The 72,089-nt window shown below is 37.3% G+C and overlaps 1 pseudogene; it reads left to right on the top strand.

Annotated features, from left to right (window-relative positions):
- Positions 1–6,162: 6,162 nt before the first annotated feature.
- Positions 6,163–58,903, top strand: LOC138071848 (small ribosomal subunit protein uS2-like; annotated as a pseudogene).
- Positions 58,904–72,089: the final 13,186 nt, after the last annotated feature.

The raw sequence follows: 72,089 nt of genomic DNA on the forward strand, positions 1-72,089 counted from the left end.
AGGTTATGTTACATTGCAAACCATAGACTAATTCAGCCTGGTTATGGTATGATACTAAATGCCAATGGAACAAAAGGATGATTCACTGCTTGAGGTAGAGCTTGTAATTCTACAGCAAGGACATTGCAATTTAGCCTGAAGCAATGTACTCCAGTGCCTTTTATTATTACATGGTGCATCACTGCTTGTCATCAATTTTGCTCCAAGGTAAAACATCCCCATGATCACAATTATTTTGAGTAGTTTGCGAAAATTCTTTTTTGGAAGGAAAAGGAAAAATTTCACACTGACAATAATGTTACTATAATATATTAAAAGCAGTGTTTTTTTTTTTTTTACTAAAATGAAAGCAGATTCCATTTGCTGTTAATTATTATTAAGAATATGATAATTTAAAAATTACTTTATAATTTTGAAATAAAAAGAATTATTATTGTTACCTATTATTTTAAGAACAAAGTTGAAAGTTCTGCTTTCTGCTGCTGCTGCTGCTAAGTCGCTTCAGTCGTGTCCGACTCTGTGCAATGCTGAACTTACTGCAAATTAATAAAACTTCAGTTCAGGAGGTCAAGGAACAGCAAAAATTATTTTAGGAAAAGGGAAAGTGCTAGAAGAAATCTAATTTCCTTCTGGTGTTCTCCTGCTTATCCCTACCTGAGCCCACAGTATTTGTTTTTGGGTAACCAGCTCCTTGTTGCTCTGACCATTGTCTAAACATTTTTTTTTTTTTTTTTTGCCACATTGCATGGCTTGTGGGATTTTAGTTCCCCAACCAGGGATCGAACCCAGGCCCTCAGCTGTAAGTGTGTGGAATCTTAACCACTGGACTGCCAGGGAATTCCCTAAAACTAGTTAAATGGCTTAATTTAAAACAAATTTATTTTATCATCTCAACTCTGAGGAGAAAATGAATGAGAAAGGAAAAGTTTTGACATTTTCCTTAGTGCCAGATTAGTATTGCTTTGAGGATTGTGATTTTAATGCTAACAAACACACACAAATCTTCATATTTAATTCCAGAGATCATATTTTTTTATAGCTGTATAAACCCTCTAAAACATATTTCAATTATGTTTTCCAATTTTTGAGCCATTTCTTCTGCCTGTCTGGATAGGTGATGCAACAGAGGCCAAGATATTTTTGGTTACTTAAGAACACTTAACCTTATTAGGTTACAGATGAAGAGAGTTTTCATGAATGTGTAACGTGGTATATAATCTTACAGGAAATTGAAGGAAGCCTTAAACAGCTGTTCATGAGCCCTATGATTCAAAGTATTGCTCTCAGAAAGGAGAAAAGAATTTCTGTGGAATGCTCATTCCACAATAGCTGAATGAATCATTTCCTGTTGGCTCCCAGGACAGCTATGACCCTTTATTTCCTGAAATATAATTAGGACACGGTTTTAGAGTGTGCTTAAGAAAGGTATAAGAAATAATATTAAGCAAGTTTGGTTAATTAACTTTATGCATTATTTATACAACTCAATCTATACTGAATAACCTCCTTCCTTCCTCTCTCCCCCAGAATGCAGATACCAAAAGCAGATATTTCTGTGCAACTGTTCACCGAATTCTGAATATTTTGAAGAAAGAGATTGCAGTTAATTATGATTTAATATGTTTCCTTCTATCTTTTCTAAATGATGATTTGTGAAATTAAATAAATGTCTATTTAAAATTTATTGACTGCTGGGAAGCTCAAAGGTATATCTCAGTTTCATCTGTGGTAAATACGCAGGAATCAAATAACTTTTAATTACTTTTTAGTGATATATAATTTCCATACAAGAAAGTATGCAACTTTTGTGTACAGATGGATGAATTTTTATATTATGTGAGCTTTTATGCCCACAAATTCACTACCCAGTTCAAAACAGAGACTGTTTGCAGCACCCCAGAATGTTGTTTCCACATGCTTTTCCTATCAGTACCCAACAAAAGATTACTACTCTGACCACTATATACTGGGAAATTTTGTATGGGACTTGTCATACTATATGAATTATTCTTGTTTATGTTTTGACTTTATTTTTCTTTACCTACCTCTAAATTGCATGTTCCTGATTTATTTTTTTTATGTGTATAGGACATCTTGTATTCTTAACTTGGACCAAGATAGGCCATAAAATATTCTTGTACAAGTGTTGAATAATTTCCAAAATTACTAAGGAAGTGAGACTTGAATGGGAATGTAGGAAGTTGAAGTGAAGTGAAGTGAAGTGAAAGTAGCTCAGTCGTGTCCAACTCTTTGTGACCTCATGGACTATGCAGTCTGTGGAATTCTCCAGGTGAGAATACTGGAGAGGATAGCTGTTCCCTTCTCCAGGGGATCTTCCCAACTCAGGGATCGAACCCAGGTCTCCCATATTGCAGGTGGATTCTTTACTAGCTGAGCCACCCAGGAAGCATACAATTACTGATACACTTCTGAATTTAAATAATAAAACTGAAATATTAATATAATCTTGCCTTTAAAATTTTAAAAGACATTTTATCCAACATTCTGCCTTCATTCTCCTAAAAAGAGATGTACCATTAGACTCAATATGTACATCAAAAATATGACTCTGGGACTTAATAGTGGATCTGATTAGACAATAAATCAGTAACAATATCTCATGTGAGGGACTTCCAGAGTAACAGACTGGGCTTACCTGAAATAATGAAATATCAGGTAATCTGTTGGAAATAACAACTATGTTGGAAGAATCCAGTAATGGAAAATCTTGGAAATAATAGAAAAACTGGAAATAACAGAAACAGAGTAGGGAAAGGAACCTAGGTGGAGCCCAGCAGAATTTCTGAATTGAGGACACAAATGAATCTGGGGAAACCAAAGCAACTAGCGTTCATAGGACAGATTATGTGAGACTAGAGAAAGACAGAGAGAAAAGTCTGAAGTTCCACAGAAGGACTTTCTTTTAAGTATTTATCTGAGTACTAATGTGCAAACATGAGGAAACCATACGAGGCCCTACATGTTATGTGGCTCTCTTTGTCTGCTCTGAGCGCCTGGAAGGTTCTTCTTGTTGACTTAAAAAAAAAAAGAAGAAGAAGAAGAAAAGTACAATGTGAGAGTTTTAAGTTAAGTTTTATTTGGGGCAAAATGAGAACTGCAGCCTGGGAGACAGCACTTCAGATGGCTCTGAGAAACAGCTCCAAAAAGGGGTGGGGAGGGGGAAGTCAATATACATGTGATTTTGGTGAAGGTGGAGTTCATGCAATCAAGCACTAATCTTACAAAAATGTTTTCTGCTAGTCACAGGGAGATGATGTCACCATGAAGGGGTTTAATGCTTTTCTAGATATGAAAAGATGGAAGGATGGGGTTCAGAAGGTCAGTTCCTGAAAATATCTAACTAACTTAACACCTGTTCCACCAGTTTTCTTGGAGGACCAAGTGCCTCATTCTTGTTATGCATCCTGAACTTCCTTCAGAATGTGTCAAAGGTCAACAGCTGCAGCTGCACAGGATTCAGTCACCAAAGAGACAGATGGCAAATGCCCTGGGCAAGCACCAATTTGTTGCTGACATCCTCTAAGGCTAAATCACCTAGTCTTCTTTGTCTTTGTCTTTTGGTTACATTTAGACAATGAGCCACTTTTGAAAGGTGGGCAGAGAGGAGAGACAGATATGTTCATTCTTTCCATTTCTTCCCTGCCTCCTTGAGATTCTGGGACGATTGTCATTCCAAGTGTGATCCCTGAACCAGAAGCATAGGCATCACTTGGGAACTTGTTAGAAACAGAATTTCTGGCTCACTCCAGGTTTTCAGAATCAGAATCTGCATTTAAATAGGATCCTTAGGTGTCTCATATGCATGTTACCTTTAATACGCACTCCCTCTTCCAAAGCTCCAGCTTTCACCAAGTTAACACCTTTTCTTCCTCTTGATTCTTCTGTCCCAAGGGCCATAATGGCTTTCTACTGTCACTAGTCCCTAGTTAGATCCCTTAACTCTGTTCACATCTCTGAAAACAGACCCTTTTAAAAGCTATTTTCCAGTTAAGCACTTTTGAGTGTATAATCTGTTTCCTGATAACACACTTATGATGCATAATATAGTATCTATCTTGATAACTATATATCTATGTTGGTAACTATATATCTCTACCTCTGTCTTTCACCATCTCTACCTCTACTGTCTTTATCTCTATCTCTTCCTAAATTTCCAGTCTTCATACTTTAAACAAGTACATGGTATTTTGTAGCACCTTTTTCTTAGTTACAGCTCAATTATATCAAATTATGTACATAACAATTTCCCAACAAAGCAAATTCAAATTTAGAGTTTATGAAGAAGAATTTACTATCCCTAGTTCATTAGGAAATTTTGTAAATCTAGGGAGGAAAGCATGGCATAATTTTGCTTGCATGCTAGTGTGGTGAGCAGTCTCTAAATTGGTACTCAATAATCCCTGCCTCCTGGTAAGTATACTCTGTGTAATCATCTCCCCTTGAGACTATGCTGGATGTATTGGCTCCTAATAAAGAGAGTATGGAAGAAGTGATGAGATATGACTGTAAGGTTAAGTTATAAAAAGATAATGGCTTCTGATTCGGGTGCTTTATTTTACTTTCTCTTGCATCGCTTATCTTGGAGGAAGCTAAGCTGCAACGTTGTGAGGAAGTCCTATGGAGAAACCTATCTGCAAAGGGCCTGAGGCCTACCAACATCCGCAGGAGTGTAGATCTCCATCCTCACATCATTTAACGCTGGGGATGGGCAGCCCCAGCCACAGGGACAAAAGCTTAACTGTAGTCTCACAAGAGACCTTCAGCTGGAGGCAACAAGCTCAACTCCTTCCACGTTCCCTGACCCACAGAAATTGTAAGATTATAATGTGCTGTTTTTAGCTGGTAAATTTTGGAATAAATTTTTACATGATAATTTATAAACTGATTTTTCACAGAGATGCCAGGATATATCTTTTGTACTCCTTTTTTAAAAACAGTTTGAGGGGAAAATGCATATGAAAACATAAAGTGAAAGCAAAAAAAAATTATAATAATGAGCCAACAAATATATGTGGCTGCAAAGAGAGCACAACCATTCCTGTTTAATTAGAAACAGTGTGAGGAAAACAACTTTAATCCAATGACGGTGGTGGTCAAATTGAAAGGATTTCAAATATCTTTTAAAATTCAAATAGTTTTCAAATAGGTTTTTTCATCACTAAGAAACACATAAAGCATAGAAGAAAATTCCAAGTTTACAAACATAGGTATGTTCATCTGAGAGAACTATCAATTTTTCTTTGATTTTTAAAAATATCCTCTCTCCTTACCCCCACACTTTCTGGACCCCTTTTTAGATGAAAGGAGAGCAGTGAATAAAAATGTGAAAATGAAGTGTCTCTCCACAATTGTGTTCTTTTAGAGGCCAAAAGAGACTGTGAACATTTAGAGGTCTGGACTTCAACGTAAATATATGTTACTATCTTGATGAAATCTCTTGGTTTCTTTTTTCCTAGATGTGTAAAATTACAAAGTAGTATACCTCATAACCATAGTGTTAAAAATAAAGCCTTTGTGATAAGTACTATCATGAGGAAAATTAATACTCCCTCTGGATCCAATGGTGAGAATAAGACATATGAGGAGAAAGAAAAAGATAAGAAAATGTTTTGGGAACAGAGTTGGTTAAAGACTAAAGCAGGGATACTCAAAGTTAAAGAGTCATCAGAATCACCTAGAAGGCTCACTATTAAACTTTATACATGAAAATTTCTGATGTCTGAGATTGGGCCCCCATTTTTACACCTAACAAATTTCCAGGTCATGTTGATTCTCCTAATCTGGAACCACATTTTTCTAAACACTAGAGTATAGTGTGTGGGACTTGTCAATATTTCAATTTAGTCAATGTTCTCTAAGCTTTATTTGTTGCACTCCTATTTTAAATTATCTTTGAAGGCATAGATATCAGTTATTCCTGGTAGTTATTGATGTTTCTCTTCCTTTATCTTTGAGGGAAAATGGAAAGAGGGGGAAGTGATTGTATAAACCAGATATTTGGTGTTGGCTAATTTTGTAATAGCTCATTTTGTGAAGTGAGGAAGTATTTTTGATTAGCAGGAAAATCTTGATTAGTTCCTGCTGCAGATTAAGGGCTCTTTTAAGGAAACTCCTTGATGAATAGTGCAAAACTACTTCACCATGGAATGGCCTGTTGGAGGCTCTGCCCAGTCAACTGGATATGATTGTGGTACAGAAAGAGAGAGCTGTAAGCTTGACCTAATGGTACCATCTGTACGAAAAGGAAAGGAACAAATATTTAGTGAACAATATATAAGGCTTTTATGAATTTAATTATACTACTGTTACATATAGTTTTAAAATCTTATTTATACTGGATTTATATAGCTTGAACAAAATCAATAACATATATGTGTGTGTATATATATATATATATATATATATATTTGTGTGTGTGTGTGTGTGGCACTGTTAAGCTCTAAATTTAGGTATTTCTTGGCCTAGTATAAGTAATACTAAATGAGAGTAAGGTTGTCCGGCAGATTTACATCATTATTCTTTCCACTGATAAGAGTTCCTAGACATTTAGAGTCATCCTTCTCTTCCTGTATTGATACACCCTTACAATTGGAGATTTCTCTTATAAACGTCAATGTCCCTTATAAAGAGTTATGTCTACTTGGTGTTTTGAGCTTTTTCTGTGTCTGCTGTTTCTTAAAATGTACTAGCTCAAGAAAATCCTTATGCCAGAGATATATTTTAGGGTGGCAAATTCTACTCTCGCTCAAAGAGAAATGCCTTATGATCTGTTAACTTTGCTCCCCTGTGGTTCTGTAGTCTTATACCATGGCTTCTGCAAGGACTTCCTTAACCTTTCCTGTGACTCGACCCTAGATCTCAATGTGTTCTAAGGATTATTTGATCATACCTCTCAGAATTTTGGTCCTTAATTTTAACAGGTGGCACTGGCAGCACTGTTTCAGTTTGGAGTTCTCATTCCTGGTCACATGGGGCTGAGGAAATTATTTGTTGTATTGCTTATTGTCCATTTTATTCTTTACATTTACTGTATGGAGAGATTTGAGAGAGGATATGTATCAAAAATTCTACTTTAGTATATTCAAGCAGAAGTCTTAAAGTATGTTCTATTTTCAAACTTGTTCCCTGAACTGCTCCCATCAGTAAATAGGAAAATAAAGAAGAGAGATTAAATCTTTTACCAAAGATAATACTGTTAACAATGCAAAAGAAAAAAAAACAAAATAGACCCTTAGTCAAGGGTCATTTTTGGCCAGCCTACTCATTAATTTATTATCTTGGAAGTTAATTATTAGAGAAGTGATTTTCCTAACCTGACAAGGAAAGTAAAGCAGGAAGAGATGCTTAGCATCAAAAAATATTTTTCTAATAGCCAAGAGAAGTTGGTAATAGTGAGCCAAAAAGAACTAGTTAATATAAGTTATATCAAAGTTAAGCCAGTTTTAAAACTTAAATTTCATTTCTATTCTTTTTTCCTCACAACACATATACTATTAAACTGCTGGATGTTTAGCCTAACTGTCCCTCCAAGGTTGCTGCTCTTTTCTTAGATGTGTTTTCACAATCATAAGAAATAGCCCAGAAAGCAATCAATAGGCTTTAGCACCTCCAGTATCTTCTTTTAGGTTAAATTGTATTGCAGTGCTTTAAAAAACACTCGTTGCCACAGTAACCTTAGTAATCTGCTTTTTGAGGATCACATGATTTTTTTTTTTCATACCTTTCCTCTGGTGAATTTATTGTTCCTATAGAACTGAGAGTGGAGGGAAAGCATTGGGGCTAAATGCTATGATTTTATATTCTTACTTGGTGGTTCTGAGTGAGACTAAAGGAAACTATCTTCCACCATGTAGAGTTTGTGTTTTGGGAAAGGAGAAGGCAGCTCTTAAATTCACACAGCTGCAGGCTATTAAAATCGAACAGAATGCAATCAAAATAAATTCTGACATCAGAACATAACACTTTTAAGTTCTTTTTTGGCTGTGTCTACTCATAAACAACTGTTGGAAAATCAAGCATGAATTAAATTGCTCAAATCAATGGTTAGTTGTAAAACAATATGTAAGTAATCGATTGACTGTATTCTACTATTGATTCAAAGTGACTTTTATACATTGGCCTAGACTTTAATAATAATACATAGAAAACAGAGAGGATTACTGAGCATTTAGCATAGGTAGTGGTTAAATGAATTTTTAAAAGCTATGAAATTTCCTATAATAACTTTCACCCAGATGCTTCTTCACAAGTGAATCTCTTGCTCTCTTTCTTTCCCTCTGTCTCTCTTTTGAATGGTTTGTACAGCTATGTTTTTGTTCCTGACAATTTTTATGTTTAATTTCAGGTAGCTATCTCCAAAGAATTTAAAATTAAAGTTTTTTTTATTGCCTCATCTAAGCATGTAGCCCTAGCAAATGACATCAGGTAAAGTGTTACTATAGAAGGTACATATGCAGTGTTCTCAGATGGAAAATGTCAGTATATTATAAGACATTCAGGCTGTTGGATGCTTTGGTGATATGAAACATAACCTATTTTCCCTTAAAGTAACTTCTTTTTTACCCCCACTCCATTCTCTCAGCCCATACACAATCATGATGGGAGACAGAAAAATCTACTTCACATTCCAGTTATAGCAATGCATATTTTCATTCTGACACGTCTCCAGAGTAGATGGTGTAGGGATCGTTTTCACTTTTATTTTGAATAAACTGTAGGTCTCAAATAAATATTTGTACTTAGAAAATTAAAGTCATGTTTCATTTGGACTTGTGTACAAAGACTTACTTGAATTTTTCTAGAGATATTTAACTAATTATATTTTCATAAATTGATTCACATTTTTAGGTTAGAATTTAATGTGAAACCATGACCAATATCAAGCTTGAAAATGGTGCACATTTACACTGAAAACTTTATTTTTAAATTCATTGGTAAGATGAATAAGGGAAAGCAAGAGATAATCAGGATAAATACATGTCATATTAAAATCAGTTTAAAAATATTGGCACACACTATAGATAGTGATCATTTTTCCTTTTATAAAGTCATAATGCAGGACTTTTTCCAACTATTCACAAAAATGTTTGTGTTCAAAATTTTACTATTTTATTACCAATGTTGAGAAAAGTAACTATTGGATTGAATTTTTATTTTTAATATTTTAGTAACACCTCACTTTATAACTTTTCTTTGTTTTTCCTTCTTTTTGAATGGTACACTCATCCTTTGACTAGAAGAACTCTACAATTTTCTATTATTACAAGCTTTAATATTTGAAATGTTAATAAACATTCATAATTCTAAAATTTTCTATTACTACAAGCTGTTTTATATATGCAGTCTATCAATAACTGATTCTTATTTAGGTCATACTCAGTTGTAAGCAACAAATGTTCATTTTAAAATAGGGGCAAAACAATGACACGGTTAATATTACCTACTAAGTTACCTATATCGGGAAAGGAGTACGTCAAGGCTGTATATTGTCACCCTGCTTATTTAACTTATATGCAGAGTACATCATGCAAAATGCCAGGCTGGATGAAGCACAAGCTGGAATCAAGATTGTCAGGAGAAATATCAATAAACTCATATATGTAGATGACACCAGCCTTATGGCAGAAAATGAAGAACTAAAGAGCCTCTTGATGAAAGAGAAAGAGGAGAGTGAATAAGTTGGCTTAAAACTCAGCATTCAAAAAACTAAGATCATGGCATTCAGTCCCATTACTTCATGGCAAATAGATGGGGAAACAGGGGAAGCAGTGACAGACTTTATTTTGGGGAGCTCCAAAATCACTGCAGATGGTGACTGCAGCCATGAAATTAAAAGATACTTGCTCCTTGGAAGAAAAGCTATGACCAACCTAGACAGCATAAGCAGAAACATTACTTTGCCAACAAAAAGATCTCTCTAGTCAAAACTATGGTTTTTCCAGTAATCGTGTATGGATGTAAGAGTTGGACTATAAAGAAAGCTGAGCGCCAAAGAATTGATGCTTTTGAACTGTGGTGTTGGAGAAGACTCTTGAGAGTCCCTTGGACAGCAAGGAGATCCAATTAGTCCATCCTAAAGGAGATCAGTCCTGAATATTCATTGGAAGGACTGATGCTGAAGCTGAAACTCCAATACTTTGGCCACCTGATGTGAAGAACTAACTCATTGGAAAAGACCCTGATGCTGGTAAAGATTGAAGGCGGGAGAAGGGGATGACAGAGGATGAGATGGTTGGATGGCTTCACCGATGTGATGGACATGAGTTTGAGTAGGCTTCAGGAGTTGGTGATGGACAGGGAGGTCTGGCATGTTGCAGTCCATGGGGTCGAAAAGAGTTGGACACAACTGAGCGACTTAACTGAACTGAAGTTACCTACTTAGAGATAATAGCACTCACTAAACAAGCACTGTTCTAAAAACTTTGACCTAATTCAGATATTGGAAAATAAGGGCAAATACTTTGTCAGTTATAGTGAGAGTTCACTATATATTACCAAGGATGTGGGGTACAGGCTTTAAGTCTCCAAATAGGTAAACTGATACTTTAATAAAGTGCTTCATAGCAAGATTTGACTGTTCTAAAAAAAAAAATGCTTAGAAGAGAGTTCTGAAAATGCACATCTACAGCTTCAGAAAAGCAAAGAACATGCAGACGTGTTATATTCTCAGAAATGCTTTGCTTATCTATTATTTAGCATGTTTCAGCGAACATGTCAATACTTGCTAATTCAGTGAGCTATAGATAGGTAAAGACATAAATTCTTTCCTCTTCTGATTTTAGTTGTGCCTGTGCTCTTCTACTATCTGTTATATCATGAGGAATATTATTAAGTTGTTTATTTATCTGCAAGGTGGAAAAAGGGAAGAAATTTATACCAAACGTTCTTTAGGGTTTTATTTCATTTTTTTGGTTTGGTTTTAGGTTGTTAATTTCTTTCTCCTCCTTTTTTCCTGTCCTCTTCCTGCTCCTCCTCTACCTCTTCTAAAGAGTATATGTATAACAAGCTGTGGATTTTAGTGGTTTTTCTTTCTTTTGAATTAACAAAGTTTTAGCTAATACAAAGCCAATAGAATTTTAGCACAAACTTTGGCACATTTTCCATATCAAGCATGCTGCAGTCCATGGCGTCACAAGGAGATGGATGTTGTGATTGAATAACAACAACAGCGATCTTGAAAAGCCAAAAGTTGAGTCTTTGGAATAACTAATACAACCAAAAAAATTCACTGAAACTAATAAGGAGAAGGAGCAAGGTCTAGTTCTTCAAAGGGGAGGAAGGCAATTCACATGGAGACACAAATGCAAATATTTGGTAAACAAAGGTTTGCCATGCCTTTAGGGGAATCTTTCTTATATAAGGCAAAGTTACCTTTGGTGATATCTCTCTTTTTGGTGCAGAATCCATATCCAAATTATTTTAAACAATTAAGGAGGAGGTAAAAAGAAAATGACACGAGTTTGAGCAAGTTCTGGGAGTTGGTGATGGACAGGGAGGCCTGGGATACTGCAGTCCATGGGGCCGCAAAGAGTTGGACACGATTGAACTGAACTGAAAAAGAAAATTTTTCTGACTTTTATGTTTCTTCAAAATAAACAAACTAAAATGAACTGCAAGCCAAAGAGACATTTTGGGGTGGCAAGTAATGCCAAAAAATTTGAAAAAAATATAGTAAAATTTTTATTTAAATATAAAACTTGCATTTGTGTAAGAATAAATCTAAACAAAATATATCTCATAAGTCTACATGTAAAACTATACAATTTAAAAACTCCTTAAAGGAATATACAGAAATGGAGGCATATACTGTTTATGAATTGGAATATTCAGTAATGTAGAGATACCAATTATTCCTCAATTTAATTATAGATTCAAAGTAATTCCAGTCAAAAGCACTACAGATTTTTATGAAATTTGATAAGCTGTTTCTCCACTGGTTTTGGAATAAAAAGGAACACATATAGATAAGTAGTTTTTGAAATATAGTTAAGTATTGTTACTATATGGTTATTAAGCTTTTTGGACACAATGATAGAATAACAGACAAAAAGAATAGAATACAAAACCCCAAAATAACTCATGTGCATGGCCACTTGATTCATGACAGACATAGTGAAACAGGAGGGAATAGGGGCAGAGCACAACCTTTAAAAGAATGATATCATTATTGATATCATTGATCAGAACCAACTAGGTACAACATGTGGAAGATTCGACTTCCAGTGGACCTTGAGTCCAGGATTGTGGGTTCAAGTCCAATCACATACTTGGGTCCCAGGACTTAATGAAGCTCAGCTTCTTTATGTTTCAGCACAGAAAGAATTCAGTGAGAGGCAAAGTAATAGATAAGAAGTGGATTGATTTAGAGAGATACACATTCTATAGACAAAATGTGGTCTTCCTCAAAAGGCGAGAACTGCCCCAGAATATGGAGTCATCTCAGAAAGTGAGAGAGGCCCCGGAAGAAACATACCCCACAGAGTGTGGGCCATTTCAGCAGGCAAAAGGCCTTCATGACAAATAGATGGGGAAACAGTGGAAACAGTGACAGACTTTGTATTCTTGGGTTCCAAAATCACTGCAGATGGTAACTGCAGCCATGAAATTACAAGACGCTTGTTCCCTGAAAGGAAAGCTAAGACCAACCTAGACAGCATATTAAAGAGCAGAGACATTACTTTGCCAACAAATGTCTGTCTAGTCAAAGTTATGGTCTTTCCAGTAAGTCATGTATGGATGTGAGAGTTGGACCATAAAGAAAAGCTGAGTGCAGAAGAATTGATGCTTTTGAACTGTGGTGTTGGAGAAGACTCTTGAGAGTCCTTTGGATGGCAAGGAGATCAAACCAGTCAATCCTTTTTTTTTTTAACTTAAAAAAATTTATTTATTTAAATTGGAGGCAAATTACTTTACAATATTGTGGTGGTTTTTGCCATACATTGACATGGCAAATGGAATCAGCCATGAGTGTACATGTGTCTCCCCATCCCAACCCCCCCTTCCACCTCCCTTCCCATCCCATCCCTCTGGGTTGTCCCAGTATACCAGCTTTGAGTACCCTGTTTCATGCATTGAATTTGGACTGGTCATCTAGTTCCCATATGGTAATATACATGTTTAAATGCTATTCTCTCAAATCACCCCACCCTCACCTTCTCCCACAGAGCCCAAAAGACTTCTCCAACAGTCTCCCACAGTCTTTATATCTGTGTCTTTTTTGCTGTCTCACAGATTGGATCATTGCTACTGTCTTTTAAAATTCCATTTATATGCATTAATATACTGTATTTGTGTTTTTCTCTCTGACTTACTTCACCCTGTATTATAAGCTCCAGTTTCATCCACCTCATTAGAACTGACTCAAATGTGTTCTTTTTAATAGCTGAGTAAACATCTGCTGGATCATGGAAAAAGGAAGATAGTTCCAGAAAAACATCTATTTCTGCTTTATTGACTATGCCAAAGCCTTTGACTGTGTGGACCACAATCAACTGTGGAAAATTCTGAAAGAGATGGGAATACCAGACCACCTGACCTGCCTCTTGAAAAATCTGTATGCAGGTCAGGAAGCAACAGTTAGAACTGGACATGGAACAACAGATTGGCTCCAAATAGGAAAAGAAGTATGTCAAAGCTGTATATTGTCACCCTGCTTATTTAACTTATATGCAGAGTACATCATGAGAAACGCTGGTCTGGAAGAAGCACAAGCTGGAATCAAGATTGCCGGGAGAAATGTCAATAACCTCAGATATGCAGATGACACCACCCTTATGGCAGAAAGTGAAGAAGAACTAAAGAGCTTCTTGATGAAAGTGAAAGTGGAGAGTGAAAAAGTTGGCTTAAAGCTCAACATTCAGAAAACTAAGATCGTGGCATCTGGTCCCATCTCTTCATGGGAAATAGATGGAGAAACAGTGGAAAGTGTCAGACTTTATTTTTGGGGGCTCCAAAATCACTGCAGATGGTAATTGCAGCCATGAAGTTAAAAGACACTTACTCCTTGGAAGGAAAGTTATGACCAACCTAGAGAGCATATTCAAAAACAGAGACATTACTTTGCCAACAAAGGTCCGTCTAGTCAAGGCTATGGTTTTTCCAGTGGTCATGTATGGATGTGAGAGTTGGACTGTGAAGAAGGGTGAGTGCCGAAGAATTGATGCTTTTGAACTGTGGTGTTGGAGAAGACTTTTGAGAGTCCCTTGGACTGCAAAGAGGTCCAACCAGTCCATTCTAAAGGAGATCAGTCCTGGGTATTCATTGGAAGGACTGATGCTAAAGCTGAAACTCCTGTACTTTGGCCACCTCATGCAAAGAGTTGACTCATTGGAAAAGACTCTGATGATGGGAGAGATTGGGGGCAGGAGGAGAAGGGGACGACAGAGGATGACATGGCTGGATGGCATCACTGACTCAATGGACATGAGTTTGGGTGAACTCTGGGAGTTGGTGATAGACAGGGAGGCCTGGTGTGCTGCAATTCATGGGGGTCACAAACAGTCGGACATGACTGGGTGACTGAACTGAACTGAACTGAACTGAATCTTCCATTGTGTATATGTACCACAACTTTCTTATCCATTTGTCTGCTGATGGACATCTAGGTTGCTTCCATGTCTTGGCTCTTGTAAACAGTGCTGCGATGAACATTGGAGTACATGTGTCTCTTTCAATTCTGGTTTCTTTGGTGTGTATGCCCAGCAGTGGGATTGCTGGGTCGAATGGCAGTTCTATTTCCAGTTTTTTTAAAGGAATCTCCACACTGTCCTCCACAGTGGCTGTACTAGTTTGCATTCCCACCAACAGTGTAAGAGGTTTCCCTTTTATCCACACCCTCTCCAGCATTTATTGCTTGTAAACTTTTTGACAGTAGCCATTCTGACCAGTGTGAGATTGTACCTCATTGTGCAAGCCAGTCAAGGAAATCAAACCTGAATATTCATTGGAAGGACTGATGCTGAAGCTGAAGCTTCAAATATTTAGCCACCTGTTGCAAAGAGCCAACTCATTGGGAAAAAACAAAAAACAAAAAACCCTTGATGCTGGGAAAGATGAAAGGCAAAAGGAGAAGAGTGTGACAGAGGATGAGATGATTAGATAGCATCACCAACTCAATGGACCTGAATCTGAGCAAACTCTGGGAGATATTGAAGGACAGGGAAGTCTGACCTGTTGCAGTCCATGGGGTCTCAGAGTCAGACAAGACTTAGCCACTGAACAACAACAAGCCTATGCCTCAGTTTTTCCATCTATCAAGCTATTCATCTAACAATATAATCTGCTTTCTAGGATTTTTGTGAGATTAAATCAGTTAACATACATAAACTTCTTAGAACAGTATCTGGATAGGGAATTTTATACAAACACTTGACATCATTAATACTAAGGAGAATATATTAGAAGAGCAGATGGCTGAGATACAAAATTCAGGTTACAGAGAAAAATTTTTGAAAGAACAGAGAGCAGTTAACTTGGACCAAAGACTAAAAAACCACATTATAAGTGTCTTTATAATGTGTTGCTCCTGAAAATAATGTTAGGAACAAAGAGAAGTCACAGAAGGTAATCTTTGCTTCAACATGAGTATATGTCATTTGTTAAAGTATATATCAGAAGTTAAAACATTGAAAGAGATTAAAGTCAATGATATGTTTTAGATATAGCATGATTAATGATTGCTGCTTCCAACCTCTCTCTTTTGTTAATAGTCTGTTCTTAAATCTTCTTGTATTGGGAACTGGGGGAGTGAGAGGATTAACAAGTGATAGTTACCTGATTTTGGGGGGAATTTCTGAGTTCAGCATACAGTCAGTTATGTTAAGTATGACTTTCTTCTCTTTACTTTAGTTCTTTTGACAATTTCGGCTGTTTGAAAAACATATATATTTTTTAATTTTGGATACTGTGATACCACATTTTATGTGATTAAATTCTTGGATATTGCATAGCATGCTCTAGTGGAGTTTTAAGGGTATCCTACTAGGTTAGCAAAGAGTCTCTGTTTTAAGCTCCCTGAATGGACCTCTGCTGCCCAGACTCTTCAACTTCATGTCTGGGACACTCAAACCATCCCACGATCAAGAAACTGCCCAGCAGGTCATATCAGAGATGCTGCTTTAAAACCAAATCAGTTGTCCATTTGTCTAATCTGATTTTTCAGTTAGTTGAAGATATTGAATGACACCCAGATTCCCATGCATTTCTTGTGTTTTCTTTATGGCACTTAACCAAAAGATAAGTATTTGTTTATTTATTTGTTCATTGTCAAAAGGACACAATCTTATTCTGTTTGATTAATCACCACAAATCCAAGAAGAGATCCTAGCACAAAGAAGTATACTAAGTAGGTGACCAATTAATGGATGAGTGAATACATGAATGTACATATCTCTTAAGTACAGATGATCATTTTGTGAATAATGTGTTACGTGTAAAGTCCATCTGGGAATTATCAACAAAATTGAACATATACAAAAAATTGAGTGTTGGGAACACTTAATAAATACCATAAACTTAAGATATTAATATCTGTATTTCATTGAGATTAAAATTCATTTTGTATTGCTCATAATAGCTGAAAAAGCTCACTCCTTACTTTATTGATGCTAATTACAATGTAAAACACATTTTAATAGCACCATAATGGATATAATTAATCTCTGCAATGTGATGAATCCATTATTTAAATTACTAATTGGATTTCAATAAGCATTTAGTAGATCGTCAATGATTTTAAGTCTGTGTAATGAGTGATTGGAAGTCTTATAGAATATGACACATTAATACCAAAGAATGTAAATAGCAAAAAAAATGTCAGAAGTATAACATCTTAGGAATCTCTTGAAAAAGATATTCAAAATTTAAGGACATGGAACTCATGTAAAACAAATGGAGTCTACTAATCTAACATGTAGGTAAGTATTTGATGATAATAATAATTTTGTAGGAAGTATAGACTTGCAGAAACCTAAGGGAAATTGTAACTCGAGGGAGAGGGTGCAAGAGAAGGAATAATTTGCTGTGGAAATTATACTGGTGATAGACACTGAGATGACCCAGAGGGATGGTATAGGGAGGGATGAGGGAGGGGGGTTCAGGATGGAGAGCACGTGTATACCTGTGGCAGATTCGTGTTGATGTATGGCAAAACCAATACAATATTGTAACGTAATTAACCTCCAATTAAAATAAATAAATTTATATATAAAAAAAGAAATTCTAGAGGCAGGATTGTTTATTAACTTTGGCATCAGACCTGAATTCAGATTTTGACTCTACCACTGACAAGTTGGGAGACTTAGGCAAATTATAAAAACTTTCTAAACTTTTCTAAGTTAATTTTTAACTTTAAAAATTTAAATATTTTAAAAATATATCTCTTTTTTTCCCTTCATTTTTTCTTTCTCTTTTCCTTCTTTCCTGGCTTCTCTCTCTCTTACTCTGTCTCTCTCTATGGGTACACACAGATGTGTTTGAGAACCCTGGATTTCTTTCTTTATAAATGTAGTACATTTTTAGCAATATTATTACCATAGGCTTTTATAGCTTAATCCGTACATAAGACCTATTTTCCTCTCTGGGGGACATATTCTCTATGCAAAAGGCTGGTAAACATTAGGACAGATATAGTGAAAACTAAATTTATTGTACAGAGAAATATTTTACTCATCTGCTTCCACTGATGTCTTCTGTGCCTGTTTTTGAAATAATATAGTTCAGAAGTTTTATTGATCAGATTCAACATTTCTTGATGTGATCAACTCATAGCAACATCATTCTGACTTGATGGACATATTTCATTTTTCTCTGCCAGTCTTTTTTGTTTCCTAGATTTGAAGAGCAGATTAAGTCTATAAGTTTAGAACAAATAGTTGATCAGGATCTGTAAGGAAAATATATAGGAGGATAGTTTCTCATTCTAGTTCACCATTTATTTCAATAATTGTAATCCTTTGGCTGAAAATACTATCCTGAAACCAAAGGGCATTCAAATATTTGTATTTTAGATATTAGATGAGAGCATATGAAATATTTGTATTTAGAGTAAATGTGAGCATGCTTATGTGATCTGCAGTGATGACAAAAAATCTAAAATTGGCCTTTTATAAGGTAGCACTACTGCATTTCCTGGAGGAGAGCATGGCAACCCACTCCAGTATTCTTGCCTGGGAAATCCCATGGACAGAGGAGCCTGGATGGCCAGGGTCCATAGGGTTGCAAAGAGTCAGACACAACTGCAGCAACTTAGCACGCATGCATGTGTTACTGTACTTGAAGGAAAAACTGAAATAATGGGCATAAATATTTTAATTTTTAAATGATGGAATGAAGTATATTGGAGTTCGGCAACAAAGACTTCTATATCCTTGACTGACAAGGCTATCATACTATCTGTTTGATATTAAATCTTCTTTAATAATAGTCATGGTAATTCTCTTTGTATATGAGGAGAGTTTGGGTTCATCAAGTATATATCGTTTACTTTGTTATCCTAAATTTGTGGTTAATCTACTTTCATCTCTGCTCAAGTGTCATCAATAATTTTCAGTTTTTTAAATTTTCCGTTGCCTTTTCATCATTTTCAAGGTTCAAGCTACTACCAATGACCCTTTGGTTTTGCCCACAAGCAGGAGAGTACCAGGAAGAAAAGCAGGATGAGCACAAGGATCCAGGACTGAAGCCAATGAAAAACAGGTAATGGACATACCTACATATAAAGATTTTCAACGAAGGCTAAATTAGGTGGTATTTGGAAATTTCCTACAGAAAATGAACATTACAGAAGTCTTCTACACTAGTATGATAGTAAGACATATGTCAATAAATGAAAGCTCTTTTGTAATCAACTTCCTCTAATTTGAATTCTAGACACTTAGACATCGCCACATTATTTTTTAATATCTACTCAAGAAATCATTTCCCACTTTTGGACATGAATAAAGAACACTGAATTTGGAGTTAAAATATCTGTTTCAGAAATGGCTGCATCTCAAAACAGTCCTGTGATGTAAATTTAAGACAATTAATTTCTCTTGTGGTGATCCACACAGTCAAAGGCTTTGGCATAGTTAATAAAGCAGAAATAGATGTTTTTCTGGAATTCTCTTTTTTCTTCCATAATCCAGAAGATGTTGGCAATTTGATCTCTGGTTCCTCTGCCTTTTCTAAATCCAGCTTGAACATTTGGAAGTTCACGGTTCACTTACTGTTAAAGCCTGGCTTGGAGAATTTTGAGCATTACTTTGCTAGCATGTGAGATGAGTGCAATTGTTCAGTAGTTTGAGCATGCTTGGGCATTGCCTTTCTTTGTGATTAGAAAGAAAAATGACATTTTCTGGTCCTGTGGCCACTGCTGAGTTTTCCAAATTTGCTGACATATTGAGTACACCACTTTCACAGCATCATATTTTAGAATTTGAAATCGCTCAACTGAAATTCCACCACCTCCTTAGCTTTGCTCGTAGTGATGCTTTCTAAGGCCCACTTGACTTCACATTCCAGGATGTCTGGCTCTAGGTGAGTGATCACACCATCGGGGTTATCTGGGTCATGAGATCTTTTTTGTATAGTTATTCTGTGTATTCTTGCCACCTCTTCTTAATATCTTCTTCTTCTGCTAGGTCCATACCACTTCTGTCCTTTATTGAACCCATCTTTGCATGACATTTTCCCTTCATATCTCTGATTTTCTTGAAGAGATCTCTAGTCTTTCCCATTCTATTGTTTCCCTCTGTTTCTTTGCACTGATCACTGAGGAAGGCTTTCTTCTCTCTCCTTGCTATTTTTTGGAAATCTGCATCCAAATGGGTATATCTTTCCTTTTCTCCTTTGTTTTTCACTTCTCTTCTTTTCACAGCTATTTGTAAGGCCTCCTCAGACAACCATTTTGCTTTTTTTCATTTCTTTTTCTTGGGGATGGTCTTGATCCCTGTCTCCTGTACAGTGTCATGACCCTCCATCCTTATTTCATCAGGCACTCTGTCTATTAGATCTAATCCCTTGAATCTATTTCTCACTTCCACTGTATAATCATAAGGGATTTGACTTAGGTCATACCTGAATGGTCTAGTAGTTTTCCCTACTTTTTTCAATTTAAGTCTAAATTTGGCAATAAGGAGTTCAAGATCTGAGCCACAGACCACTCCTGGTTTTCTTTTTGCTGACTGTATAGAGCGTCTCCATCTTTGGCTGCAAAGAGTATAATCAATCTGATTTTGGTATTGACCATCTGGTGATGTCCATGTGTAGAGTCTTCTGTATTGATGGAAGAGGATGTTTGCTATGACCAGCATGTTCTCTTGGCAAAACTGTTAGCCTTTGACCTGCTTCATTTTGTACCCCAAGGCCAAATTTGCCTGTTCCTCCAGGTGTTTCTTGACTTCCTACTTTTCCATTCCAGTCCCCTGTAATGAAAGGACATCTTTTTAGGCTGTTAGTTCTAGAAGGTCTTGGAGGTCTTCATTGAACAGCTTCTTCAGCATTATTGTTTGGGGCATAGACTTGGATTATTGTGATATTAAATGATATTAAATGGTTTGCTTTGGAGACGAACAGAGATCATTCTGTCGTTTTTGACATTGCATCCAAGTACTGCATTTTGGACTCTTTTGTTGACTATGATGGCTACTCCATTTCTTCTAAGGGATTCTTGCCCACAGCAGTAGATATAATGGGCATCTGAGTTAAATTCACCCATTCCAGTCCATTTTACTTCACTGATTCCTAAAATGTCAACGTTCACTCTTACCATCTCCTGTTTGACCACTTCCAATTTGCCTTGATTCATGGACCTAACATTCCAGGTTCTTATGCAGTATTGCTCTTTACAGCATAGGACTTTGCCTCTATCCCCAGTCACATCCACAACTGGGTGTTGTTTTTGCTTTGGCTCCATTTCTTCATTCATTCTGGAGTTAATTCCCCACTGATCTCCAGTAGGATTTTGGGCACTTACTGACCTGGGGAATTCATCTTTCAGTGTCCTATCTTTTTGCCTTTTCATATACCAGACCACCTGACCTGCCTCTTGAGAAACCTGTATGTAGGTCAGGAAGCAAGAGTTAGAACTGACATGGAACAACAGACTGGTTCCAAATAAGAAAAGGAGTACATCAAGGCTGTATATTGTCACCCTGCTCATTTAACTTATACAGAGTACACCATGAGAAACGCTGGGTTGGATGAAGCCCAAGCTGGAATCAAGATTGCTGGGAGAAATAACAATTACCTCAGATATGTAGATGAATCACCCTTATGGCAGAAAGTGAAGAAGAACTAAAGAACCTCTTGATGAAAGTGAAAGAGGAGAGTGAAAGTTTGGCTTAAAGCTCAATATTCAGAAAACTAAGATTATGGCATCTGGTTCATCACTTCATGGGAAATAGATGGGGAGACAGTGGAAATAGTGACAGATTTTAATTTGGGGGGGGCTCCAAAATCACTGTAGATGGTGACAGCAGCCATGAAATTAAAAGATGCTTACTCCTTGGAAGGAAAGTTATGACCAACATAGACAGCATATTAGAAAGCAGAGATATTACTTTGCCAACAAAGGTCCATCTAGTCAAGGCTATGGTTTTTCCAGTGGTCATGTATGGATGTGAGAGTTGGACTGTGAAGAAAGCTGAGCGCTGAAGAATTGATGCTTTTAAACTGTGATGTTGGAGAAGACTCTTGAGAGTCCCTCGGACTGCTCGAAGATCCAACCAGTCAATCATAAAGGAAATCAGTCCTAAGTATCCATTGGAAGGACTGATCCTGAAGCTGAAACTCCAGTATTTTGGCCACCTGATGTAAACAACTGACTCACTGGAATAGACCCCAATGCTGTGAAAGATTGAAGGTGGCAGGAGAAGGGGATAACAGAGGATGAGATGGTTGGATGGCATCACTGACTCAATGGACATGCGTTTGAGTAAACTCCGGGAGCTGGTGATGGACAGGGAGACTTGGCTGCAGAGTCACAAAGAGTCAGGCATGACTGAGAGACTGAACTGACCTGAATTAACTTTTCTAAATCATTCTCATTTATAGTATCAGAATAATACTTTATAATTGTAATGAAGTGAACTGAGATCATGAGTTATGAATATAAATACAATTTACAAGATGTAAGACACCTCAAGTTATAATTTAATTACACAAATATTGAACTCATCCAGAATATTTACATAGCCTTCTTCAGAGAATGATATGAGAGTTTCCAAAGGAGATTTATTCAAGTAACCTCTCTTCCTACTCCATCTCCTATCTCATATGTTTTGTTGTTGTTCAGTCTGCTAAGTTGTGCCCAACTCTTTGCAACCCCATAGATTGCAATAAGCCAGGCTCCCTGTCCTCCACTATATTGCAGAGTTTGCTCAGTTCACGGCCATTGAGTTGGAGATGCTACCCAATCATCTCATCCTCGGCTGCCCTCTTCTCCTTTCAGTTCAGTTCAGTTCAGTTCAGTTCAGTTCAGTCACTCAGTCATGTCCGACTCTTTGCGACCCCATGAATTGCAGAATGCCAGGCCTACTTGTCCATCACCAACTCCCAGAGTTCACCCAAACTCATGTCCATTGAGTCGGTGATGCCATCCAGCCATCCCATCCTCTGTCCTCCCCTTCTCCTCCTGCCTCCAATCCTTCTCAGCATCAGAGTCTTTTCCAGTGAATCAACTCTTCGCATGAGGTGGCCAAAGTATTGGAGTTTCAGCTTTAGCATCAGTCCTTCCAATGAATACCCAGGACTGATATCTTTCAGAATGGACTGGTTAGATCTCCTTGCAGTCCAAGGGACTCTCAAGAGTTTTCTCCAACACCACAGCTTAAAAGCATCAATTCTTCGGCACTCAGCCTTCTTCACAGTCCAACTTTCACATCCATACATGACCACAGGAAAAACCATAGCCTTGACTAGACAGACCTTAGTCGGCAAAGTAATGTCTCTGCTTTTGAATATACTATCTAGGTTGGTCATAACTTTTCTTCCAAGGAGTAAGTGTCTTTTAATTTCATGGCTGCAATCACCATCTGCAGTGATTTTGGAGCCCAGAAAAATAAAGTCTGACACTGTTTCCACTGTTTCCCCGTCTATTTCCCATGAAGTGATGGGACCGGATGCCATGATCTTCGTTTTCTGAATGTTGAGCTTTAAGCCAACTTTTTCACTCTCCACTTTCACTTTCATCAAGAGGCTTTTTAGTTCCTCTTCACTTTCTGCCATAAGGGTGGTGTCATCTACATATCTGAGGTTATTGATATTTCTCCCAGCAATCTTGATTCCAGCTTGTGCTTCTTCCAGACCAGCGTTTCTCATGATGTACTCTGCATACAAGTTAAATAAGCAGGGTGACAATATACAGCCTTGACGCACTCCTTTTCCTATTTGGAACCAGTATGTTGTTCCATGTCCAGTTCTAACTGTTGCTTCCTGATCTGCATATAGGTTTCTCAAGAGGCAGGTTAGGTGGTCTGGTATCCCCATCTCTTTCAGAATTTTCCACAGCTTATTGTGATCCGCACAGTCAAAGGCTTTGTCATAGTCAACAAAGCAGAAATAGAAGTTTTCTGGAACTCTCTTGCTTCTTTCATGATCCAGCGAATGTTGGCAATTTGATCTCTGGTTCCTCTGCCTTTTCTAAAACCAGCTTGAACATCAGAATGTTCACGGTTCACGTATTGCTAAAGCCTGGCTTGGAGAATTTTGAGCATTACTTTACTAGAGTGTGAGATGAGTGTAATTGTTCGGTAGTTTGAGCATTCTTTGGCATAGCCTTTCTTTGGGACTGGAATGAAAACTGACCTTTTCCAGTCCTGTGGCCATTGCTGAGTTTTCCAAATTTGCTGGCATATTGAGTGCAGCACTTTCACAGCATCATCTTTCAGGATTTGAAATAGCTCAACTGGAATTCCATCACCTCCACTAGCTTTGTTTGTAGTGATGCTTTCTAAGGCCCACTTGACTTTACATTCCAGGATGTCTGGCTCTAGGTGAGTGATCACACCATCTTCCCCTTTAGCCAGATATTTCTCTTTTTTTTGGCAAGGAGACGGACAAAAACAGCCTCAAGGGGCTTCAATGCTTTAAAACAAACATTAATTTCTTTAGAATACTATCACACCAGTTAGAGCCACACTTAGTTGTACTTTTAAAGCAGCTATTTAGTTTACTTATTCTGTGTAGGATAAGCCACTGGAAGAATTTCAAAACTAAATTTGAGGTCTGGTTATCCTTTCTAGTGTTGGGGCAAATTATTATCAGTATAGGGGAGAAGGTTATCTTTTCTATTTTTTTTTTAATCACTCTGATCATATTAGCTGTGTTTTGAAGTATTCTTGTGAGGCTAGACTATTTCTGGAACTACAGTGAAAATTCATGGACTCAGGCTTCAAATGTAAGCTTACCCTAGAGAGATTTGACTAGTTGGTTGAAACTTATTAGTAATGAGTTTAAATTATCTGTTATGGAACAATGAAATATGTTCTGTTCTATGGTCTCAGGCTACATTCGAAATTTAGCTAATCATCTCAGCATGGTAAGCCAGACTGAACTGGATGAATCAGCAAAAATAAATCTCCATGACTATGAAAATTATATGCCCTACTGGTCTAAATTAGTATCATTATGTTTTGATACGGAGAAAAGCAAATGGATTTTGAATACAAACTGATAAACTTCAAGCTGACCAAATTTCCCATACTTCCTCTGATATCTGGTCAGTTATTTCTAAGTTCTAAATTATACCTCTAAGTCAGAGTCATGTTCATAATAATAATAATAATAAAGCAGAATAACACTTTATTAATAAGATTCCCATGTTTGGAAATGATTGATTCTAGGATGTACCTCATATGAGACTGAGAGATCATATGTATGATCAAGATTTTCAAATCCCACTAGCATCCCTAGCAACAAATATTTCTTCAGTGACTGGTAACAAGTCAGAAGATTTTGGTTGAGCATCAAGGATCAACTCAAAAAACCACCAGAAATACCTGTTGTTCAAGCAAGTCTAAATTTATTACATTTAATGCAGTGAAGGAGAACATTTTGTCAGAGGGTTAGTGATGTCTCAAAATGGGGGAAATTAGGAAAATATAACTCATAGTGTTTTATGGCTTGGGATGGATGACTTTAAGGTAGGCTTTGTAATGTGGAGAATTGGCTCAGAGTGGGCAGCATTAACAATATAATAGCTTTCAATTAATAGGTACAGTGAAGCAAGGGCTTGAAATTCTCTTGATAAGTAAGCTTAGTCTTGATTTAAAAAAAAGGTTTTTAGTTGAGTCATAGTTTTACCTTTGAGGAGTGGATATTTCTTGGTGCAACAGCTAAGGTACTTTTCCTTGGTATCAGTACAATTTTACATAGGGCAAGAAAGTATGCCTGGTTTCAGTATTGTTTAACACAAGGGCAAGAACTAATATTGGTTTTTGTTAATTAAAAATGAGATGAAGAGTAAGTAACTCTTTACAGAACCACCTAATGACAAAAATTATCTTAATGAGATTGTTGCATCTACCTCATTGCAAAGAAATTACTCTCCTCAGTTGTATTATTCTTAGTTAATTCTTTCTATGTCTACTCTATGCCTTTTTGAATGTAACTGAATGAACTGAGAGAGCAATTACTCCTTTTCTGAGGTAGTCAATACTCTATATCAATTTCAATTCACTATTTTTGGTACTCAAGAGCTTTTGTATGTGTATATCTGCCTAACTTATTTTTCCATACTCCATATCAGAGGCTGAAAGCAGTAAAAGAAGACTGTGAATTTTTTCATCTTTCTGTTAATTGATACTTTTGGCATTTCAAATGTTGATACTGTATCATGCATAGGTTAAAAAAAAAACTTTCACTTTTTGAAGTTTATTATTTCAAGTTTTGATTGGGAGATCAAATTTCTTTTTGGCTACTCCATCTTCCATGCAATGTTATAGACTTTTGCTCCTTCTACCTTGCTTCATTAGTCCAAGATAGAAGGCATTCTATCTTGAAGGAAACTCATAGAAGTCCCTTTTATTCCATTTGCTCTGTTGATTTGGTTTTTAAAATAGTTTTTCATTCCTTTGCTGTCATTTTATTGGGTTTTAGGAAGAAAAGGAGAAAAGAATGTATACTCGGTCTATCATCTTGACTGAAAGATGTTTTGTTAATTTTACATATCAATTGGGATATTCTGTTTATTTTAACTGATTATTAAGTAAAGAAACCTCTACTATCCTAAAATATATTGTACATTTTAATAGAAAGTAATATAGAATGGTGAAAAAAATAACTCTAGATTTAGATTAATTCAGTTCTAGTTCTAGTTTTGATGATTCTAGCTATATGAAGTTAAACAAGTTACTTAACCATTTCAATTTCAGTACCTCATCTGTGAAACAGTCATGTTACTTTGTACACCCTTCTAGGAACCTTCCAGTGCTAATGTTCTGATTCTGTTTCATCCCAAGACAAGGCATCTTGACTAGCTATTTGAGAACAGAACAATTTGATGATTTTAGTATAAATTTTAGGAACCTGTCTATGAAATTTGCTCAGTCATGTCTGACTCTTTGCAACCCCATAGACTATATAGTCCATGGAATTCTCTAGGCCAGAATACTGGAGTGGGTAGTCTTTCCCTTTTCCAGGGGATCTTCTCAACTCAGGGATCAAACCCAGGTCTCCCATATTGCGAGTGGATTCTTTACCAGCTGAGCCATAAGGGAAGCGCAATTTTAGGAATATTAAATCTCAAATCCAAACTTTTGAGTTTTAAGTTATAGGTCTACATGGTTTAAAATCTTTTAGTGCTTTTATAGATATAGGTTGGTATAGATATAGAACGATATAGATATAGAACAACCAGATGATGAGAATTCAATTCTGACACTAACTGGTGTTAGTATCAAACTCCATAGGTAAGGACTCAGTCCCACAAGAATGCCCTTACTTGATTCCAGTCATAAGTATCCAAGTTATCCACACTGTCCAACTTGGCTCCTAAGCTGGGGTTTTTTTTACAACCCCCTCAAGTTTGAAAATTTGGTAGAATGTCTCACATAACTCAAGAAAAAGTATACTTACTATTATAGTTTGTTATAAAGGATATAAATAACAGTCAGATGAGAGGTACATAGGGCAAGGGCAGGAAGAGTCCTGAGTACAGGAACCTCTGCTCCATGGAGTTGGAGTGTGCCATTTCCTAGCATGTGGATGTGTTCTTCATTTCCTAAGTTCTCAGAACTCTGTTATTTTGGGGATTTATGGAGGATTCACTACATAAGCATCAGTGATTAGCTCAATATCTAGCCCTTCTCCACTCTCTGGAAGTTGGGGAGTGAGAATGAAAATTCCAAGTTTTTAACCAGGGCTCGATCTTTCTGGGACCATTTCCACCATAAAACTATTTAGGGGACTGCCAGGAATCACCTGACAAGAACAAAATATATTCCTATCACTCTTATCAGTTAGAAAACTAAGGGTTGTGGGAGCTCTGCCAGGAAATGGAGACAAAGATGAAATATTTTTCTTCTTTATAATACATTATATATATATAATATATTTGCATATATATGTATATTGATTTCCCATTTTAAAAATTGGTAGAAATGTCTCATTTTACTTTAATGTCATGAATTTTAATTCACTTCTTTATTAAAGAAAGTTTTACAAGAAACTGATTAGACTACATAAGTAAACAGTATCTAGAATTGTATACACCTACTCAACTGCTTTCATCAGGGTAATAAAATACTCCCTTGTGGTATATTAGATACTTTGGGAAGCTATGTTGACTTGTCAAGTCACCAGGGTACCATTTAGTAAATTGCAACTTCAATGGATTATTAACTTTTTACATAATATATTTCAATTAAAACAAAATTGGATCTCTATAAAATCAAATGGCTGATGCTGAGTTTAGTCTATGAGCAGGAAAGTAAGCACTGGAAATGTTGCTTAAAGGCATATTACCTACAAGAAATTAAATCACTTCAGAAGTGAGCTAATCATATATAGAAGGAATGGATACATATCCTAACACTTCATCTTCCTTAGAGATTCTCCCAGATCTTACCTTTGAAAAACACAGCTTTACAAAGTAATCCTCACCTGAATACTATAAAAATAATTGCTTTAAAAAATTCAGGATGGAAGGTATTGGTATTAGTTTCCCCTCACATAGCTATTTCAGTAAGTTGGAATTCTTCAGACCTGCTATACTCGCAAAGCTAGATTGTCTCACTGCATGTAAACTATACTCCGCTAACTATTGACTCATTTTCAAAATAGAATTAACTATTTCTTACCCACTAAGGGCCCATTTGAATGCATTGAACAGCAGTTATTGCAACCCATATCACCTCAACTTTCACATACTGGCTTAGTTTTGAACTGTAATTCAAAGCCTCTCTGGATTCACTGAATCTTATAGACAGAAGAGACATTTTGTTAAATTTATTTATGATATTTTTGACTGATTGATTTTTGTTATACTCCTTTGAGTAGTATTCTGAGCATGTTGAAGTTAGGCTAGGCTAAGCTATGATGTTTGGTAGGCTAGGAATATTAAACACATTTTTGAATTATGATATTGGACTTCCCAGTTGGCTCAGTGTTAAAGAATCTGCCTGCCAATGCAGGAGCTGCAGGAGATGTGGATGAGATCCTTGGTCAGGAAGACTCCTAGTGGAGGAAATGGCAACCCACTCCACTGAGGTTATGGTCTATAGTAATTGTACAAGTTGCATTCTTTCAGGGTGTTCATAATATAATTGGGGACATAATGTATATGAAACATTAGTTGGTCTTCCTTATATTTCTCAGGAAAGATATTTTTTCTCTATAAATTTTTAAAATGTAATGTATGAGATAAACTGTGACCCACATCTTGGATATTTATGCCCTTGAATAGTTTCCTCACATATTTAATAGGTACCTGATGGTATGTAACTTCCAAAGCTAGGTCATAAAATGCATTGCAGTTTCTACCTTGCTTTTGTTTGGATCACTTCTGGGAGAAGCCAGCTAATACATGATGAGAAAACTCTGGCAGTCCATGAATAGGTACATTGTAGAAGAACTGAATTATCTTGGCAATCGCCAGCACTAGCCATGAAAGTGAAAACAGATTCTCTAGCATCAGTGAGTGATTTTTTTTTTTTTTTTTTTTGGTGCCTGTTTGGCTTACTTGCAGGATCTTAGTTTCCAGACAAGGGATTGAACCCAGATCATGGCAGTGAAAGTGCCAAGTTCTAATCACTGGATAACCAGGGAATTCTCCATTCAGTATATTCTGAAGATGAAGGAAGCCTTGGCTGACATCTGGCTGAACCTCATGAGAGACCCTAAGACAGATCCATAGTACTAAGCTGCTCCTAAATTTCTGCCCAACCAGGTTTAGGATAATGTACAGCAGTAGATAAATATTACACCATAGAAAAGATTATATGTAACATCATATATATTGGAGAAGGCAATAGCACCCCACTCCAGTACTCTTGCCTGGAAAATCCCATGTATGGAGGAGCCTGGTAGGCTGCAGTCCATGGGGTCACTAAGGGTCGGACATGACTGAGCGACTTCACTTTCACTTTTCAGTTTCATGCATTGGAGAAGGAAATGGCAACCCACTCTGTGCTCTTGCCTGGAGAATCCCAGGGACGGGGGAGCCTGGTGGGCTGCCGTCTATGGGGTTGCACAGAGTTGGACACGACTGAAGAGACTTAGCAGCAGCAGCAGCAGCAACATCATATAATTACAAAACATGGTAATAAACAACAGTGATACTACCCTTCCCAAAATTTGTAAAATAGGACAATATCATATATGTTAGTACAGCACTTTTAAATTAGTATTGATTAGTACTGCATGTTTTATGGCAGAATATGTGCCCTTATCCAACTTTTTTGTTTCTTTTACAGGACTGGCTAGGCTATTCCCTTTGCCATTTCCTATATGTTTTATTTTTAATTACCCCAGGGTCAAGATCTTGGGATCTATGAAAGACACTTTTGGGATACTCATCTGGATTGCATTTTGGACAATTGAATATTTGGCATTGAATCTTCTTGACCATTAACTCCATTTGCCTAGGTCTTTCAGTAACTGTTTATAACATTCCTCACACATGTTTCACACATCTTTTGTTGGATTTATAATTAGGCACCATACATAGCCATAGAAGTTGCTCTTCATTAGCTTATTTCATTAAATTTTAATTCCAGATTTTCTTTTTTTAATATAAATTTATTTATTTTAATTGGAGGTTAATTATTTTACAATATTGTATTGGTTTTGCCATACATCAACATGAATCCTTTTGGACTCTGTGGGAGAGGGAGAGGGTGGGATGATTTGGGAGAATGGCATTGAAACATGTATAATTCCAGATTTTCATTCCCTTATTCATCCCAGAGGTAGGAACAAAATGATCATTTTAATTTTTTTTAGGAAAACAAAAGAACTTATTATTTTTCTTCTTACTATTGTTCAGCTTATTCAGACCTTACATAAAAAAATCATTTCTAATACTAGAACTTAAACTGACTTTTGCAACCAGATCCTAATGATGAGCAAAAAATATTCACTTATTCAATGCTAAATATTTCTGGCTCATACTTCTTTTGTTAGGTGACCTTAAAATAATGTAATATATGACATTCCCCATGTGTTGCCAAATATGATGGTAAATGTTCTGTAATAAAATTATGTAGGATAAATTAGAGGAGATCAACAAAATTATTATGTAAGGCAAAATATGAGAAAACATTTCAGTATGTTTAATATGCTTTATCACTTCTTTCATTATTATCCTGTTAGTTATTTACTACTGAAAAGAGATAAACTGTACACCATCCAGTCAACTTATTGACTATTACCTATAGAATATGTATGTACCTATATTCTGCATAAGGAAAAAAAAGTTCATTTATGTAACAGCTACTCTGTGTAGAGTTAATAGTAGTAAACCTTAAGTTCTAATCCAGACCAACTGTGAATCTTTGCTTCAGAGTACACATAAAATATTGTCATAATTCTTAAATTTGTAATCAAAGATTTTTTATCAATAAATATTATGAAATTGATGAGAAGGTAATTTCCTAAGACAAAGTAGCTATGAAATCTAAACAAAGATTTCTTAGTTTCTTGCCTTTTAGTTAACAGCATCACAAATGACTTGGAAAATCAGTCTAGAGATAAGTTTAATAAACTGCCTTTTCCCTTATTCTTGAAGGCAATCATTCTTGAGAAATAATCTGGCATCACCTGTCTTTGAATATCATAAGAAAGGCAGCATTTGATTAAAAGTCTTGATTCTGGATTAGTCTTGGATTGATCAAGAGTCATCCTTTTCACAATCCTCATTAGCGTGTATAAGCAAGTATGTGTGAGCACTATCTTCTCTTTTAGGTCTGCAGTCTTTTCTGGTAGAGAAGTCCATTGTGCTTCTCCATTTCAGCCATACTTACTATGACTTTTGCTTTTAATAACTGGTATACCAGAAGCAAGGCATAAGTAACCTCTCAGAGAAGCTAAGGAAGGATCAGTGGAATGAAAATGGAAACCAATGGGAATTCCACAGTAATTACAGAATAAAAGATTATATATAGGTGCTGCTTCTTAGTCAGCCTTCAATGCCCAATGTAAGGATGTTTCTCAAAGGATGTTCTCTGATTCTTTTTGAGCTGCATGAAACCAGTGTTTTGGCTCTTCAGCCCCTAGTCTTGCAAGACCCAGGAATGGGGGCCTCTTTACATCTGCTTGTTCTACTCCAAGGAATTTATAAAAGAAGTTTCAATAATTGCTTTCTGAGTCTTGCTATCACAAAAGCCACCATGTGGCAACTTAGCATAGCACAAAAAAGTCTTCTAATATCTAAAGAGGTACTTTTTAATGTTTCTATGTTTATTTTTGACTTCTTGTTGAGGTAAATGAAACTGTAAGCTCTCACAGTGTTGGAGTGTATAACTGAGAAAAGCTTTTTGTGATTTGACATCTTTTCCTATCTCTGGAGTGTATTAATGATTCAATTATATAGTCTTAAAAATTATTGGCCTTTATTTTAATGAATTCATAGAGATTTATAAATGCTTCTCTATATCTAGCAGTTCTAAACATCTACAAAGAAAAAAAAGAAAATAAAATTTATCATGTGCTAGCCTTTTAAGAGAAAAAGGAAAACTTCTTACAGAAATTTTGAGCATATTTGTACAGAAACTCAAGTTCATATATTCAAGGTGAATCTTTTTTACAACTTAGCCTAGTTTCAGAACACTTATATGACTTTTTTTCTAATTTTTATGTGTTAAATATAACACAATCAATGAATTTTATTTTTATTATATTTAGGTTTGTTTTTTCATGAATAGTGATTCTGAGCTTCATAAACTTTTTATACTGGCTTATTGATCAGATAAATAAATTTAGTTCTATACACTGAATAGGATTGTGAAAAAGTGAAAACTGTGTGTTCATAATTTGGGATTCCCAGGTGGCTCAGAGGTAAAGAATCCACCTGCCAATGCAGGAGGCATTGGAGATGTGGGTTTGATCCCTGGATCGGGAAGATCCCCTAGAGGAGGAAATGGCAACCCACTCCAGTATTCTTGCCTGGAAAATTCCATGGACTGAGGAGCCTGGTGGGCTGCAGTCCACGGGGTTATAGAGAATCAGACATGACTTCGTGTCTGAGCATGCACACAAGGTCATTATATACAAAGTAGTACACACATCTGACCATGATTTCCAAGATTCTTACATAGACTCATGAGCTTTGTTCATCTGCTACTTGTTTGATGATAGATGTTTTCCTTGTGAAAAAAGAAGTTAGTCATGTTGATTAAAGGATATAGTGACTGTGGGTAACTGAGGCTGTACTAAATTAACAGTAGCAGAAAAGCACAACTGCATGTACAAGGTAATGAATGGGAAGTGTTTTATTTAAAAAATGAGAGTAGTTTGTAAAATAAAGTGTCTGTTTCAAAAAGTGAATGATTAGTAAAAGACATAACCTGGATAGACATAGAAAGTCGCAGATTTTTGCAGGGAAAAAAAAATCTAGTCCTCACTTATAATAACTGCAGATAATAGAGTGAAAAGAAGCATTGAAATGTATTAACATTTTGACAAATTTTGCTAAATGTTGATGGGCTTACTAGCAAGATGATTTGTTAAGAAAGGAGCTCCTGAATCTTATTTGGTTTTCTCTTTGTTAAAATGAAAATTGATCTTGAAGTTTTTAGTCTTAACAAGGAGTAGTAAAAAGGTTACTCTTTATGTAATCTACTCAGAAAGCAATAGATTCAGTATCTCAACCAGAAAAAATTTCACTGCTCTGTGTTGAGCTTATTGATCTCTGTAACAGGAATAAGCAATATTTTTTCTGTAAAGGGCCAGATGATAAATATTTTAGGCTTGGCAGATTAGAAGGACTGTAAGATTTGTCACACTACTCTATCACTGTAGTGGGAAAGCAGCCATAAATAAGCATATAAATGTTTAAGTGTGGCCATGTTCAATAAAACGTCATTAATGAACACTGGAATGTCATAACTTTCACATGTCACAAAATGTTATTCCTATTTTAATTTTTTAAACATTAAAATATATAAAAATTATTATCAGCTTATAAACTATACCCATGAATTCACGGCTAGATTGATCAGTCATGGTTTGCTAATGTCTATGATAGGTTAAAAAAAATAACAGGACATTTTTGAAAGAGCTAAAATTTCTTACAACCACATAACCTTTTCCTATACTTATTTTAAAATATAATATTATCACTTTGATTAAATAGATAGGCAAATATTGTTTCATAGGTGCCCATCATTCCATCTTAATCAAGTACTCAGATCTCCTCTGATAATTATTTTGATTTTGTCTTCTCAGGATCAGATTCTTAATTAAAAAAAAATTAAAATATCTTTGCACCTGGAAGTATCTTTGAGATTTCCCAGTGCATCCAAGCAAATCACAAAGATTTCTTCTTATTAAGAGAAAATAAATATTTAGGGTTATTTGATCCTCTCCATATTTATTAATTAGCTCAATATTATTATAAGAGATAAATGAGAATAATAATGATAAAATGGGAGGAGCTCATTCTTACCTAGGTTAATTTTGAGATGTAAAATGCTTTTAATATTAAAATGTAGTATTTGTCAATATGCTCGTTATTCATAATATCTTATTCTTACCCCCAAGGGAAGAAAGTTGAAAATTTTATGAAATAGTTATGTGCTGTACACTCCAATGGCTCTTTTCCATTTTGGTATTAATGATTACTGTAATAAATTAACAACAGCCATTTACTCTCATAGACAGGTGAACTTTGCTTTCCCCTAGTTCTTACTTAAATACTCAATGGTTGGAACTCATGTTTTCAACAAAGTCAGTTTTCATGTCTCTACCAGCTATCTTAACTGGTACCTCAAAGAAGACAGAAAAGATATCTGAAGATTATTAAGCATATGTCACTTAGAATCCTTTCCATCTATACTAGAGGACTGACTCAAGCTTTCCAGGACATTTTTATTTCATAATGAGATGCCTTCTTGAAAACCCACTCCTGATTTGAGATCCAGGGGAACCAAAATTAATTATATTGGACTAAACAAACTGATGGGAAAATCTTAATAGTAGTTATTTGTTTGGAATATTGCTTATGTAGTTTTAATGCTCTATTGACTGATGAATATTTAAGAATTCACTTTTTCTTTCAGATCTCTGACCCTCAATTTAGAATATTATGCTTTTATAATGGAAATGAAACATTTAAAAATGGAATCTAATTTCCAATGAAGTCTCATAGTTCAGAACCAAATATTTTAAATGAGTTTTCTTATTTATTTTTTTTAGTACTAGTTATATAAAAAAATTAATAAAGAGAAACCTCAGTTGAATAGAGTAGGGTGACCAGAGAGGGAGCTTTCACATGCTGCATGGATAGCAGAGACCAATAGGAAAAAGAGAGTCCTCTTTTTCCTGGCAAGGACTCAACCAATGAAAAGCTCTGGACCCTTCATTTACTACAGCCCTCTTCCAACTTCCTTTTCCTCTCTGTAAAAGTGTTCTTCTTCTTTACCCTGCAGGGTGACTTTACTATGGCTCATCATTGTTGTAGACACCAAATTGCAATTCTCTGCTGATACTGAATAGATACATCTTCGCTGGAGAAATATCTGGCAACTTATTGATTTCAGGTCAACATTTTAATGGCCCCTATGGGGACCAGAGAAGACAGCTAGTGGTTGTGGGCCTGGTGAGCACAAGGTGCAGTACCTAAAACTGAGTCCAATGTCACTCATTGATTTTCTCACTGACCCTGGAGTTTGAATGTATGTCTTTCTCCTGGGTCATAGCTCATGTTCTCTTTGTGTTTCATGTTCTCTAGGCTTTATTTGTGATCTATTTAAACGTTTCTGGTTAAGGCTTTGTTCTGTATGTGAGTACTTGTTTGATAATTTGCTCTTATCTTAAGATCAGACCATTTCAATCAAAGCTGGCTGAAAATGCCTTTGCCCCAATTCCTTTGGGAAGGGGCTGCTTTGAATAAAACTGTGCCAGTTTTTCAGCCCTTTGGCCTGTTTCTTTGGACGGGCTGTCGTCTGGAGAGTGGCTAAAAAATGCCATGTTCTCCAGAACAAGGCTGTCTCCTTAAGACTGGCTGGGATCAGCTTGAAAGCTGTGTAAATTGAGCTGTTTGAAGATTGATCTTTACTCTAGAGGAAAAATAACTGAGAAGGGAACCCTAGTTATCTAAATATCTTGAAACCTTCTCCCCAACTCTAGCTTTTATGTTTAAAAACCATGGCCCTTTTTCATGTGCATTTCTAACTAAATGGACTGGCCCAACCAAAGGGAACTTAGAGTATCAGTGTCCATACAGGGTGTAGGTTCAATCTGGGCCCCCAAGCAATAAACACTATTATCACTTGACATGCTATTGCTTCTAATCCTGTTGTTATTAACTTTGTTTTTACTACCATCTATTCTCACCGGAAATAAATTCTTTACTATAATCTATTTATGCAGTGCATTCTTTACTATCCCAGTAGATGAAACTAGTCAATACCTTTTTGCCTTCATGTCAGAAGAAAAACAATTCACCTGACAGTAATGCCTCAGGGTTTTACTGAGAGTCCTTATTTCTAGCAAATACTGAAGGCTGATCTGGATAACAAAAATTTCCCTAGAATATCTACTTTGTTGCCATGTATGGATGATTTGCTTTCTTGCTCACCTTCTTAAGCCTCTCCACAGGAAGACAGGATCCAGTTGCTAAGGATATTAGCCTTAAAGGGACATAAGGTCATCAAAGAAAAAATGCAGTTTGCCCAAAATCTGCTTCGTTATTTAGGGCATCTAATATTGACAAATTCAGACTTAAATTGAAGAAAGTAGGGAAAACCACTAGACCATTCAGGTATGACCTAAATCAAATCCCTTATGATTGTACAGTGGAAGTGGGAAATAGATTTAGGGGACTAGATCTGATAGAGTGCCTGAAGAACTATGGATGGAGGTTCGTGACATTGTACAGAAGACAGGGATCAAGACCATCCCCATGGAAAAGAAATGGAAAAAACCAAAATGGCTGTCTGAGGATGCCTTACAAATAGCTGTGAAAAGAAGAGAAGTGAAAAGCAAAGGAGAAAAGGAAAGATATAAGCATCTGAATGCAGAGTTCCAAAGAATAGCAAGAAGAGATAAGAAAGCCTTCTTGAGCGATCAATGCAAACAAATAGAGGAAAAGAACAGAATGGGAAAGACTAGAGATCTCCACAAGAAAATTAGAGATACCAAGGGAACATTTCATGCAAAGATGGGCTCAATAAAGGACAGAAATGGTATGGACCCAACAGAAGCAGTAGATATTAAGAAGAGGTGGCAAGAATACACAGAAGAACTGTACAAAAAAGATCTTCACAACCCAGATAATCATGATGGTGTGATCATTCATGTAGAGCCAGACATCCTGGAATGTGGAGTCAAGTGGGCCTTAGAAAGCATCACTACGAACAAAGCTAGTGGAGGTGATGGAATTCCAGTGAAGCTCTTTCAAATCCTGAAAGATGATGCTGTGAAAGTGCTGCACTCAATATGCCAGCAAATTTGGAAAACTCAGCAGTGGCCACAGGACTGGAAAAGGTCAGTTTTCATTCCAATCCCAAAGAAAAGCAATGCCAAAGAATGCTCAAACTACTGCACAATTGCACTCATCTCACATGCTAGTAAAGTAATGCTCAAAATTCTCCAAGCCAGGCTTCAGCAATATGTGAACCATGAACTTCCAGATGTTCAAGCTGGTTTTAGAAAAGGCGGAGGAACCAGAGATCAAATTGCCAACATCCACTGGATCATGGAAAAAGCAAGAGAGTTCCAGAAAATCATCTATTTCTGCTTTACTGACTATGTCAAAGCCTTTGACTGTGTGGATCACAATAATCTGTGGAAAATTCTGAAAGAGATGGGAATACCAGACCACCTGACCTGCCTCTTGAGAAATCTGTATGCCGGCCAGGAAACAACAGTTAGAACTGGACATGGAACAACAGACTGGTTCCAAATAGGAAAAGGAATACATCAAGGCTGTATATTGTCACCCTGCTTATTTAACTTATATGAAGAATACATCATGAGAAACGCTGGACTGGAAGAAGCACAAGCTGGAATCAAGATTGTCGGGAGAAATATCAATAACCTCAGATATGCAGATGACACCACCCTTATGACAGAAAGTGAAGAGGAACTACAAAGTCTCTTGATGAAAATGAAAGAGAAGAGTGAAAAAGTTGGCTTAAAGCTCAACATTCAGAAAACTAAGATCATGGCATCTGGTCCCATCACTTCATGGGGAATGGATGGGGAAACAGTGGAAACAGTGTAAGACTTTATTTATGGGGGGGCTCCAAAATGACTGCAGATGTTGATTGCAGCCATGAAATTAAAAGACACTTACTCCTTGGAAGGAAAGTTATGATCAATCTAGACAGCATATTAAAAAGCAGAGATATTACTTTGCCAACAAAGATCTGTCTAGTCAAGGCTATGGTTTTTCCAGTGGTCATGTATGAATGTGAGAGTTGGACTGTGAAGAAAGCTGAGTGCTGAAGAATTGATGCTTTTGAACTGTGGTGTGGGGGAAGACTCTTATGAGTCCCTTGGACTGCAAGGAGATCCAACCAGTCCATTCTGAAGAAGACCAGTCCTGGGTGTTCTTTGGAAGGACTGATGCTGAGGCTGAAACTCCAATACTTTGGCCACCTCATGCGAAGAGTTGCGTCATTGGAAAAGATCCTGATGCTGGGAGGGATTGGGGGCAAGAGGAGAAGGGGACGACAGAGGATGAGATGGCTGGATGGCATCACTGACTCAATGAACGTGAGTCTGAGTGAACTCCGGGAGTTGGTGATGGATAGGGAGACCTGGCGTGCTGCGATTCATGGGGTCGCATAAAGTCAGACATGATTGAGCAACTCAAAGGAACCGAACTGAACTGAATATCAGAACAAAGACTACACCAAGATCCAAATAGACTTCATTATGTCCTAAGTCTCCCAAAACCTGAAAGTAAATGCCAACTGTGAGGTTTTCTCAGACTAGTTGGTTATTGCCAAAACTGGATTCTAAATTTTTCTTTTATGCCCAAACCCCTGTATTCTTTAGTCAGTAATAACAAGCCAAACCCAATTTTATGGGATAGACTGGACAACTTAGCCTTTAAGGCCTTAAAGGAGAGTTTGATGAACTCATTTGTCCTTGGGCATCTCAATGATCAGGTTCCCTTTTCTTTGGGGTTCTCCCTAAGGACCACAGGGACCAATAGGGTAATATGGCCTGTCATTGGACCCTGTGGCACATGGATATGCCCCTTGCCTTAGAGTCATTATTGCCACTTTTCTTTGGTTAAGGCCACTGAGAAAATTGTTGTGGGCTCTCCTTTAATCATTTTTGTACCTCATACATTTGAAAGTCTTTTGAATTCTCATCACTTTCAACATTTCTCAGGCAGCCACTTCACCTCCTATGAAGTCCTTTTAACTACCCCTTCATAACTCTTTTGCATTGCAAAAACATTACATCACCAATGAAATCCCTCACAATTGCTTAATGCTGACAGATCACCTTCTGATTCCTTGTAATGATCTACAGAAAATTCTACCGGGTAACATTTACTTCTCATGGGTCAGTGATGGTTCTTATTTAAAAGGTAACAATGGCAAATATTGTGCTAGGTATGCTATTGCAACTTCTTTTGAGATTGTTGAGGCAGCATCTTTACCTAAGTTGCTTTGGCCCAAGAAGCTGAATTATATGCTCTTATAGGCTCTTGTACTTTAGCCGAGGATGAAGCTACCAATATTTATACTCACAGTAAGATATGCTTTTGGAGCAGTTCATGATTTTGGAACATTGTGGAAATAATGTGGCTTCCTTACTTCCAGTGGAAATAAAATTAAAAATGATCCCTATGCTCAGGACTAGACTAAAGCTTCCCCTTGCAGATAGGCTACTGCCTTTCTACTGCTGACGTCCTTTTGGGAAGGATTAACCCTATTGGATATTGGACTTCCCTGGTGGCTCAGAGGTTAAAGTGTCTGCCTGCAATGCAAGAGACCTGGGTTCAATCCCTGGGTCACAAAGATCCCCTGGAGAAGGAAATGGTAACCCACTCCAGTATTCTTGCCTGGAGAATCCCATGGATGGAGGGGCCTGGTGGGCTACAGTCCATGGGGTCACAAAGAGTCGGACACGACTGAGCGGCTTCACTTTCTTTCACTTTCACTTTCAACCCTATTGGAAGAACTTTTCTTGAAATTTAAGGAACCCATTTTACTGGCCATGTGCTTCAACAAGTTTGTTTTGGCCAGTTTTATAAAACTTTCACTGTGCTTACTACTCTCAATCCTCTTGTTAATGGAATGCATTAACAGCATTATTAAGACTCAGTTGGCAAAATTTGCAGAAGGCCCCCAGATACCTTGGCCAAAAGCATTGCCATTAGTCTTTCTAAATCTCAGATCCACCACTTTTGGAACTCAAACTTTTACCCTTAGAGAGAGTCACAGGAAACCCAGTACACTTGGTTCCTACTTTTGACCCACAACTGATAGAAGGAGAGATACTCCAATATTGCAATGGCTTAACTGCTTCTTTAAAAATAACCATGCTTTGGTAGAGTAATTGTTTCACAGTGCACCCTCAGGTGATAGACACCTTAAGCACCAATACTGGCCAAAACAAACTTGCTGAAGCACATGGCCAATAAAATGGGTTCCTTAAATTTCAAGAAGAGTTCTTCCAATAGGGTTAATCCTTCCCAAAAGAACTTCAGCAGTAGAAAGGCAGTAGCCTATCTGCAAGGGGAAGCTTTAGTCTAGTCCTGAGCATAGGGATCATTTTTAATTTTATTTCCACTGGAAGTAAGGAAGCCACATTATTTCCACAATGTTCCAAAATCATGAACTGCTCCAAAAGCATATCTTACTGTGAGTATAAATATTGGTAGCTTCATCCTCGGCTAAAGTACAAGAGCCTATAAGAGCATATAATTCAGCTTCTTGGGCCAAAGCAACTTAGGTAAAGATGCTGCCTCAACAATCTCAAAAGAAGTTGCAATAGCATACCTAGCACAATATTTGCCATTGTTACCTTTTAAATAAGAACCATCACTGACCCATGGAAGTAAATTTTACCCAGTAGAATTTTCTGTAGATCATTACGAGGAGTCAGGAGGTGGTCTGTCAGCATCAAGCAATTGTAAGGGATTTCACTGGTGTGTGCACGGGGATGATTCAGAGAGATGATATGGGGTGGGAGCTGGGAGCGGGGTTCATGTTTGGGAACTCATGTACACCCATGGTGGATTCATGTCAATGTATGGCAAAACCAATACAGTATTGTAAAGTAAAATAAAGTAAACATAAAAATCTAATTAAAACATAAATAAAAGAGTTATGGAGGGGTAGTTAAAAGGACTTCATAGGAGGTAAAGTGGCTGCCTGAGAAATGTTCCAAAAGAACTCCCTTTAAACTCAATGGAAAGGCTTCTACTAGGTACTGCGTAACAAACCCATATGCCACATAATTCCAAAGAACAAACTCTTGTATTCATGTGGCACATCTAAAGTTCTGGACCCTGACTGGCTGGACCAGCATGTCATCTGGTGAACTGGAAGTAACAGTCTCCCAGAATTGAAGTAGATGACATCTGATGAAACAGCTTTCTCAAGATATCTGGACCAGGCCTGTTGGAAGTTTGTCACCAAACCTTTGATGCTGACATAACACTTCAGATGATCTCCAATGTTTATGATCTTGGTAACATATGGATTTTACATAAAAAGTGCCCGAGAGTTCTCCGTCTCACTTTGTGTAACTCAAATGTAACATTAATAGGTTTCCAATCTATGTACTTTTCCTCCAATATGAGACACTACAGCCAGGAAAGATTTTTCCTGGAATTGAGGGACAAAAAGCCATGGAAACTAGAAAACCTGACTCTTGATCAGCAACGTTTTCAGAGAAAGATCTTGTTCAACACAGAGAAATGTAAAAAAAAATTAAAACAGTAGCCTTAATGAATAGAGTTGGGAGATCAGAAGGAGAATTTCTCACAACCTATAAGAACAGCAGAGTCCAACAACAAGAAGAAAGAGTCCTCTTCTTCCCTGGCAAGGACTCAGCCAATGAAAATCCCTGGACTCTTTATTTACTGAGTAACATCTTCCAACTTTCTTTTCATCTCTGTAAAAGCATTCTCCTTCCCTTACCATGTGGGAGGACTGGGTTGTAGACGCCCAAAATGCAGTTCTTTGCTGGTCCTAAATAAACCTGTCAAGTGAGTTATACTCCTTGGTTCTGTCTCGTTACAACAAAGATTTGGAGTGATGGATATTAAAGCCCTCGGTGTGTCACAGCTCTCTGGTCTTGGACAGACTGTGTTATAGCGCTCAGGTCTTGAAAGGACCGTGTTATAGCTCTTAGACAAATCAGTGTTACAGCTCCATGTTAGAGCTCTATTTTATTTAGATAATAACAGGAAAATCCATCCTTGAGGCATGAGGGCATGTTGACACAAAGACCTGAAAAGAAGAGCGCCCCAGCGTGCGAGAGAGGGAGAGAGAGCAAGCGAGAGCTTTGGCTCCTCTGTTTATACGTTTTTCTCTCCCTGGGCCTGTCCTATGTGAATTGGGCCAGCCAGGAGTGCTGTTTCTTTTACCTGAGGTCCTCACTCCGGTCCTCAGACCTTCCTTTGTTCTATTTTTGCAGGCTTTTCCCTTCCTTGTCTTTTAGCCACCGCCATTTTGGACTCCTTTTCTCTATTCTAATTACCTAACAAACCCATCTTTACTGGAGAAATATGTGGCAATCTATTGATTTCAGGCCAATAGTTAGTTTCATTATTTTAATAAGAATCAGTCTCCATTTTAGTTTAGACATACTACAGTGTTATGTTTGAGAATGAATCACTTTAGTTGGATACAGCAAGCCCACTGTACAAAGGTACAAATGCCTACAAAACCATCATAGGAAACTGTTGGGGTACTTGGTTTATAGGGCTCCAGCCTCACAAGTGACAAAATCACTTTCTGGAAGGTCAGGAACCTCAGCATATTTGGGGGACCTTGAAAAGAGAAGAATTTACTAATTCTCTGGATACTACAGTAAAATCCAGGGGAGAGATTTTCTTAACCTTGACTTCCTAGCCTAGACTTTATAGAGTCTTTTAAATCGTCCAATCTTGGATTTTTTAATAAAATTAACAAACAAAAGCTAATTGTTTTAAGCAGATTCACAGATATAGAGAACAAGCTAGTGGTTAACAATGGGGAGAGGGGAAGAGGAAGGGCAATATAGGGGTAGCAGATTAAGAGGTACAAATTACTAGGTATAGAATAAGCTACAAGGGTATATTGTGTAGCACAGGGGATATAACCAATATTTTATAATAACTATGAATTAAGTATAACCTTTAAAAATTATGAATCACTCTTTTGTACACTTGTATAGTATTATACAGCAACTATACTTCAATTTTAGAAAAGCTGATAGTTTTGCCTCAGTATCTGTTAAATGTTATATGATCAAGAAGCTTATATGGTTATTTAATACCACTTAATGCATTTGTAAAAATTATGTCTAGACTACAATGAAGCCAGCCTTTTTTGCTGATCAGTATTTGAAACTTATTTATGACCAAAACATTGAATGCTATGAACTAAAATTTGGGTTCCCCCCAAATTCAAAAGTTGAACTCCCAATCCCCAATGTGATGCTATTTGGAGATGAAGCCGTTGGAATATAATTAGGTCATGAAGGTAGAACCTTAATGAATGGGATTACTGCCTTTATAAGAAGAGACATGAGACAGATGATCTTTTTCTCTCTGCCATATGAGGACACAGCAAGAAGATGGCCATCTGCAAACTATGAAGTCCTCACCAGAATGTGACTATGCTTGGCACCCTGATCTTGGACTCCACAACCTCCAAAACTGTGAGAAATAAATGTTTGTTGTTTAAGCCACCCAGTCACCAGCTTGAACTAAGACAAAGAAATTGTTAAGAAAATTATTAAAGCTGGAAAAATGGAGGAAAAGGTGGTTAACATGTCTTTTCAATGTTATGTTGAGACATTGTTTAATAACTTCCCCCAGGGTTATATAATTCTCTAGGGGAATGTACCTATGTTTGACTTTGCTATTTACTACTTTATCAGAACTCAGACAATATAAAGTTGCTTGCTAATATCTAAATTCTATTTGATAGAAAAGATAACCCTGATGATTATGGCTTAATTGATTCATAGGACAACAATGAGTTTTATATCTGATCTAACAATCCTACTCTAAAATTTTTTAGATGGTTTTCTTGGTAGACTTCATAAAACTCTGTTTCATCAAATGCTTTTATAGCCATTTTACCATCTTAGTAGTTTCCATTTCAATTAACGAATAAAATCTCTGAGATATGTTTATTTTATGTTTCTGTAAGTCATTTCAGTTCAGTTCAGTTCAGTCGCTCAGTCGTGTCCGACTCTGCGACCCCACGAACCACAGCATGCCAGGCCTCCCTGTCCACCACCAACTCCCGGAATCCACCTAAATCCATGTCCATTGTGTCAGTGATGCCATCTAACCATTTCATCCTGTCATCCCCTTCTCCTCCTGCCCTCAATCTTTCCCAATTCAAGGTCTTTTCAAATGAGTCAGTTCTTCACATCAGGTGGCCAACGTATTGGAGGTTCAGCTTCAACTTTAGGCCCTCCATGAACACCCAGGACTTATCTCCATAGAATGGACTGGTTGGACCTCCTTGCAGTCCAAGGAACTCTCAAGAGTCTTTTCTAACATCACTGTTCAAAAGCATCAATTCTTCATCACTCAGCTTTCTTTATAGTCCAACTTTCACATCCATACACGACCACTGTAAAAACTATAGCCTTGACTAGATGGATCTTTGTTGGCAAAGTAATATCTCTGTTTTTTTTTAATATGCTGTCTAGGTTGGTCATAACTTTCCTTCCAAGGAGTAAGCGTCTTTTAATTTCATGGCTGCAATCACCATCTGCAGTCATTTTGGAGCCCAGAAAAATAAAGTCTTATGCTGTTTCCATTGTTTCCCCATCTATTTCCCATGAAGTGATGGGACTGGATGCCATGATCTTAGTTTTCTGAATGTTGAGCTTTAAGCCAACTTTTTCACTCTCCTCTTTCACTTTCATCAAGAGGCTTTTTAGTTCCTCTTCACTTTCTGCCATAAGGGTGATGTCATCTGCATATCTGAGGTTATTGATACTTCTCCCAGCAATCTTGATTCCAGCTTGTGCTTCTTCCAGCCCAGCATTTCTCATGATGTACTCTGCATATAAGTTAAATAAGCAGGGTGACAATATACAGACTTGATGTACTCCTTTTCCTATTCGGAACCAGTCTGTTGTTCCATGTCCAGTTCTAACTGTTGCTTCTTGACCTGCATTCAGATTTCTTAAGAGGCAGGTCAGGTGGTCTGGTATTCCCATCTCTTTCAGAATTTTCCACAGCTTATTGTGATCCACACAGTCAAAGGCTTTGGCATAGTCAATAAAGCAGAAATAGATGTTTTTCTGGAACTCTCTTGCTTTTTCCATGATCCAGTGGATGTTGGCAATTTGATCTCTGATTCCTCCGCCTTTTCTAAAACCAGCTTGAACATCTGGAAGTTCATGGTTCACACATTGCTGAAGCCTGGCTTGGAGAATTTTGAGCATTACTTTACTACTGTGTGATATGAGTGCAATTGTGCAGTAGTTTGAGAATTCTTTGGTATTACTGTTCTTTGGGATTGGAATGAAAACTGACCTTTTCTAGTCCTGTGGCCACTGCTGAGTTCTCCAAATTTGCTGGCATATTGAGTGCAGCACTTTCACAGCATCATCTTTTAGGATTTGAAATAGCTCAATTGGAATTCCATCACCTCCACTAGCTTTGTTTGTAGTGATGCTTCCTAAGGCCCACTTGACTTCACATTCCAGGATGTCTGGCTCTAAGTGAGTATGAGTGATTACACCTTTGTGATTATCTGGGTTGTGAAGATCTTTCTTGTACAGTTCTTCTGTGTATTCTTGTCACCTCTTCTTAATATCTTCTGCTTCTGTTAGATCCATACAATTTCTGTCATTTATTGAGCCCATCTTTGCATGAAATGTTCCCTTGGTATCTCTAATTTTCTTGAAGAGATCTCTAGTCTTTCCCATTATATTGTTTTCCTCCATTTCTTTGCATTGATCGCTGAGGAAGGCTTTCTTATATCTCGTTGTTATTCTTTGGAACTCTACATTCAAATGGCTATCTCTTTCCTTTTCTCCTTTGCTTTTCACTTTTCTTCTTTTCACAGCTATTTGTAAGGCCTCCTCAGACAGCCATTTTGCTCTTTTGCATTTCTTTTTCTTGGGGATGGTCTTCCTCCCTGTCTCGTATACAATGTCACGAACCTCCATCCATAGTTCATCAGGCACTCTGTCTATCAGATCTAGTTCTTTAAATCTATTTCTCACTTCCAGTGTATAGTCATAAGGGATTTAATTGAGGTCATACCTGAATGGTATAAGTCAATTAAAACTTTTCATATTTAATAATTTGACCCATATAAGTTATTCATGTTTATAAAAGCCTGCATTTTAATATAAGAATTCATACTCGTAATCATATAAGGCGGGTCATGGTGGAGAGAGCTGACAGAATGTGGTCCACTGGAGAAGGGAATGGCAAACCACTTCAGTATTCTTGCCTTGAGAACCCCATGAACAGTATGAAAAGGCAAAATGGTAGGATACTGAAAGAGGTACTCCCCAGGTCAGTAGGTGCCCAATATGCTACTGGAGGTCAGTGGAGAAATAACTCCAGAAAGAATGAAGGGATGGAGCCAAAGTAAAAACAATACCCAGCTGTGGATGTGACTGGTGATAGAAGCAAGGTCCAATGCTGTAAAGAGCAATATTGCATAGGAACCTGGAATGTCAGGTCCATGAATCAAAGCAAATTGAAAGTGGTCAAACCGTGAACTTCCTGATGTTCAAGCTGGTTTTAGAAAAGGCAGAGGAACCAGAGATCAAATGGCTAACATCCACTGGATCATGGAAAAAGCAAGAGAGTTCCAGAAAAACATCTATTTCTGCTTTATTTACTATGCCAAAGCCTTTGACTGTGTGGATCACAATAAACTGTGGAAAATTCTGAAAGAGATGGGAATACCAGACCACCTGACCTGCCTCTTGAGAAATCTGTATGCAGATCAGGAAGCAACAGTTAGAACTGGACATGGAACAACAGACTGGTTTCAAATAGGAAAAGAAGTACATCAAGGCTGTATACTGTCACCCTGCTTATTTAACTTCTATGCAGAGTACATCATGAGAAACACTGGGCTGGAGGAAACACAAGCTGGGATCAAGATTGCCGGGAGAAATATCAATAACCTCACATATGCAGATGACACCACCCTTATGGCAGAAAGTGAAGAGGAACTTAAAAGCCTCTTGATGAAAGTGAAAGAGGAGAGTGAAAAAGTGGGCTTAAAGCTCAACATTCAGAAAATGAAGATCATGGCATCTGATCCCATCACTTCATGGCAAATCGATGGGGAAACAGTGGAAACGGTGTCAGACTTTATTTTTCTGGGCTCCAAAATGACTGCAGATGGTGATTGCAGCCATGAAATTAAAAGACGCTTACTCCTTGGAAGAAAAGTTATGAGCAACCTAGATAGCATATTCAAAAGCAGAGACATTACTTTGCCGACAAAGATCCATCTAGTCAAGGCTATGTTTTTTCCTGTAGTCATGTATGGATGTGAGAGTTGGACTGTGAAGAAGGCTGAGCGCCAAAGAATTGATGTTTTTGAACTGCGGTGTTGGAGAAAGCTCTTGAGAGTCCCTTGGACTGCAAGGAGATCCAACCAGTCCATTCTGAAGGAGATCAGCCCTGGGATTTCTTTGGAAGGAATGATGCTCAAGCTGAAGAGTTGACTCACTGGAAAATACTCTGATGCTGGGAGGGATTGCGGGCAGAAGAAGGGGACGACAGAGGATGAGATGGCTGAATGGCATCACTGACTCGATGGACGTGAGTCTGAGTGAACTCCAGGAGTTGGTGATGGACAGGGAGGCCTGGCGTGCTGCGACTCATGGGGTCGCAAAGAGTCGGACACGACTGAGCAACTGAACTGAACTGAATCATATAAAGTTTCATCATAGAATAAAAAATAAGGCTAGATTTTATCCTCGTTTTAGTTTGACATATTTAAGCTTTCTGGTGCAGACTTGAGATTAATTAGGTATGTATCCTTCCGTGATGAGAAAGAGGATGCAAGTAATCTCAACACATAATAAATGGTTTTAATGTCGTGAACCAGCAATTGTCTCTAGAAATAACTGACCCTATGTTTCAATTACTTTCAGAAATGGCAGAATAATAGTAAGTCTGCCAAAACCAAAATTGTTGTTGGTAGATATTTTTGAAAGTCATATGGCAAATACTAATGATGCCAGTGTGGCAATTTGTTTAGTCATTTCAATGTGCATTTAGCAGCTGACTCAAACCTGGAAGGCCGCTTGGAAATGGTGCTGCACATAATCAGAATTTTTTTTTTTCCCCTACAACAGCAATACTGAAATTATCTTCTGGACAGGGTATATCACTAAATACACTTGTACTTATAAATTTCCTGTATAAAGTATATATACCATATTCTATAATATGGGACTCTGAGGTCCTCATCATTTTTTTGCTAAGGCTCATGAACTAATTCAAAGTTGTTCATAAGAAACATGCTGACCTTGTCTGCAGACAAAATTAAATGGATGTGAGAGGGTATTTTGTCATTTTTTGTGGGTGAGAATAAGGTCATTTGCTATCTTAATTTGAATAATCACACTCCTTCCATCCCAAACGACAGTCCTTTTACTTTCCTTCTTAGCAATTATCAACATATAACATGTTATATATCTTACCTTTTATTGTTAATTTTCTCTTTCTCTTACTGAAGTATGTTTCATGAAGTCAGAGATTTTTGTCTGTAATTTTTTCCTGCTATTACCTGCCAGTTATTATATATGCCTGGTACATAGTAGGTGCTCAATAAATATATGTTAAATGAATTAAATTAAGGGAATAAGTAAATGGACCTTCTCTAAGTTCATTTAACACTATGATAATATAAGAATATTTTAAAACAGGTAAAAGCAACTTTCACTTGAATTTTTCTTCTATTGGATAATAAAATTCATATAATTTTTTCCTTTTATTTTGCTTTAGCAAAATTTAATGTCTAGTAAATGACAGAAACTGTTACCCCAGGTCACTATTGCATTACTTCTTATAGATTCAATAATTTATAAAGATTTTTCTTTCCATTTTAGTATTTTCCTTATATATTTTATAGGTCCTCTTAAATTCTGTTATTAATCATATAAAGTATACATTAAAAGAAATATAATCTATATTTAACTAATAATTCAGTTTTAAAAACTCTGAAAAGGTTGTTAAAATATTATTCATATACCTATTCTACCAAAACCCTTCAGAAAACAAAATATGTTGGAAAGAGAAATACTTTTTCTACTTTAAATCAGTGAACAATATGAATTGTGAAATTAAATAATTCCCACAGACTTGTTACATACACTTATGTTAATTATTCTAGCAATAGGAGTTTCATTTTAGGACATGTACTGTGACTACTTTGGTAGGAGAATGACAACATTTTCTCCTATTGAGAAAGATACAATCAAAGGTTGTAAGAATAATTAAATACCTGCAAAAACTAAATTCTAACTTCTGGGAGGTTTTGCCTTTTATGTAGTGAATTCAAATAAAAAATTACCAGTGTGAAAATAAGTTATTAGGTAGTATTACTTTACTACTAACTATTCAGATTGATCAAACATTTATTTTCCCATAAATGCTAACTAAACTGTTCAGTGTACAGTTGAATAAAGGAGACAAAAATATCTGACATTGCCTATGAATATATATTTTTAATCTGTAATATTTGTTAACATCTAGTGGATATTTTGGACTATAAATATAAATATAATATATTATTGAAGCTTAAAATTTACTTGGAAGTACAAAACGACTAGAATGCTGATAGATGATCTAAACATTCCATTTATGTGTGTACCAGATGAGTCTTGGTCAGTTAGTCTTTGGAACCTGTAACAATTTTATCCTTAAGAACATTGTAGATATTATGTAGGGAATATTCAGGCTATGATGGTGCGTTATACTATAACTACTATTTGGTTTTGACCATTGGAATACACATCAAAATCTTCCCAAAAGTTTCAAACTTTTAACAGCATTGGAAACTAGGAATCTTCAGTCTGCAAAGCGTAAAGAAGTATTTCTATTTACTGAAGTGTAAGTGAGGTCATAAGGCAGGATGTTGGTGTGGACAACAGAGATACGGCTGGAAGAAGGGACCACAAAATTTTCACTCATGTGTTTATTAAATACCTTCGCTTTCCCACTGGAAAAAAAAGGGAGGATTGTATCATCTGTCCTCCCAATCTGCCTTATCCATGTTTCTCGTTCCATAATCAGCCTTGTCTGAGCTGAGAGAGCTGTGAGAATGGTGTCCTTTGGAGAATACATAATAGTTCTTTACTTACCATCTCTGCTAGTGAAAGAAAAGAGTTTCTGATGATATCCAGAAAATCTCTTTCTAGTGGGCATATAACCAGGTAGTGAAACCAAGATATCCTTCCTTTAGACCAGAAAACTTACATAAAACAGATATAATTACAAAATAGTAACAATAATAATAAATATTATGTACCAGCTATAGAATGGGCTAATTAGCTATCTCTTTGTTTTGCAAATTAAGAAAATAATTCCAATAGCAAGGTTATTATGAGAAAGGAGAATTCACTGATTTAGACTTGATACTGACATAACACCAAAGTTTTATATCTTCTGTTTCATGCATATCACAAGTTGCAGCAACAACCACAAAAATGAAATAAAGAAAACTCTTTTTTTTTTTTTTTGGATAAAAATGTACCACATGAAGTGAAGTTAATTTTATGACATTGATAAGCTCTTGTCTATGATGAAAATACACTAACCCATAATCAAAATTTGAGTTGATATTAAAGTCAGAAAGAAATGAATAGAGTGCAGTGAGACAAGAAAACATGCAAAGGCTTTAATATTGCAGATTGAGATCCAGTCTTAGAAACAGTGAACTGTTGTGATGGTGTGGGGAAGCTGAATCCATCATATGGAAGGCAAACCAAGGATACTTTCTCTGAATGCAGAAAAACAGAAGAGAGAGTATGACAATTAAAACTATAGGATAAGACATAGGGAAGATAGAATGAGAAAGTTTATCTTCCTAAGGAGGAGATCAAAACCAAAAGATAGTGAAAGAAAAGCAATATAAGATTTAATTTAGTAAAATATCACACAACTGAAGAAAGGTTTGACTTATAAGATGAAGTGCTTACCAAGAAAAATATCTCATTCTAGTGAATTTGTGAAAAATTTCATGAAAAATTAATAATTCTATAATCAAGGAAGCAGAAAATGAAAATTTTACTTCAGGGAATTAATTAAAAAAAATAGACTTTGGAACATTTGCAATAGTAAATGAAGAAGAAAATAGAGTAAAATCTACAATATTTTGAGAGAAAAAAAGAAGTAAAAAAAAAATTGTATTCCAGATAGTATGTAGGGCAGAGAAAGTGAACTACCATGTTCTTTCACAAGAAACACTGGAAGATATATTCTAGCGAGTAAAAATATGAATTATATTCATTAATTTATTCATCAAATATTTAGTGATTGCTCTCTGTAGTACCATTATTATAGAAAGACAGTATGCTAGGCATTGAGGATAAAAAGGTGGGCCAAACTTTGTATGGTGCTTGAACTTAACGCATTTCTAGAATGCATAACTGGGAGACAGGATCCAAAGAGGAAATAAAACAGGATTCATTCTCAAGATTATCATCATCCTTAGCAAGTGATTTTGGTTATCAGGTTCTCTGGTTCCAAGAGAGCTGCTATATCCCTAACATCATGTCTTGTTAAGGATAGAGGATATCCAGAAGACTTACCTAATCTATGCTTCACATTGTTGTTCACTTTTGGGTACAGGGGCACTAGGAAATTTAGTTTTGGTCTTGGCACATTGAAATCTAGAATAAAATGTGCTTTCTGTTAGTAAAGAATGAGAGAATAGACATTGGGGAGATGACCAGTTGTCTTGGATATAAACATACATGGGAAAATTACTCTCATACACTACTTTTTAAGGTGTATATTATTACAGACTTTCTGAATGAAATTTTGCAAATTATATTAAAATATTTAAAATCTTTTTTTATTAAATTTTTATTTTTACTTTATTTTACTTTACATACTGTATTGGTTTAAAATATTTAAAATCTTTATATACTTTTGATGGCACTTTTTTACTTTAAGGAAGTTGTTCTAATGAAACAGTAATTCTGTCTCACCAAGCAGACTTCAGAAGTCCACAGCTATGGTCATCTTGGTACGTAGATTGGAAACAATCCAAACGTCAAGAAAACCAGTCAAAGTTGTAGGTTCTGAATATCAACTAATTACTTCTTGAATGGGGTATGGGATACAGTTGTGCCCTTTAAGGTACTTCAAGTTGTAGCTCCTAATCCCTTTATTTTAATAATAAGGATTAAGTAATGTTAAACTTGAGGCTTTTTTCTTAAATTTTGATATCCTATATGCTGCTGACCTTTCCCAAAGTAACCAGTTTTTTAAATTCTCACTTGTCCAATGCTCTATAGTTTTCTGCCTACTAAATATTATATACTGATCTGATTTGTAATCAAAATTGTAGATAAGTAAGACATTATCATCTAATTATATTTAGTTTCATCATTCAGAGAGTTCAGGATTTAGTCAATGAAAAATATGATATTTAGCTCATTAATCTTGCAAAAACCATTTGAAATTTATTTCTTCCTTCCTACATAGGGTGGGAAATTACCAATTATAATTAATTTGTTTCTGTAGGGTCTTAGTTTTCCTAAACATAACAAATATTGAAAAGGTACAACTTTATTGTTCATAGAAAGATAATTTCTTAACAGAAAATGGATATTATACACATTACTTTCCTTTATCATTAAAATTAACCAATTAACTAAAATTTATTGATATCAGCAATCAATTCCTAAAAGAGGATGCTGTCAAAGTGGTGCACTCACTATGCCAGCAAATCTGGAAAACTCAGCCGTGGCCACAGGGCTGGAAAAGATCAGTTTTCATTCCAATCCAAAGAAAGACAATGCCAAAGAATGTTCAAATTATTGCACAATTGTACTCATCTCAAACGCTACCAAAGTAATGCTCAAAATTCTCCAAGCCAGGCTTCAACAGTACATGAACCATGAACTTCGAGATGTTCAAGCTGGTTTTAGAAAAGGCAGAGGAACCAGAGATCAAATTGCCAACATCCACTGGATCATGGAAAAAGCAAGAGAGTTCCAGAAAAACATCTACTTTTGCTTTATTGACTATGCCAAATTCTTTGACTGTGTCGATCGCAATAAACACTGAGGAAAATTCTGAAAGAGATGGGAATACCAGATCACTTGACCTGCCTCTTGAGAAATCTGTATGCAGGTCAGGAAGCAACAGTTAGAACTGGACATGGAACAACAGACTTGTTCCAAACATGAAAGGAGTACATCAAGACTGTATATTGTCACCCTGCTTATTTAACTTATATGCAGACTACATCATGAGAAACGCTGGACTGGAAGAAACACAAGCTGGAATCAAGACTGCTGGGAGAAATATCAATAACCTCAGATATGCAGATGATACCACACTTGTGGCAGAAAGCAAAGAACTAAAGAGCCTCTTGATGAAAGTGAAAGAGGAGAGTGAAAAAGTTGGCTTAAAGCTCAACATTCAGAAAACGAAGATCATGGCATCCGGTTCCATCACTTCATGGCAAATAGATGGAGAAACAATGGAAACAGTGACAGAATTAATTTTCTTGGGCTCCAAAATCACTGCAGACGGTGACTGCAGCCATGAAATTAAAAGATGCTTACTCCTTGGAAGGAAAGTTATGACCAACCTAGATAGCATATTCAAAATCAGAGACATTACTTTGCCGACTAAGGTCTGTCTAGTCAAGGCTATGGTTTTTCTGATAGTCATGTATGGATGTGAGAGTTGGACTGTGAAGAAAGCTGAGTGCTGAAGAACTGATGCTTTTGAACTGTGGTGTTGGAGAAGACTCTTGAGAGTCCCTTGGACTGCAAGGAGATCCAACCAGTCAATTCTCAAGGAGATCAGTCCTGGGTGTTCTTTGGAAGGAAAGATGCTAAAGCTGAAACTCCAGTACTTTGGCCACCTCATGAGAAGAGTTGACTCATTGGAAAAGACTCTGATGCTGGGAGGGATTGGGGGCAGGAGGAGAAAGGGACGATGGAGGATGAGATGGCTGGATGGCATCACTGACTCGATGGACATGAGTCTGAGTGAACTCCGGGAGTTGGTGATGGACAGGGAGGCCTGGCGTGCTGTGATTCATGGGGTCACAAAGAGTCGGACACGAATGAGTGACTGAACTGAACTGAACTGATGTGTGTGTGTATATATATATATATATATATAAAATGTATGTGTGTGTGTGTATATATATATATTTGGGCTTCTCTGGTGGCTCAGTGGTAAAGAATCTGCCTGCCAATGCTGGAGACATGGATCTTGCCTGGGAAATTCCATGGACAGAGGAACTTGGTGGACTATGGTATATGGGGTCGTAAGGAATCAAACACAACTTAGCAACAGCAAGACATATATATATATATAAATTTATGCTTTAAGTTAAAGAAAAATTCATTATATGAAGTTATTTTTAGAAAATATAGTAATGAACACCATTTGGTGTGCTGTTATGAAGCATACCATTTGTTTTCTTGGAGATCTTAATAATCCTTGTGCAAATATGAAATGCAAATACTTAATTAGCTAATTTATTAACAATTCATCTGAAATATTTATTTACTATGTGTCAAACATTCTTCAAGTTCTAGGGATATGATAATAAGTAAAATACTTATAATTCCCTCCTCTCCAAATTACAAAACAGTTGATAAAACATCCAGTTAAATAAATGATTATAATGTAGTTTGATGAATGGTAGCATTCATCCTGAAGGTAGGAGAAACCAGAATTCTATGGGAACCAATGGCAATGGAATAAAACCTGTCTGAGTGATGGTCATCTTGAGAATGCTGCATTTAGGTTAAGAACTGGAGAATGAATAGGACTCAGCCAGACAGAAGGTAGAGGTTGCATAGTGGAAGTGATAGCCTTTTGGAGTGATAGTTATTGATTTCTAGGAGTCAGACATTATCCAAAAGGCAAAAGTTAATCATCGAAGGGACTTAGTGAATAATCAGATTTCTATTTTTCAAAATAGTATTTAAATTTGAAATTGGAACTGTAGAAGAACAGGACTGGGGCAACAGAGCAATTAGGAGGCTGTTTCAGAACAGCAGTAAAGGACGATAATGGCCTAGCACAGTGCTGGGCAAGTGATGATAGAAAGATGGAAAATAATCCATATCCAGACTATCAAAGCCTATTGAACTTGACATTAAAATTTTTCCAGAATCTGATCACTGCTCACCATCTGCCTTGCCACCATCCTGGTACAAGCCAACAACATATCTCATTTCAATTACTTCAATAACCTCTTAGCTAGAGTTGCCAGATTTAGTCAATCAAAATTTTATCTGGCAACTCTGCTCCTAGCTATTTCCCACCTTCTGCCTCTTCTCACATGTCAGTCTCTTCTCAACATGACAGTTAAGAGTACTGTTAGGCAAACACAACTCGATCTTGAAAAGTTTTAAACAGCCCACTGGTCACATTGTATTATGCTTATTTAGTTCAGTTCAGTTGCTCAGTTGTTTCTGACTGTTTGTGACCCCATGGACTGTAGCACGCCAGGCCTCGCTGTCCAACACCAACTCCCGGAGTTTACTCAAACTCATGTCCTTTGAGTCAGTGATTCCAGCCAACAATCTCATCCTCTGTCATCCCTTTCTCCTCCCTCCTTCAATCTTTCTCAGCATCAGGGTCTTTTCAAATGAGTCCATCAACAGAAAATTGGATTGAAGATTTACTGAGCATGGCCCTGCCCATCAGAACAAGACCCAATATCCCCTTCAGTCAGTCTCTCCCATCAGGAAGCCTCTTATCCTCCTCCATCAGAGGGAAGACAGAATGAAAACCATAATCACAGAAAACTAACCAATCTGATCACTTGGACCACAGCCTTGTCTAACTCAATGAAACTATGAGCCATGCCGTGTAGGGCCACCCAAGACAGACAGGACATGGTGGAGGGTTCTGACAAAACGTCGTCCACTGGAGAAAGGAATGTCAAACCACTTCAGTATTCTTGTCTTGAGAATCCCATGAGCAGTATGAAAAGGCAAAAAGATAGGACACTAAAAGACGTACTCTCCAGGTCGGTAGGTGCCCAATATGCTACTGGAGATCAGTGGAGAAGTAATTCCAGAAAGAATGAAGAGATGGAGACAAAGAAAAAATAACACCCAATTGTGGATGTGACTGGTGATGGAAGTAAAGTCCGATGCTGTAAAGAGCAATATTGCATAGGAAACTGGAATGTTAGGTCCATGAATCAGGGCAAATTGGAAGTGGTCTAACAGGAGATGGCAAGAGTGAACATCGACATTTTAGGAATCAGCGAACTAAAAAATGGACTGAAATGGGTGAATTTAACTCAGATGACCATTATATCTACTACTGTGAGCAAGAATCCCTTAGAAGAAATGGAGTAGCTATCATAGTCAACAAAAGAGTCCGAGATTATGCTTCTTACATACTGCTGGGATAAATTTGTTAACATTTTATCTAAGATCTTTATGTTAATAAGTGCTTTTGTCTCTAATTTCTTTTTGTTAGCCTGCTATGGTCAAATTTTACTATTGAGGTTATATTTGCATCATTAAGTGAATTGTGGAGTAATTAATTTTTTCCCTTCTCTTCTCTGGAAATGTGCTTTTAAGATTATATTTATCTTCTCTTTGTAATTGACAGAATTTTCCTGAAAACCTTAGGCCTGGTATTTGTTATTTTACATTTTAAAATACTGATTCAATGTATTTGTTAAAAGACAATGTTTTTGAGTCAATTATTAAAACTCAGCTTCTAGGAAATTGAACATTTTGTTTAAATATTCAAGGTTCTTATCATAAAGTTTGTCTTGTTCTCTCTAGGTAATCTGAGTATTATCTCTACTTATGTCTTTTCTCCTTTTTCTTCCCTCATATTGTTTATATGTACTGCTGTTCTTGATTAATTTTGCCAACATTTTTGTGTTATCTTGTTAAAATAATCAACTTTTGTCTTGCTTATTCTCTTTATTTTGCATTTGTCTTGAATTGCATAAATTTCCAGATCTTACATTTATTATCTTCTAACTTCTATATTTGGTTTATCCTATTGTTCATATACTATTCTGTTTATATTTACTTTGAAATTTTCATTTATGACCCCTTTTTCAAAATTTCACATAACAGTTAATCTAGATGTCCAATTGATTCAGTGTGAATATTTTATAAGTAGTGCTATGCAATTCCTATTGATTATTTTATCATATGTATGAATTTCCTTGAATAATGAGCTGGTTGCCTAAGTAGGATCTCAACAGATGAGGGATTAAGAATAAGTAGGATATTAAGTGTAATTATCAATTTTAATATTGGGTTGGCCAAAAAGTTCACTTGGGTTTTCTTGTACCATCGTTTGGAAAAGCCTGAACACATTTTTTGGCCAACTCATTAGATTTGCTGTATTTCAGTATTCATTCTATTTGAAGCTCAAATGATCCTATGTTTGGCTAATGAGAGTCCCTTCAAGTTGCCCCTTCAAGTGTCCTTTCATGGTCTATGAGGAAGTCTAGATACAGGATTTCAGAAGTGACAAGATGATCAGGCTCACCTTGAATATTTCTTTTTTGGGGGGGGGATTTTTTAATTTAAATTTTATTTTTTTTACTTTACAATACTATATTGGTTTTGCCATACATTGACATGGATCCACCACAGGTGTACACGAGTTCCCGACCCTGAACCCCCCACCACCACCCTCCCCATATCACCTCTCTGGGTCATCCCAGTGCACCAGCCCCAAGCATCCTGTATCCTGTATTGAACCTAGACCGGCGATTCGTTTCTTACATGATAGTATACATGTTTCAATGCCATTCTCCCAAATCATCCCACCCTCTTCCTCTCCCACAGTCCAAAAGTCTTTCTGATAACAGATATATTTTAAGAAACCCTGATAATTTTTGTAAGTGGAAAATAATATTTGGAAACTGTATCTGGGTAGTAGGTTTGCGTTTTCTACTGGATTGTCACAGCTTTTAGGCCATTTCAGTGAAGAGCTAAAAACACATGTATTTTGTTTATCTTACAAGGAGAAAAATAAATTCTACCTTTCCACACTATTCAAAGAGGAGTTCAAATGTTATCATCTTCAGTTTCTGTCAGAAAGGCGAGCATTCACAATGTTTGAAGTCCTTGCCTGGCGGTAGTGCATAAGAAGGATGAGACTGTACCTAAATTCCTTGCCACAGGAACCTACTCAGGTGGCACCAACCTTGACTTTCAAATGGAACATTATATCTACAAAAAGGAAAGTGGTGGCATCTACATCGTAAGTATGAAGAGACCCTGGGAGAAGTTTCTGCCAGCAGCTCACGTCATGGTTGCCACTGAAAATCCATCTGATATTGGCATCATCTCCTTCAGGAATACTGGCCAGTGGGACGCACTGAAATCTGTAGCTAATACTCAGGCCACCTCTATTGCTGGCCACTTCAGTTCTGGAAACTTCACTAACCAGATCCAGGCAGCATTCCAGGAGCCTCGACTTCTCGTGGTTACAGATCCGAGGACTGACCACATGCCTTTCCCAGAGGCGTCTTGAGTTAACTTGTCTACTATTGTTCTGTGTAACACAGATTGTCCTCTAGGCTATGTAGACATTGCCACCCCATTAAGCAACAAGGGAGCACCTTCAGTTGGGGCAGACGCAGTGGCTGCTGGACCCGGAGATTCCGCACATGCACAGCCTGTTTCCTCGCGTGAACTCACAGGAGGTTGCGCCTAACCTCTACTTCCACAGAGATCCTAAGGAGATTGAAAACAAAGAATGGGCTGCTGCTGGAAAGGCTGTGACTGAGGAGGAACTTCAGGGTGAATGGACCTATCGAGTTCCAGAGTTTACTTCTACTAAAGTCAAGGTTGCAGATTAGTCTGAGGGCAGGCAGTGCCCTCTGTGCCCATTCAGCGTTTCCATGCTGAATATGATAACTGACTTGTCTCAAGCTGCTCCCTCCCAAGCTCTTAAACAGAAAACGGAAATATAAAGTTGATGGAAAAGAACATTTCTACAAAAGTAAGTAAATCTATGCATTCTAATTTCATATTACTAATTTTCCACATTTAAATGGAAATTATAGTAGAGGACCACCCCCCTTGCCAGTCAGAATGTCTGCTATCCAAAATTCTATAAGCAATAAATGCTGGAGAAGGTGTGGAGAAAAGGGAACCCTCTTACACTGTTGGTGGGAATGCAAACTAGTACAGCCACTATGGAGAACAGTGTGGCGATTCCTTAAAAAACTGGAAATAGAACTGCCATACGACCCAGCAATCCCACTGCTGGGCATACACACTGAGGAAACCGGAACTGAAAGAGACATGTGTACCCCAATGTTCATTGCAGCACTATTTATAATAGCCAGGACATGGAAGCAATCTAGATGTCCATCAGCAGATGAATAGATAAGAAAGCTGCGGTACATATACACGATGGAGTATTACTCAGCCATTAAAATGAATACATTTGAATCAGTCCTAATGAGGTGATGAAACTGGAGCCTGTTATACAGACTGAAGTAAACCAGAAAGATAAACACCAATACAGTATCTTAACTCATATATATGGAATTTAGAATGATGGTAATGATAACCCTGTATGCAAGACAGCAAAAGAGACACAGATGTATAGAACAGTCTTTTGGACTCTGGGAGAGGGAGAGGGTGGGATGATTTGGGAAAATGGCATTGAAACACATATACTATCATATATGAAATGAATCGCCAGTCCAGGTTCAATGCATGACACAGGATGCTTAGGGCTGGTGCACTGGGATAACCCAGAGGGATGGTATGGGAAGGGAGGTGGAGGGGGGTTCAGGAAGGGGAACACATGTACACCCAAGGTGGATTCATGTTGGTGTATGGCAAAACCAATACAATATTGTAAAGTAATTAGCTTCCAGTTAAAATCAGTAAATTTATATTAAAAAAATGGACATTATAGGATTCTGTTTCACGTTTGATTTGTACTTTGATGTTGTCTTTTATGCTGAAGATCTTGGTTCTTAGTGACATAAGCATAATTGCATATATGGTTTATTCTACTCTGTGTATGGTGGAGTATGTATATATCTTTACAAGAGTTTTAGAATGATCCCAATAGCGCAACCTAAGATTCTGTGATTTTCATTTTTATATGCTTAGGTATATATATCCCAGGGACGGGGGAGCCTGGTGGGCTGCCGTCTATGGGATCACACAGAGTCGGACATGACTGAAGTGACTTAGCAACAGCAGGTATATAAAGTCAACATTCTATTTTAAATGTTTGAGGTAAATATCTTTGCCATTAGGCCACAAATTTGATATAAAGTAATAATCAGTCAGTCACTCAGTTCTGTCGCTCAGTCATGTACAACTCTTTGTGACCCCATGGACTGTGGCATGCCAGGCTTCCCTGTCCATCACCAACTCCCAGAGCTTTCTCAAACTCATGTCCATCGAGTCGGTGATGCCATCCAGCCATCTCATCCTCTGTCATCCCCTTCTCCTCCCACCTTCAATCTCTCCCAGCATCAGGGTCTTTTCTAGTGAGTCAGTTCTTTACATCAGGTGGCCAAAGTACTGGAGTTTCAGCTTTAGCATTCAGTCCTTCCAATAAATATTCAAGATTGATTTCCTTTAGGATGGACTGGTTGGATGTCCTTGCCGTTCAAGGGATTCTCAAGAGTCTTCTCCAACACCACAGTTCAAAGTATCAATTCTTCAATACTCAGCTTTCTATATAGTCCAACTCTCACAGCCATACATGACTACTGGAAAAACCATAGCTTTGACTAGATGGACCTTTGTTGGCAAATTAATGAGTTTCAATTTATTTTTTATGTTAGGGATTGCTTCACTTTTATCTATTTTATTTAATGTTATTTTCCACATGTATAAAAAGATGAAGACTGTGCTAAGGTCAAATCACACAAATCACATTGAAAAATACCTAGTTTTTATCTTTGTTTTTCCCACTACCTCTCTTTTGTCTTCTTTCCCAAATTTACTATTTTGGTTTATCCTTCTATTGTCTTTTGGAAAATATTAGCAACCATGTATGTTCATGTGTATGAGTGTGCATATAAATTCCCACACTTGTTACCCAAAAGGTTCCCAAAAAAGTGTAAGATATTTCTTTCATTCTTTTTCTTTTTTTGCAACTGTTTTGCTTTTGAAATTAGTGGAGAAGTAGCTTTATGCATGTTTCTGAGTGTATCTTGGAAATAAAATTCTAGAAGTGGGATTTCTGGGTCTCAGAGAAAATGCATGTGTAATTTTGCTAATTCAAATTCTTAGAGCCAGTATGGTTTTGCTTTTCCATTAGCAATGTATGAGGGCTTCCCAGAAGCTCAGCTGGTAAAGAATCTACCTGCAGTGTGGGAGACCTGGGTTCAATCCCTGGGTTGGGAAGATCCTCTGGAGAAGGAAAAGCTACTCACTTTAGTATTCTGGACTGGAGAATTCCATGTACTGTATGGTTCATGGGGTTGCAAAGAGTTGAAGAGAACTGAGCGACATTCACTCAGTTCAGTTCTGTAGCTCAGTCGTGTCTGACTCTTTGCGACCCCATGAATCACAGCACGCCAGGCCTCCCTGTCCATCACCAACTCCCGGAGTTCACTCAGACTCATGTCCATCGAGTCAGTGATGCCATCCAGCCATCTCATCCTCCGTCGTCCCTTTCTCCTCCTGCCCCCAATCCCTCCCAGCATGAGTCTTTTCCAATGAGTCAACTCTTCGCATGAGGTGGCCAAAGTACAGGAGTTTCAGGTTTAGCATCATTGCTTCCAAAGAAATCCCAGGGTTGATCCCCTTCAGAATTGACTGGTTGGATCTCCTTGCAGTCCAAGGGACTCTCAAGAGTCTTCTCCACCACAGTTCAAAAGCATCAGTTCTTCAGCACTCAGCTTTCTTCACAGTCCAACGCTCACATCCATACATGACTATCAGAAAAACCATAGCCTTGACTAGACAGACCTTAGTTGGCAAAGTAATGTCTCTGATTTTGAATATGCTATCTAGGTTGGTCATAACTTTCCTTCCAAGGAGTAAGCATCTTTTAATTTCATGGCTGCAGTCACCATCTGCAGTGATTTTGGAGACCCCCTAAAAAAAGTCTGCCACTGTTACCACAGTTTCCCCATCTATTTCCCATGAAGTGATGGGACCGGATACCATGATCTTCGTTTTCTGAATGTTGAGCTTTAAGCCAACTTTTTCACTCTCCTCTTTCACTTTCATCAAGAGGCTTTTTAGTTCCTCTTCACTTTCTGCCATAAGGGTGATGTCATCTGCATATGTGAGGTTATTGATATTTCTCCTGGCAATCTTGATTCCAGCTTGTGTTTCTTCCAGTCCAGCGTTTCTCGTGATGTACTCTGCATATAAGTTAAATAAGCAGGGTGACAATATACAGCCTTGACATACTCCTTTTCCTATTTGGAACCAGTCTGTTGTTCCATGTCCAGTTCTAACTGTTGCTTCCTGACCTGCATACAGATTTCTCAAGAGGCAGGTCAGGTGGTCTGGTGTTCCCATCTCTCTCAGAATTTTCCACAGTTTATTGTGATCCACACAGTCAAAGGCTTTGACATAGTCAATAAAGCAGAAGTAGATGTTTTTCTGGAACTATCTTGCTTTTTCCATGATCCAGCGGATGTTGGCAATTTGATCTCTGGTTCCTCTGCCTTTTCTAAAACCAGCTTGAACATCAGAAAGTTCACGGTTCACATATTGTTGAAGCCTGGCTTGGAGAATTTTGAGCATTCCTTTACTAGCATGTGAGATGAGTGCAATTGTGCGGTAGTTTGAGCATTCTTTGACATTGCTTTTCTTTGGGATTGGAATGAAAACTGACCTTTTCCAGTCCTGTGGCCACTGCTGAGTTTTCCAAATTTGCTGGCATATTGAGTGCAGCACTTTCACAGCATCATCTTTCAGGATTTGAAAGAGCTCAACTGGAATTCCATCACCTCCTCTAGCTTTGTTTGGAGTGATGCTTTCTAAGGCCCACTTGACTTCACATTCCAGGATGTCTGGCTCTAGATTAGTGATCACAACATCGTCATTATCTGGGTTTTGAAGATCTTTTTTGTGCAGTTCTTCTGTGTATTCTTGCCACCTCTTCTTAATATCTACTGCTTCTGTTAGGTCCCTATCATTTCTGTCCTTTATCGAACCTATCTTTGTATGAAATGTTCCCTTGGTATCTCTAATTTCCTTGAAGAGATCTCTAGTCTTTCCCATTCTGTTCTTTTCCTCTATTTGTTTGCATTGATCGCTCAAGAAGGCTTTCTTATCTCTTCTTGCTATTCTTTGGAACTCTGCATTCAGATGCTTATATCTTTCCTTTTCTCCTTTGCTTTTCACTTCTCTTCTTTTCACAGCTATTTGTAAGGCCTCCCCAGACAGCCATTTTGCTTTTTTGCATTTCTTTTCCATGGGGATGGTCTTGATCCCTGTCTCCTGTACAATGTCACGAACCTCATTCCATAGTTCATCAGGCACTCTATCTATCAGATCTAGGCCCTTAAATCTATTTCTCACTTCCACTGTATAATTGTTAGGGATTTGATTTAGGGCATACCTAAATGGTCTAGCAGTTTTCCCTACTTTCTTCAATTTAAGTCTGAATTTGGCAATAAGGAGTTCATGATCTGAGCCACAGTCAGCTCCCAGTCTTGTTTTTGCTGACTGTATAGAGCTTCTCCATCTTTGGCTGCAAAGAAAATAATCAATCTGATTTTGGTGTTGACCATCTGGTGATGTCCATGTGTAGAGTCTTCTCTTGTGTTGTTGGAAGACGTTGTTTGCTATGACCAGCGCATTTTCTTGGCAGAACTCTATTAGTCTTTGCCCTGCTTCATTCCGCATTCCAAGGCCAAATTTGCCTGTTATTCCAGGTGTTTCTTGACTTCCTACTTTTGCATTCCAGTCCCCTATAATGAAAAAGACATCTTTTTTGGGTGTTAGTTCTACAAGGTCTTATAGGTCTTCATAGAACCGTTCAACTTCAGCTTTTTCAGCGTTACTGGTTGGGGCATAGAATTGGATTACAGTGATATTGAATGGTTTGCCTTGGAAACGAAGAGAGATCCTTCTGTCGTTTTTGAGATTGCATCCAAGTACTGTATTTCAGACTCTTTTGCTGACCATGATGGCTACTCCATTTCTTCTGAGGGCTTCCTGTCCACAGTAGTGGATATAATGGTCATCTGAGTTAAATTCACCAATTCCAGTCCATTTTAGTTCGCTGATTCCTAGAACGTCGACGTTCATTCTTGCCATCTCTTGTTTGACCACTTCCAATTTGCCTTGATTCATGGATCTGACATTCCAGCTTCCTATGCAATATTGCTCTTTACAGCATCGGACTTCGTTTCTATCACCAGTCACATCCACAGCTGGGTATTGTTTTTGCTTTGGTTCCATCCCTTTTTTTTTCTGGAGTTTCACTAGCAATGTACAAAAGTGATTGTTTCTCACAACCTTAACAATGGAGTATGTTGTCAAAGTTTTCTGTTTTTGTCAAGGTTAGAAATCACACCTCAGTGCAGTTACAAGTTGTATTTCTATTATACATCTGATCACCTCAGATAATTAAGGGCCATTGTTGGTTCTTTTTCTGTGGACTGCTTCCCATAGCACTTGCCTATTTTTTTCTTCTTTAAGGTGTTGGGACTTTTTCTTTTTTAGAGGTTCTTTGTATAATAACAATGTTTGCCCTCTATATGTGATACAAGATGAAAATATTTCAGCCAGCTTTGTCATTTGTTCTTATCCCTTCTCTGTCACTTCCTTCTTTCCTTTCTTCCTTCTTTGTATTTTATTTTTTTGCCATGCCACACAACTTTCAGGATCTTAGTTCCTCCACCAGGAATTGACACCATGCCCTTTGCAATGGAAACATGGAGTCCTAACACTGAACTACTAGGGAATTCTCCCTTCTTTATTTATACCATACACATTTTTAATGAGCTTCCCTGGAGGCTCAGTGGTAAAGAATTTGCCTGCAATGCAGGAGACGTGGGTTCGATCCCTGGGTAAGGAAAATCCTCGGAGGAGAAGGAAATGACAACCCATTGCAGTGTTCTGCCTGGAGAAGCCCATGAACAGAAGAGCCTGCTGGACTACAGTTCATGGGGTCACAGAGAGTCAGAGATGACTTAACAACTCAACAGCAACATTTTTAATGTCATAACATTTATCAAGAATTTTCCTTATTGCTTCTAAATTTTGGATCACAGTAAGGCATTAAAAAATCATTTTATAGATAATAAAGGAATTCACTCATATTTTAATGCTTGTACAATTTTATTTTAGCCTTTAGATATCTGATATTTTAAAAACTTTTCATGGTCTACAGTGTGTTTAATATACAGAACTTTATTATTGGTTAGTTCCAATTAAAAAAAAAAACTCTACTATTTCTCCTTTGATCAATGAGTTACTTAAGGTAGTTTGGATCATACTGCTTCTTTGGTATTTTCTGGGCCTTGCTTTATGGATTAGGTGTCCATTTTTCTAAATGTATAATATATGCCTAAGTTATTCTCCATTTGTTTCTCGTAGAGTTCTGCTTATGGCCACTGTGTAAAGTAGGTTCACATTTTGTAGTTCACATTTTCTGTATCTTATTATTTTGTCTGTTTGACTTGCCGGAAACAGAGTTATGTTGAAATCTTCTATGTTGTTGAGTTTGTCCACTTCAACCTGTAGTTCTGGACACTTTTACTTTACATATTGTAATAATGTATTACCATGTACAGGAATTAGCATTTAACTATCTTCTTGGAGGGGGCTTCCCTGGTAGCTCAACTGGTAAAGAATCCACCTGCAATGTGGGAGACTGAAATCGACCCCTGGGGTGGGTTCCCCTGGAGGAGGGCAGGGCAACCCACTCCAGTATTCTTGCCTGGAGAATCCCATGGACAGAAGAGCCTGGTGGGCTACAGTCCATGGAGTCACACAGAGTTGGAGATGACTGAGTGACTAGGCACAGCAGAGCCCAGCATCTTCTTAGAGAACTGATGCTTTTCTTCATATAAATATGTATTTCAGTTCAGTTCAGTTGCTCAGTCGTGTCCGATTCTTTGCGACCCTGTGAACTGCAATACGCCAGGCCTTCCTGTCCATCACCAACTCCCAGAGTCCACCCAAACCCATGTCCATTGAGACGGTGATGCCATCGAGCCATCTCATCCTGTGTCGTCCCCTTCTCATCCTGCCCTCAATCTTTCCCAGCATCAGGGTCTTTTCAAGTGAGTCAGCTCTTCACATCAGGCAGCCAAATATTGGAGTTTCAGCTTCAACATCAGTCCTTCCAATGAACACCCAAGACTGATCTCCTTTAGGATGGACTGGTTGGATCTCCTTGCAGTCCAAGGGACTCTCAAGAGTCTTCTCTAACACCATAGTTCAAAAACAACAGTACTTCGGTGCTCACCTTTCTTTATAGTCCAACTCTCACATCCATACATGACTATTGGAAAAACCATAACCTTGACTAGACAGACCTTTGTGGACAAAGTAATGTCTCTGCTTTTGAATATGCTATCTAGATTGGTCATAACTTTTCTTCCAAGGAGTAAGCGTCTTTTAATTTCATGGTTGCAATCACCATCTGCAGTGATTTTGGAGCCCAGAAAAATAAAGTCTGACACTGTTTCCACTGTTTCCCCATCTATTTCCCATGAAGTGATGGGACCAGATGCCACAATCTTAGTTTTCTGAATGTTGAGCTTTAAGCCAACTTTTTCACTTTCCTCTTTCACTTTCATCAAGAGGCTTTTTAGTTCCTCTTCACTTTCTGCCATAAGGGTGGTGTCATCTGCATATCTGAGGTTATTGATATTTCTCCCAGCAATCTTGATTCCAGCTTGTGCTTCTTCCAGCCCAGCATTTCTCATGATGTACTCTGCATATAAGTTAAATAAGCAGGGTGACAATATATAGCCTTGATGTACTCCTTTTCCTATTTGGAACCAGTCTGTTGTTCCATGTTCAGTTCTAACTGTTGCTTCCTGATCTGCATATAGTTTTCTCAAGAGGCCGGTTAGGTGGTCTGGTGGTAGTACCATCTCTTTCCACAGTTTATTGTGATCCACACAGTCAAAGGCTTTGGCATAGTCAATAAGGCAGAAATAGATGTTTTTTCTGGAACTCTCTTGCTTTCTCCATGATCCAGCAGATGTTGGCAATTTGATCTCTGGTTCCTCTGCCTTTTCTAAAACCAGCTTGAACATCAGAATGTTCATGGTTCATATATTGCTGAAGCCTGGTTTGGAGAATTTTGAGCATTACTTTACTAGTGTGTGAGATGAGTGCAATTGTGTGGTAGTTTGAGCATTCTTTGGCATTGCTTTTCTTTGGGATTGGAATGAAAACTGACCTTTTCCAGTCCTGTGGCCACTGCTGAGTTTTCCAAATTTGCTGGCATATTGAGTGCAGCACTTTCACACCATCATCTTTCAGGATTTGAAATAGCTCAACTGGAATTCCATCACCTCCACTAGCTTTGCTCGGAGTGATGCTTTCTAAGGCCTACTTCACTTCACATTCCAGCATGTCTGGCTCTAGGTGAGTGATCACACCATCGTGATTATCTTGGTTGTGAAGATATTTTTTGTACAGTTCTTCTGTGTATTCTTGCCACCTCTTCTTAATATCTTCTGCTTCTGTTAGGTCCATAACATTTCTGTCCTTTATCGAGCCACCTTTGCATGAAATGTTCCCTTGATATCTCTAATTTACTTGAAGAGATCTCTAGCCTTTCCATTGTGTTGTTTTCCTCTATTTGTTTGCACTGATCACTGAAGAAGGCTTTCTTATCTCTTCTTGCTATTCGTTGGAACTCTGCAGTCAGATGCTTATATCTTTCCTTTTCTCCTTTGCTTTTCGCTTCTCTTCTTTTCACAGCTATTTGTAAGGCCTCCGCAGACAGCCATTTTGCTTTTTTGCATTTCTTTTTTATGGGGATGGTCTTGCTCCCTGTCTCCTGTACAATGTCATGAACCTCCCTCCATAGTTCATCAGGCACTCTATCAGATCTAGTCCCTTAAATCTATTTCTCTCTTCCACTGTATAATTGTTAGGGATTTGATTTTGGTCATACCTGATTGGTCTAGTGGTATTCCCTACTTTCTTTAATTTAAGTCCGAATTTGGCAATAAGGAGTTCATAATCTGAGCCACGGTCAGCTCCTGGTCTTGTTTTTGCTGACTGTATAGAGCTCCTCCATCTTTGGCTGCAAAGAGTATAATCAATCTGATTTTGGTGTTGACCATCTGGTGATGTCCATGTGTAGAGTCTTCTCCTGTGTTGTTGGAAGAGGGTGTTTGCTATGACCAGTGCATTCTCTTGGCAGAACTCTATTAGCCTTCGCCCTGCTTCATTCTGTTCTCCAAGGCCAAATTTGCCTGTTATTCCAGGTGTTTCTTGACTTCCTACTTTTACATTCCAGTTCCCTGTAGTGAAAAGGACATCTTTTTGGGGTGTTAATTCTAGAAGATCTTATAGGTCTTCATAGAACCCTTCAGCTTCAGCTTCTTCAGCATTACTGGTCAGGGCATAGATTTAGTTTGTCGTGATATTGAATGGTTTGCCTTGGAAATGAACAGAGATCATTCTGTCATTTTTGAGATTGCATCCAAGTACTGCATTTCGGACTCTTTGTTGACCATGATGGCTACTCCATTTCTTCTAAGGGATTCCTGCCCGCAGTAGTAGATATAATGGTCATCTGAGTTAAATTCACCCATTCCAGTCCATTTTAGTTCGCTGATTCCTAGAATGTCGACATTCACTCTTGCCATCTCCTGATTGACCACTTCCAATTTGCCTGATTCATGGACCTGACATTCTTGGTTCCTATATAATATTTCTCTTTACAGCATCGGACCTTGCTTCTAGCCACTAGTGACATCCATAACTGGGTATTGTTTTTGCATTGACTCCATCCCTTCATTCTTTCTGGAGTTAATTCTCCACTGATCTCCAGTAGCATATTGGGCACCTACCGACCCAGGAGTTCCTCTTTCAGTATCGTATCATTTTGCCTTTTCATACTGTTCATGGGGTTCTCAAGGCAGGAATACTGAAGTGGTTTGCCATTCCCTTCTCCAGTGGACCACTAAATCCATACTGTTTAGGTTTATTTTTTCTGATATTAGTATAACTGTCTCAACTGTAATTTCATTAGTGTTTAACTGATATATATTTATTAACTACTTCAATTTTAATCTTTACTTACCTTTAGGTATTCCCTGGTGGCTCAGAGGTTAAAGCGTCTGCCTGCAATGCAGGAGACCTGGGTTCAATCCCTGGGTCGGGAAGATCCCCTGGAGAAGGAAATGGCAACCCACTCCAGTATTCTTGCCTGGAGAATCCCATGGACAGAGGAGCCTGGAGGGCTACAGTCCATGGGGTCACAAAGAGTTGGACCCGACTGAGCGACTTCACTTAGCTTTGGGTTTTAGGTGCATGTATTATAAAAAGAATATAGCTGAAATTTAATATTTTTGTTTAACCTGAAAATATACATCTTAATTAATAAGTTTAGTTCATATGTTCTTGAAAGGTTAAGGTTAGCTTTCCCCAGACTGGTCTCCTGCAGGTTGTTCCCCTGAAACAAAAGTTGAGTTCACATATTCCTTTAAAGCTCTGTGGAGAAGAATTATGGCCTGCTGACTAAGAAGATCATTTCTGGTACATAATAAGTTTTGAAACTCAGCTCCTGATCATATGAAGAGAACACTTCAAATCTTGCTGCTGTATTGATATATTGCATGGCTGTACTCACATGGCTTGAAGTAGAAGGGACAGATAATGCTACCTACCTGCCATGAATGCTGAGATTGCAAGGCAGGGCTGAAGTCAAGATTCTACCTTGTCAAATTGCTATTGTAGCCTGGTTGCTGATCTAACCATGGGAGGGACTAATGCTTCCCATGGATTAATGATGCTTTAAAAATGCATAGCTCACATGTTGAGGATCTTCTTCCAGAGTCTGTGGGCTAATGTGAATATTCTTCATTGCCTAAGAATTCAGTGGGCAACAGAGTACTTGGACACGTGTTATTGCTTCTATTTCATGGGGTTTCCTCAATAAATACTACAAGCATGTGCAGTGCGTGGGCTTTTAGCCGTATAGATTTTATTTATACATGACAACAAGGATAATAAATACAGGTACTGCCTGGATTTCTTTCTATAAATTTACTTTTCCTTTTGTATTTGTTTCATTTTCTCTGAGGTGCTTTTTTTCTCCTTTCTTGTTTTTTTTTGGTTTGTTTATGTGGGGATTGATTGAGCTATGTTTGGTTTCTTTCACCTATTTTTCCTTCTGTTAGTTTTGAAAGAATATTACAGCAGTTTTCTTTTACTGATTATAGTGGATATTTTATCCTGAATATTTAATACAGTCTAAAGTTAATGATTCAAACACCTACTGACCAATGCAAAAACCTTAACTCTTTAACTTTTATCATCCCAGTTTTGACAATGTCTTATTGTGTTAAGTATCTGCCCTTTTTTGAGCTACACATATTAGACTTTTTGTTGCTATTTTGTTATTATTCTTATTTTATATGGAAAGTACTTGTTAGACATGCCTACATTTTAATCTTTCATTTTCCTCAGTGTTAAGCATTTTCATCAGATCCTTTAGAAGTTCCTTCAATGCAGGCTTATTTATGGTAAAATCTCTTTTCATATATGTTAAAATGTTTTTGCTTTCCTTGTTGAAAGACAACTTTGCAAGGCACACACTATAAGGTTGATAGCTTTTTTATTCACCAATTTGAAAATAATATTCCTCTATCTAGCTTTCATTATTGCTATTGAGTTTTTAATTTGTTTTGGTTTTGTTAGTTTAATTCTCATTTCTGTCAGGTAATCTGTCTTTTATAAGTGCTTTTAAAATTTTTCTATTCATCTTTGTGGTTCTTCAATGTTATTTTAAATGTATCTAGGAATCAGTTTGTATTTCTTCTTTACTATGCTATATTTAGTGTCTATGCTTTTAACCACCTATTCAATCTTCATTTCCTTATAATTTCATCACTCTTCTGATAGTCTATTCAACCTCATCACTCTGCCAGATTAGCTCACTCAAAAGTGAACATGATCCACCAGATTAACAATACAGTGTCTTTTTCTTAGTACTTGACCTTCTTTAACCTGCCACAGCTACTTATACTTTGTTTATCAATTTGTTATTTTTTCTTTTTTAAAATTGAAGTATAATGTATAATACTATATAAATTACTGGTGTATAATATAGTGATTCTTAATTTTTCAATGTTATATTCATCTAGTTTTTATGAATATTGGCTATATTCCCCATGTTGTACAATATATCCTTGTAGCTTATTTTATAACTAGTAGTTTTTTTTCTCTTAATCCCCTACCCCTATCTGTGCTTAAAATCTTTTTTCTTTGTTTACTGATGTGGTAGGCAAAATTCTAAAGATGTCTCCACCCCTAGATTCCTCTCCTTTGACTCTTCAATCAAACAACAATCTAGGAATTGTTGTGAAGGAATCTTACATATATAATTAAAGTCTCAATCAGTTGACCTTAAAATATGTAAATTATTCAGGTGGGCCCTTTAAAATAGAGTTTTATCCATCTGGTTGAAGAAAAGGAAGTCAGAGAGATTCAAAGTGTGAGAAGGAATCAACTCACCAAAGCTTAATCTGTGGACATTTGGGGAGCATGTGTGAAAGAATGTGGTCACCCTTAAGTTGGCCTCTGGATGATGGTGAGCAAGAAGATGAGAACCTCAGGCCTACCGCTATAGAGAACTGAATTTTGCCAACAACTTGAATAGGCTTGTACACAGATTCTTCCCCAGAGTCTCCAGATAATAGATCAAGCTGGCTGACACTTTGATTTTTGGCTGTGAGATCTTGTCCCTGACTGGACTTCTGACCAATATAACTGTGATGGGATAAATGGATGTTGTTTTAAGCTGCTGAATTTGTTGTAGTTTGTTACACAGTAATTGAATGCTTAAAGTTTTATCAAAAGGGTAAATCTTCTGTTAAGTGCTCTTACAACAACGACAACAATGACAACATTTCCAAAAAAGCAGTAGTATCTTGGGCCTCTATATTCCTGTCTCTCCTCTGACC

Source organism: Capricornis sumatraensis, chromosome X, assembly GCF_032405125.1.
Source record: "Capricornis sumatraensis isolate serow.1 chromosome X, serow.2, whole genome shotgun sequence".
Classification (NCBI taxonomy): Eukaryota; Metazoa; Chordata; class Mammalia; order Artiodactyla; family Bovidae; genus Capricornis; species Capricornis sumatraensis.